Source organism: Hemicordylus capensis, chromosome 13 (assembly GCF_027244095.1).
Source record: "Hemicordylus capensis ecotype Gifberg chromosome 13, rHemCap1.1.pri, whole genome shotgun sequence".
In the NCBI taxonomy this organism is placed as follows: Eukaryota; Metazoa; Chordata; class Lepidosauria; order Squamata; family Cordylidae; genus Hemicordylus; species Hemicordylus capensis.
In genome coordinates, this window is record NC_069669.1 from 8,674,958 (window position 1) to 8,736,401 (window position 61,444).

The following is a 61,444-nucleotide window of genomic DNA, read 5'->3' on the forward strand; positions in this document are numbered from 1 at the left end:
CCTTTCAGCATCTTCCTGTATCGCTGCTGTCCGATAGAGGTGTTTCCCATATTCTGGGGAAAATACCAGCGGGGATTCGAAACCGCAACCTCTGGCTTGCTTGTCACATCATTTCCCACTGCGCCATTAGGTGGCTTCCCAAAACACATAAGGCAATACTAAATCAATTTTATGAAAGCATGCCAATAAAAACATTTGAGTAAATCTACCAGCACCTGGGGAATTCTCTCCCTTCTCTTTTGCCTTCAATTTGTTGGTGCATAAAACCTGGCCAGGTCTCGCTAATCGTGCCATTCCTGCTTCCACCCTTCAGATTGGCCTGTGAAGTTGCTTGGGAACAGCCTATATTCTGTTATGACGATATCTATCATAACAACAACAGCAACAACGTTGATAATACAATTCAGCCAACCCAGGTCCTTGGGAAGGACTCAATGTCTGGATAAAACAAACCAGTCAATAACACCTGTCTGACTGGGTAAACAAGAAATAATATCGCCCCTCCAAAATGGCTCAGGGTGCTTTCACAACAAATAAAAACAATTAAAATCAATTTAACAGTTAAAATCAAAACTAATTCAATTAAACAATTAAAATCATTCAATAAGTCAAGCATTTCCCTACTGCACCACTTAAGGTGACTCCCCAAAGGGCACCCTGAGCTCCTTGAAATGGCGCTCTGGGACCGGTGCTCCCTGGGGACACCACTGTATCCCAACAGATACCAGGGGTGCAACGGGCTAGGCAGGATCAGGTAGAGAGGACGAGGAGGAAGGCCAGACTCTGGCCAGAAGGTTGTCCCTTTAAGGCTTCCATACTCCAGGCAGGGAGGCAGTACTAGCTGGGTTGCCTGAGGTCAGAAGTGTTTAAGGGCTCAGTCTACCTCTGATTGCTATGAGGGCAACGTCTCCCATGGAGCTGTCTGTGGTGCTGAAACATGGTGTAGTGTAGTATTTCATAGGAAGCTGTAGCCACTGAATGGCACAGCAGGGAAACGGCTTGACTAACAAGCCAGAAGTTGCCAGTTCAAATCCCCGCTGGGATAGTAATACAGTACATCTACAAGTAAGTTTACAAGCCACCTAATGGCACAGCGGGAAATGACTCACCTAGCAAGCATGAGGTTGCCGGTTCAAATTGCCGCTGGTATGTTTCTCAGACTATGGGAAACACCTACATCGAGCAGCAGCGATATAGGAAGATGCTGAAAGGCATCATCTCATACTGCGCAGAAGATGGCAATGGCAAACCCCTCCTATATTCTACCAAAGACAACCACAGGGCTCTGTGGTCGCCAGGAGTCGACACCGACTCGACAGCACACTTTACCTTTACATAGGAAGCTGCCTTATGACCATTGCCTCAAACCATTGGTCCATCTAGTAGTCATATAGAGTGTCCGGTTAGGATCAGGGAGACACGAGTTCAAATCTCCCTTCAGCCATCAAGCTCACTGGGTGACTCTGAGCCAGTCACCTCTCTCTTAGCCTAGCCTACCTCACAGGGTTGTTGTGAGGATAAACATAACCACGTACCCGACTCTGGGGCTCTTTGGAGGAAAAGCAGAATGGAAATGTATAAATAAATTAAAAATCTGCCCCAGCACCTCCAAATCTCCGGGGCTCTTTTCTGCAGAGAAAAAGATCTCCTGAGACAGGAGACTATGAAAAAATTTCTAAATGCTCCTCTTTGCTGAATCCCAGCTGGCCACTCTGCCCCATGCTGGCCACATCCATCCACCTGCACGAGCAAACTGGTGCACGTGGTTTTGTTGTTGTTGTTGTTGTTAACTTGATTTCTATACCGCCCTTCCAAAAATGGCTCAGGGCGGTTTACACAGAGAAATAACAAACAAATAAGATGGCTCCCTGTCCCGAAAGGGCTCACAATCTAAAAAGAGACATAAGACACACACCAGCAACAGTCACTGGAGGTCCTGTGCTGGGGGTGGATAGGGCCAATTACTCTCCCCCTGCTAAATAAAGAGAATCACCACGGTAAAAGGTGCCTCTTTGCCCAGTTATCAGGGTGTTAGTGCTGGGCATGGACGTGTGGCCCACCCAGCTGGCTATTACTTTCTTTCCTCTATCTCATGAGCAAGGGAGAGGAAAGAAGCATCCATTCGGGCCGGCAAAGAAAGCACTTGCCGGCTGAATGGACCACATGTCCAGCACCGGCAGTACTGCCTTCACTGGTGTCTCGGGGGGTGGTTCGGTCCAGGGTCGGACTGAACAGGGGATGGTTCGGTTCAACCCCGAACCATCGAACCGAACACGTCCGACGGCGAACCGGTTTGCACATCCCATGCCGCAGCCACCACCAGTCCTCCTACGTCCCTGACAGGATACAGACGTGACGAAATAAGCGATCGGATAACTGGATTGAAAAGGCTTCTGGGCTTTGCCAGCAGTGCCTCGGAGCGCCTGCTTCTGCCATGTGCCATGCCGCTGGTGTGCCGCTCATAATTGCCTCATCAATCCTCCTCAGTGAGTCATAGCAGATGGTGGCGCAACACAGACGGGAGGATTCTTCATTTCTCTTCACAGGGGCGCTTTCCAGAGGGATAGATGTCTGAGCTCGACACCCCCAAGCCGTTCTCATTACTGTCAGTGAAATAAGACACACAGTTAAGTCACAATATTTCACCGGAGCGTTGTTATTAAGTTAATTTCACGCTGAAGAAGATAGATGTGAAATATATTTGGAGGCCACAAAACTAGCAAGTTAACCCTCAAAGCCACCATATTTATTTATTTAGAGACAGCTATACCACTTTTTGCTAATATAGTCTCAAGGCAGTTGACAGCATATTTAAAATACCGTATTTACCTGAATCAAAGACTAGGGTGTTTTTTCCTCCATGTACTTTTAGGTTAGAAATTGAGGGGAGGTCATCTTAAATCCAGAGTCCCCTTGCGTTTAGTTAAATACAGGCATAACCTATACTTCACCTGTATTTTTAAAGTTCAGAGTCAGCTTCTATTTGGGTAAATACAGTAATATTTTTTTTTAAAAAACCAAAATAAAATTGATTTTAATGCCCTGAGACAGAATGAAAATGATATTAAAGCACCATGAACAAGCACAGAAAGCCATTTAAAAAAGGCAGCACATTTTCTTCTCGTTCCTCAAAGGCATGTCTGAATAAAACCATGTTCCCGCAGAAGGCCAGGTGGGAAATGAATTAATAGACTGAAGGCAACCATAGAGAAAACCCTGCCCTGCATGCCCAAAGAGAGCTTGTCTTGTGGTAGCAAGCATGACTTGTCCCCTTTGCTAAGCAGGTTCTGCCCTGGTTTGCATTTGAATGGGAGACTACATGTGTGAGCTCTGTAAGATATTCCCCTCCTTAGGGGATGGAGCTGCTCTGGGAAGAGCAGAAAGTTCCAAGTTCCCTCCCTGGCAGCATCTCCAAGACAGGGCTGAGAGAGATTCCTGCCTGCAACCTTGGAGAAGCCGCTGCCAGTCTGTGTAGACAATACTGAGCTAGATGGACCTATGGTCTGACTCAGTATATGGCAGCTTCCTATGGTCCTATGGACCTATGGTCTGACTTTGGTATAAAGCAGCTTCCAGTGTTCCTATGACCTCATTATGGGGTAAAGGAGAGCCCCAAGACAACATTTGGCAGCTGGCCTGTAGAGAAATCGAGAAATCAAAGCTCTAAATGGTTTCTTCTGGCCTGGGTTCAGAATACAGAATGTTGCTCCAAGTGCTATGGGTTTTTCTGCACAAATAACATTTCATGGAGATACCTGGGAGGAGAGCTGATCTTGTGAATTGTCCCATTAGCTAAGCAGGGACTGCCCTGGTTGCATTTGAATGGGAGATGACGTGAGTGTGCTGTAAGATGTTCCTTTTAGTGGGTGGGGCCTCTCAGGGAAGAACACCTCCATGCAGAAGGTTCCAAGTTCTCTCCTTGGCATCCCCATGATAGGACTGGGAGAAACTCCAGGGACTTTGACACACAGCAGGCTTGACTGCCAGTTTACTGGGAGGCTTTCCTGTGAACTCGAAGTTGTCCCCCAAAAGCCGGAGATTAAAAAGCCCACATATCCAGCCTTGCTTGGACCCTTGGATCTGCAAACGCCAGTTTCGTTCGCCCGCTTGGCTGCAGCCCCAGGAGTCTCTCTGCAATTGTCACCGGCGTCGCTCCTGTTCATCGAAACAGTGTGTTAAAGAGAGCCGCTGAAGCCTGGCACAGGAAATTGCCTATTGCCTGGCCATTTCCCGCCCATGTTGGCACTCCCTTATGCTCCATTAGCTTCAAGGAGCTGTGTGAGGCATACACACATGCAAAAGATGCAGTAATTGTTTTAATTACGCAGCATCTGATTAGCGGCTTCCATTTGTCATCTCGCTGCGAAAAGATCCTGGCTGGCGGCCTGGTTCGGGGGAATATGTTGAAACGCTGCGTGGCTGCAGTCGGAGATTGGCAGCCCTACTTCTGTCTGGAATCGGGATAATTAACGAGCTGCCTTCAATATCATCATTGCACGTTCCAGCGGAAGCGTGAAAACTCGGATTTGGTGATCAAGCCACACATGAGTCACGGCTTGAGTGCACGTCTTGTCAAGGTGATGAGGCAGCACCCTGTTTACGGCAAATCCGTCAGATATTTCTATACCGCTTTTCAACCCAAGTTCCCAACGCGGTTTACAGAGCTGTAAATAAATAAATAAAAGGGCTCCATGTCCCCAACGAGCTCACAATCGTTAAACAAAACAAAACAAAACAAAAACCATAAGAGACCCCAGAGCAACAGCCACTGGAGGGATGCTGAGTTGGGGACCGACACGCCCCGTGTCGGTCCTCGTGTCGCTCAATAAAGAGAATGGCCACTTTTTTAAAAAAGGGCCTCTTTGCTCAGTTAGGCTGTTTAGTCAGGCAAACCGAAGAGCCGGCCTTTCTGCTCTATTTCCATAGAGGATTATCCAATGTTTCTGCAGCTTCTCCTTTGAGAGCTCGCTCTTTGGTTTTGAATGGGCACAGAATAGCAGAGAGCCTCTCCCTTGTCCCCCTCTGGAGTGGCTGCATGCGTCGGCAGACCCAAACGGCAAGGCAGAGATTAGTTCTTCACAATCCATGCACTGACTGTGTACCATCCCCTTAAGGAGAGCCCGGTGGCCAGCCTGCCGCCTTGGGCTAGGAGGAGCCTGCTACAGGCATAGGGACAGAGGAATCTGCCTCCTACCGAGTCAGTCCATTGGTCCTTCTAGCTATGGGCGTAGCGTTCGTTGGGCAAGCAGGGACAAATGTCGCTGGGCCCAGATGGTCAGGGGGACCCTAAGGGGCCCCCAAGCAGGCCACCTCACCACAGGCCACCTCACTACCGCCATGCCCCACCCTTGGCAGTGTGAGCACTGTAAGACAGGAGAAGGGGGCCACTCAGGGAAGACCATTTGCTTGCAGAAGGTTCCAAGTTCCCTCCCTAGCAGCATCTCCAAGATAGAGCTGAGAGGGATTCCTGCCTGCAACCCTGGAGAAGCCGCTGCCAGTCTGTGAAGACAAGACTGAGCTAGATAGACTAAAAGTCTGACTCTGTATATGGCAGCTCCCTATATTCCTATGACAGGAGGCCTGACCAGTATTCTCTGTAACAGGCATTCCGCCATGTTATTGACTAAAACTCCAAGCATCCCCAGCTGCAATGGCCTTTGGCTGGGGATGATGGGAGTTGTAATCAACCTGATCTGGGAATCCCTGTCACAGACTCAGAGTATGTACTTGTTTTTTAATATTAAAAATTAGTATGATTGCAGTTGCCTTCTTTCATGGCACATTTCCTCCACTCCACCAGCAAGCTATTTGTTTCTTTATTTATCAAGGTTTATTACAGTCTATGACCAGCACAACAAGGAAATAGAAATTTCTTTATTTATCGTATTCTTATACCGCCCTGTGTCAAATTGCAGGACGGTTTACAATTTACTAAAACCTAAAAAATCATTTTATAACACATTTTAAATTACCATAAGTCAAACTTTTAAACCGTCATAAACTAAAAAGCCTGATAAAACAGGTGTGTTTTCAAAAGCCATTTAAAAACAGCCAGAGAGATGGGGAGGTCTGATTTCATTTGGGAGTGTGTTCCAGAGCCCCAGGGCAACCCTCAAAGGCGAATTAAGCTCTTTGCTGCCCATAGGCGGCCAAAGATTTGCCGCCCCAGCAGCAAGGGAGGAAGCGGTGGGGGGAGTTTAATTAAATTTCTTTTTAAACATTTAAAACTGCTGCTGTGCAAGAGAGTAGCAGAGTAGCTTCTTATGCACCTGCCCACCTCCCAAATTATGAGGGTGGCAGTTGCTTGCCATGCAGGATAAAAAGGGGTTATGGGTGGCAGAGAGAGTAGGCAGGCAGCAAGGCAGCGATAGCTCCTATCCCAAGTCTGCCTACCTCCCAAATAACAGCGACCCCCCTATTTCGGGCCTTTCTACGCACGCAGTTTTATATTGTGCTGCACCCATTTCTTTGCCGCCTCGTAGATCTTAATCACGCAACCGCTTCATATCAAAACAGGCATTTCCCAACTTGCCAAGTTAATACAAAAACGTCCACATCTTATACACAGGAGGAAATAATAACGATAAGAACAGACGGAACATTTTGGAATGTTTCCCCACACTTGTCATGCTTATTTTCTTTCTTCCCTAAACATTATATTCCTAAATTACCCGAGAGAGAAACAAACCCACATGCTGAGTTCAATTACCCAAGCATTTTTCAATCAATGGCTTATTAATTGTATGCAATTGTTAGTTCATAATGGAGCTTTGAGCTCCTTTATTCCTGGCCGCCGGGTCTTTGGTGCACAAAAGGCACTTGGAGAACTACAAGAACTTTCGGCAGTGAGGTCAGCAATGCAAGGTCTGCTTCGGGAAGGGTTCAGGGCTTTTCTGCCCTGTGTTTCTTTGCACAACAGGGAGAACCAGAGCGTTCTTAAGGCAGCTTTGAATGGCAAAGAGAAGCCATTTGTTTTGAATAAGGTTTCATGGGACAGGGCAGAGGCGTGTGTCATTTTGTTCCCCAAGCGATTTAAAATTATTAGTAGTAGATGGGAGCACCTTGAAGGAACACAGGGAGCTATGCTGAGTCAGACCCAACGTGGTGTAGTAGCGTGTTGGACTACGACCAGGAAGAACCGAGATTCACCCGAGTTCGAATCCCCATTCAACCATGAAACTCACTGGGTGACTCTGGGCCAGTCATGTATCTCTCAGCCTAACCTGCCCCACAAGGTTTTTGTAAGCATGTACTCTGAGTTCCTTGGAGGGAAAGCAGGATATAAATGTTAAAATAAATAAATGGAGTTCAACGTAAGTAAGTGTCAAGTGATGCACATTGGGGCAAACACACACACCCCTTTCCCTGCACCCTAACAGGTCTTCCAACAGCTTTGGGCTGTGTCTCTTAGCTTCTCTATTCAGCCTTTATCTCACTCAGAAACTACCTGTCTCCAGGGTTCTTTCCATTGACCACAGGAAAGGGTGAGTCACTTTTAATGGCTTCTTCACCTAATCCAGGGAAGTGTCCCATTAGGGAAGCATCCTGGACCATTAAAGAACATTTGCTCTTTTGACAAATCCCAGATTCTGACCAGACACCACCTTCGGGCAACTACAGTGAGAGGCCAGCCCCATAATCAGAGTTTAATGTGCAAGAGATTTTTACATCAGAAAGTTCTTCTTGCCATTAAGGGAATGGAGGGTTTAAAGGGATTCCCATTAAGGGATTCCCATTAAGAAAAAGGAGGGGTTCTGCAAATGTTACCCTGGCATAGAATTGGCAGCCTTAGTGTCTAGTGTGTGTACAGGGCACACACATACTCATTATGACTGGAGGAGATGGAAGCTGGTTAGGGTTGGAGAACCCTTGCCTTAGCTGTAGAGAATGCAAGCGTGCTTAGAAATATTAAAGAGCAGCCAAGGAGCAGAGCAAGCCATTGATTGTGTTTTCCCTCAGGCAGTTTGGATGTTATTATCCAATTCCTTTGGATTCTGATCAAAAGTTCCTGCAATGGGATTGCTCGTAAGTAGTTTCTCCTCTTTTGCTGCAAAGGAATAAGATCTTCCTTTCTTCTTCTTCTTCTTTTTTGCTGCAAAGGAATAGGAGCCAGCGTGGTGTAGTGGTTAGAGTGCTGGACTAGGACCGGGGACTGGACCCGAGTTCAAATCCCCATTCAGCCATGAGACTTGCTGGGTGACTCTGGGCCAGTCACTTCTCTCTCAGCCTCACCTACTTCACAGGGTTGTTGTGAAAGAGAAACTCAAGTATGTAGTACACCACTCTGGGCTCCTTGGAGGAAGAGCGGGATAGAAATGTAAAAATAAATAAAAATAAATAAAATAAAATATTCTTCTCCGATTGCCAAGATATTGCACTGGGTCCCAGATTAGATGGTCAGAATCCCAAAAATTACATCCACTGAAATTCCGCCATGAGAGTGAGTGTTGCTTTTCCCATGCTGACTGCAAACCTTACAGGTGGCACCTTGGGGAGTACACGGTCTGCATCTTGAGCAACTCTGCATAGTTTTCCTCTTTCACAAGAAATAACTTTTTTGCTCCACTCACTATTCATGCTGAGTAATAGTGGTGCTTATACTTCCCTTAAAGAAAAAAAGTTTCCTTGAATTAAAAAAAAGGCATCAGCAATATGAGCAAAGAATTGCCTAATGAAAATTCCCCTCCCTTGAAGTGCCTACATCTTTGTAATTTGTCTTTTTTGCATTATTTTTGTTTCGGATGCCACCTGGTGGCAACTGGATGTGATGTTGTTTTTGTGCTTATATAAAGCCATTAATTTCATCAATGGAACACACTGGAAGCTGCTTTCTGCTGAGGGAGACCTTTGGTCCATCTAGCTCAGTATTACACTGACTGGCAGCAGCTCTCCAAGGTTGTTGTTGTTATTATTATTATTATTATTATTATTATTATTACATTTTATATCCCGCTCTTTCTCCAGGATGCTCAGAGCGGTGTACTACATACTTGAGTTTCTCTTTCACAACAACCCTGTGAAGTAGGTTAGGCTGAGAGAGAAGTGACTGGCCCAGAGTCACCCAGCAAGTCTCATGGCTGAATGGGGATTTGAACTCGGGTCTCCCCGGTTCTAGTCCAGCACTCTAACCACTACACCACGCTGGCTTTCTTGCAGGCAGGAGTCTCTCCCAGCCCTACCTGGACATGCTGCCACAGAGTGAGCCTGCAATCTTCTGCATGCAAACATGCAGTGGCTCTTCCACAGAGATAAAGCCCCATCCCGTGAAAAGAATATCTTACAGCGCTCACATGTAGTCTCCCATCCAAATGCAAACCAAGGCAGACCATACTTAGCAAAAGGGACCATTCATGCTTGCTACCACAAGACCAGCTCTCTGTCTCCCCAAAATGACAGAGGCTGGATACAAAGACTCATTTACCAACTTGCCAGTTTGAGATGCAAAGCTGTTTCCTTGTTCATTTCTTCTGCATGGGCTGCTACTGAACAACATAATTCAGGATTATCCTGAATTACAGGGTTGCCATGTCCCTTGGAATTTAGGGTATCCCCCAGATTTTGGCTCCTCCACCCAGCTGTTAAATTCCACCCAGATTTACACGAATTTCAAATGCACTGCCCAGTTTGCCCGGACTTTACTCTGGATCCAATCACATGGGAGAGCAGAGAAGGAGGGGAAAGTAGGCAAATCTGTCAAATAAATCAAAAAATAAAATGCAAATTAGTTGCCACATAATTTGCATAATATGCAGATTAGGCCACCAGGATTTGGGAAGCTTGAATATGGCAACGGTATTCAGGAACACAATTGCTCGAGCTCTTTCTCAGTGAATTGGTGCCCAGCCAGAAGTGAAATGGACAATCAGCTGGAGGGGAAAGCATGTTGTTGGCTCCTCTCACAGGAGGTCACTCATCTGGTCTATGGGAGGAGAGCTGGCCTGGTGGTAGCAAGCATGAATTGTCCCCTGTGCTAAGCAGGGTCCATCGAGGTTTGCATTTGAATGGGAGACCACATGTGTTGAGCACTGGAAGATATTCCCTTCGGGGATGGGGCTGCTCTGGGAAGAGCACCTGCCTGCTTGCATGCAGAAGGTTCCAAGTTCCCTCCCTGGCAGCATCGCCAAGAGAGGGCTGAGAGAGATTCCTGCCTGCAACGCTGGAGAAGCTGCTGCCAGTCTGTGTAGACAATGTTGAGCGAGAGGGACCAAGGGTGTGACTCAGTATATGACAGCTTCCTAGGTTCCTATGTTATAAGGCTATAAGTCGGTAAGGCTCATTTATTCATTACTACGTTTGTATACACTCCCTTGCTCAGTAAGGATTGTGTTTGTTTATTGTTATTATTTAATTTTTTTAATACCGCCTCACCCAGATGGCTCTAGGCCAGGAGTGGGCAAACTGGGCCCTCCTACTGTTTTTGGACTACAACTCCCAGCATCCCTTTCCACAATGTATTGTGGCTGGGGAAGATGGGAGTTGTAGTCCCAGGACATGTGGCCTGCTGAGTTTGCTCACCCCGGCACTAGGAGGGTCACATAAATAAAACAGATAAAAGCAAGATAAATAATGCTTAAGGAGTGGTTTTAATTTATTGGCATCAATAAAGGGGTATGTTTCTCCCCCCACGACGCTGTCTGTCATGAATCAATGCCTGTCAGTCGGCAGAACTACGGGAGACATGAATGACAACTGACTTCGCCCGTCAGTCAGGAGCCTGTCAAAACTTTCAGCGCTCGAGCCCCCCTCCCTCGGCCCGCCCTTCCTTTGCGCCTGCGCCCCAACGCAGCTCCGCGCGAGGCGTTCCAACCACCAACCGCCCCCCAATTCGAATCCGCATCACGGCTGGCCCAATGGCTATCCAGCTCTCCAAGGCCGCTTCTGCGGCTCGCCCGCTCCGCTTCCCGGCCCCTCCCTCCAGCCAATCACAAACCCGGCTGGGTTTGAAAAAGCGGGCGCGCGGCTGCTGAGGAGAGCCTCCCCGAGAAGGGGAGGCGTGGCTTGGACTGCGCGGTCGGCCGTAGCCCGCGTCGACGCCAGCGATTGGCTAGTCTGTGTATAGGCGGGGGCGGGGCTTTGGACTGAAAAAGCCGGCGGGGCGCTCCTTCTTCCCTTGGCCTGAGCAGACTTCGCGTGGGGCGGGAGGGGGGACGCGGGGCGGGGCTAGAGTGGGCCCCGCCCACCGGTGCCGAGGCGCTTACTACGAATTAATTTCTTGGCGCCGCCACGGTTGTTGCGCTCGTCTGGCTTTGCGCTCCGCCGAGATTCGGTCTCCAGCCGCAGGGATGAAAGCGGGTGGTGAGTGCCCATCCCCGGGGCGTCGGGCCTGGGTCTCCTTTAGGGCTGTATGTCTCTCGTGCTTGGCTGCCCCTTGGAATATTGATGGGTCGGGGGCTCCCCCCCCGCCCCCAAATCAATTTGACCGCTCTGCAGGGCTTCACTTCGGAGTCTGTTCCATAGAGTTCATGTCTAGTTTGTGGCAAGCTGTCTTGGGGGTGGCCAGCACGAATTTCCCCCTCTGCTAAGCAGGGCCTGCCCTGGTTTGCATTAGAATGGGAGGCTGGGTCATGCGTGAGCATTGCAAGGTATCCCCCTGCGGGGATGGGGCTCCTCTGGGGAAAGAGCGCAGGAGGTTCCAAGTTCCCTCCCTGGAATCTCCAGGATGGGGCTGGGAGAGACTCCTGCCTGCAACCTCGGAGAAGCTGCTGCCAGTCTGGGTAGGCAACACGGAGCTAGATGGGCCAAGGGTCCGACTCGGCAGAAGGCGGCTTCCTGTGTTCCAGGTTAAGGGGGCAAATAATGCTGGCGGGAGGGTCTCCAAGGATCGCTTCCGCCTGAATGGGCCACCCTATGGCTTGCTGTACATGGCATGTTCATTGCTGTTCTGTGGCGCATTCCAGACGAGTAATCTTAGGCTGCTGATTCTCCGGGCTTGGCCTGGAGTCTCCAGGAGTCCATTTCCAGGTGACTCTCGAAATTGCAAGCCCTGGAGATCCGAATGGCTTGAGATTGTGGAAGAACGTCGGAGACGGGCTGATCTCCAGAAATGGCTTCAGTGAGAGTGTTGTGGTGTTGGTGCGTTAAGTGGGGTGTTGGGGGGGTATCCCTGGACATAAGCCCACTGCCGAGGACTGGATCACATCCAGCAGGTGTAGCTAAAAAGGTGGGCATCATCCCACTTGGGAAGCGGTCTGAACGCTTCCCAGCAAGATCCTGGAGGGAAAAGGGGTCCGCAATACTTCCTCCTTACAGCTCCTGCAATACCTGGGCGTCATCCCCCTTAAGAGGCGAGGGTCTTCCTCCCAAGTAACTGCGCACAGGATTGCAGCCCGCATCAGATCCAGTGGGACCCAACCTCTGAGTAAGCACGCTTCCTTAATGCTGTGAAGCTGCAATCCGCAATATATGGATGGGGCGGGGGAGGCATCTAGGTCAGGAGGAGTCAAAATTGCTAGGTGACTAACTAACTGCGGGGAGGGCAAGGATAAGAATCGGTTTCCCAACGTGCAGAAGACTCGCTCCCCGGATCCCCACTTCCTTGCAGTCGGCATGTCGCTTGCCGTTTAAACGGCTTGGCCGGTGAAGTTCGTGGCTGGCGAAACATGGCAGGGGAACTCAACTGCTGGTGCCAGAAATTTAAATGCAGTGTGTGTGCTTCGCATCCGTGACTTTATCCGCAGACCTTTTGCTTTGCAGCTTCTTTCGCCGGCATAAAAGGGTTTTTTTTTCTTGCATTGCTGCTTTAATGGAGAGGGTGGGCGTGAGTTTTTGTTTAAATCTCGAGCGGTGTGTGTGTTGGGGGGGGGGGGTGTCCCAGCCATTTGGGCGGGTGGATTTAAAAAGTCAGCCGAGCCTCTAGCGGGACAGGAGCTGCCGGGAGGGGGTGGAGACTGCCTCGAGGCGCTTGTATAAGGCATCCAAGACAATTGCAGAACATTGGCTTGTATTTTGGACCCTCCTTTTAAAAAAAAAAACAGTTCCTTCCCAAAGCTTTAGATATCTTAACGCTAGGCTGTATTGCAGAGAGACAAAAGACTTGGGAAGAGAAGATGCAGACAGTTGAGGATCTGAAACGGAGAAATGTGGAAATCTTGAAACGGAAGCAATTGAGGCTTTGAAACTGAATCCCTAGTCTCTTGGTGTTTCAGCAATGTTTAGGAAATCGCTGCATTTCATAGAAATCCTATAGACCAGGGGTTCTCAAACGGGTCCCCAGATATTGTTGGACTCTCTCTGCTGGCTGGGGATGATGGGAGTTGTAGTCCAACAACATCTGGGGATGCAAGTTTGAGAACCTCTGGTCTATAGACGATAGACTTCTTTTCATCATGCAACGGCTTCTTTATTTTGTCTTCTAGCACAATCATGCAATTAATCTCGCAGTCTAGAACAGAAGTGCAACAGAAGATTAATTTCCCATTGGTTTACGGTAGCGGTTCCCCTACTTTTGCTTCCTTAAAGAGGAGCTGTTCTTGCGTACAATCCTGTGGTCACTTACCTGGGAATAAGCCCCTATGAACGCAGGATTCCTTCTAAGAAAATACACCCAGGATTGAGCTGCTGCAATCTTAACAGCCTGATTATGCAATGTTCTTTGTGTGTCAGGGGCCTGACCACAGTTCTGCTGCTCCATATGTGGCAATAATAGAAAGACTGATACAGGAACAATCAAGCCAAATTTAAACCGTTTTGTTTTCTATTGACTTAAGTGGAAGGAGTAAGCAGGTGCTTAAATCTCTTAAATTGACTTCTGTGGGATGGAGTGCAATCTAAACTTGTTTGTTCAGAAGTAAATTCCACAATGGGGTTTTCTGTCTAGTAAGTGATCATAGGACTGCAGCCGTTAAAGTTCTGATGCTGAACTTTGACTGGAAAGTGCCATATGCATCTTCTATACAAAGATTTCTTCTGTGCAGGAAAAAGCATGAAACACACACTTAGCTAGCATGCGCTTGCATTCTGGTTTGTGGACCGTGCACCAGGAAGCCATGACCAGATGAAGCCTCCTTCCGTTTGTATGCACAGAGAAATAAAACAAGTATTTGTGGGCTCTAGGCCTCTTCAGTGCTTTCCATTAAGGGAAAGGGGAAAACAGACAAATTAATGTGAAGTGGCCTTAACGAATAAACGACTAGAAATCAAGATACTTGGCATAAAAGACAAAAGCAAGACACTAGGTTTGTAATTTTATTCTAGTGCGAATGGATGAGCTCTCCTAAATTGCTTGTGAGGATTAAGATGGTACCAGTAATTTGTTAGCAGCCACTATTTTTGTTGCCCAGAATACCTTTGGGAACAGCACTGCATTGTTCCCTGGGAAACTGAAGGCTGCAAATTTTGTTTTCCTGGAATGCCTCTTGGGAATAATGCTACATGATGATGTCATTTCATTCTCGGGAGGTGCTGCAGAATAAAAATGGCAGCCTTCCCCTTTGGCATATGAATGGCTGTGAATATACTCCTGCTTGAATGGTGTGTAGATGAATGGGAAGTGTATATGATTATGAAGAATCCTGCCTGGCAGAGTAGAATGGAGTAGCTTTGCTAATATCTTCTGGCCCTAGAAGTTTCTATATCTTTATTCCATGATGTAAATAAGTAACTTATCCAATATCTCTCTCTCGAATCGGATCAGTTGTATGTCTGCCACGGCTTCCATGCCACTTTTTGAGATGGTTGTAGTTTGCTACGTCTGCATTCCTTCCTTTCATTTGCTGAAATGCTGCTTCTAGTGATCCACTGCAGATGTGCCAGGTGCTTCGCAGTCCCTTCAAAGCGGAAGATGAGGCAGAGACCCAGAGTCCTGACGCTACTGAGCCTCCCTGAAGATGTTCTCTTCCATGTTCTTAAGGGGTTACCTGCCGAAGACATCCTCTCACTCAGAGCTGTAAGTCTGATTTGGTTTTCTTAGTCTGTTACTCCTGAGTGTGCTAAACTAGTGGGTTATCCTGCCCTTTTGAGTCACGATGGGGACAAAACTGAGTCTTCATGTCAGGAAACTGGACTGGCAAGTTACTTCTGGGATGAGGGAGGCCTTGCTCAAGATGAAATAGTTGCAAGGAGGTTGGAGATCCACCTTCCAGAGTGCTTGTGGCTGTGTGGTGCTCTGCAGGTGGTCATAGAGGATGGGGCTGTAGCTCAGTGGTAGAGTATCTGCCTTGCTTGCAAAAGATTCAATCCCTGGTAGTATCTCCAAGTAGGGCTGGGAAAGTCTCCTGCCTACAACCTTGGTGAAGCTGCTGCCAGTAAGTGTAGACAATACCGAGCTGGATTTATTTATTTATTTACTTATCAAATTTGTACACTGCCCCAAACTTTTGTCTCCGGGCTTTTAACAATAACATAAAACAAGTTAAAAACATACACACAAACGTAAAACAATTTAAAAATCAAAAGCGGATTAAAACCTAAAAATTTAAAAAGCTGAAAAGACTTGGGTGAAGAGGTGGGTTTTCCGATGCTTCTTTAAAGTTGTCAGAGATGGGGAGGATCGTATTTCAGCAAGGAGCGCATTCCATAGTCTCGGCAGCAACCGAGAAGGCCCGTCCCCGTGTGGCCACCAGCTGAGCTGGTGGCAACTGGAGACGGACCTCTCTAGACAACCTCAATGGGTGGTGGAGGTCATAATGAAGAAGACATTTTCTTAAATACCCAGGGCCAATGGTCTGACTCGGTAGGAGGCACCTTCCTGTGTGTGCCTTGCCCTGTGTTTGACCATAAGAGGGCTTGTTTCTAAGTGTTCTGGGTTATAATCTACTTGCCTTTTTCTCACTCACTCATCTTCTGGTTTCACTCCTCCCCTTCCCTCCCACCCGACTTCCAGGTGCATTCTCATCTGAAGTACCTTGTAGATAACCATGCTAGTGTTTGGGCCTGTGCAAGTTTTCAAGAATTGTGGCCTTCTCCAAACAACTTGAAAATGTTTGAAAGGTAACTCGGAACTCCCCAGGATTAATGAATGTAATATAGTTCAATGAAGAAAGCTGGGACCCTTAATCAGACTTGTTTAACTGGATGAGAATAATACAATCTGCTTCTTTGTAAAATGCATATATTGCAGTTCATGCTTGTTAGAGGAATACGAGGAGGGACCTTGGTAATGCCACTTACTGTGTGGAACTTCTCACAGAAGGAGACCTGGATGACACTTTGGGAGCTGGATGAGCTCCTGTTTAAACAGATGTCTGAGTGATTTTCTTGCTGTCTTGGTTTTATTTTGCACTCTTGTTATTTGATCAGTTCTGCATCTACATTCTGGTTTGTTTAAACCCAGGGCTTGTCTAAAGCCAAGGAGCAGTGCCTTCACTATGGTTTGCAAACCAGGATGTGAAACTGGCATTTAACTCTGGCTTCATATTGTGGTTTGTAAACCATTTGAACTGGCCCATTGTGGGTCTAAAATTTGCTCTAATTGATTATATTGCAAGATGCCTTTGCACGACAAGTAAGCGGGTTGTGTACAGTTAAAATAAACACATTACAGTATGGTTTGCCCATAATCTGGCAGTGAACCAGTTCCTTCTCTGCAGTACTCCTGTAAAAAAAGTATATAATGATATCTGATCTGTTATCTGTTAGCTCAGTGGCTATGGCACATGTGATCACCCATGGAATGGACTGCCAAGAAATTTAGGGCCAACAAAAGGAAGTACTTTTTAACACAACACATAATCATCTTGTGGAATTCTCTGCCACAAGATGTGGTGACATTCAGCAACCTGAATGGCTTTAAGAGGGGTTTGGATAAATTCATGGAAGAAAAGTCTATCAGTGGCTACTAGTCTGGTGGCTATAGGCCAGCTCCAGCCTCAGAGGCAAGGTGCCTCCGAATACCAGTTGTAGGGCAACAGCAGGAGAGAGAGCATGCCCTGGTGGGTCACTGTATGAAGCAGGATGCTGGACTAGATGGGCCTTGGGCCTGATCCAGCAGAGATGTTATGTTCTTATGCACTCGTCATTTCGTGTGTGTGTGTCCCCTGCTATCAACTTCGTCATGCCTGGATCAATATGAACCAAATCTGGTCCGGTTGTAGGGACATTTCAACAATGAGGTTATGTCACGCCAATGTATGATGTCATGCACCCCAATTCAAGATGACGGACATGTAAACTCTTGAGACACAAGTGGGCTAACTTGTGAACTGCCTAACTGATTTGAACCAAATTTGCTACAGCTGCAGGGACACATAGGGATGCCTCGGTGGCATAGTTTGTGATGTCATCTACCCCAGTTCAAGATGGTGGATGTGTAAATATTTGATGGGTAAACCTGTGGACTGCCTAACCGATTTGAACCAGATTTGGTAGTTGTGGTGAGTGACACACGGACACTTCAACGGCATTGCTTGTGATGATGTCGTCCACCCCAATTCAAGGTGGTGGACATGTAAACGTTTGAGGTGCAAGTGGGAACTGATTTGGACCAAATTTAGTATAGTTGTAGGAACAGTGAAAGGAAAGTAGGCAGATCGGTTATTACTAGAACTGGTTATCATCCTGTGGCAGAGGTCAGATCTTCCTGCCTGGGTATGGATTTCTTACAGTGAAGGAATAAAAAGTTGCAACTTTATTTAATTTCTCTTTTTATTATCCTGCTACATGTTGTAGAGCATTGGTGATATAAGCTGATACCACAATGCTTGGCAAACAATATATTTTCTAGGAAAAGGAATTAAAGACCAATGGCAATTAAGTATTGGAGCACCAATTCTTGAATTGCATCTGACTTAGATCTGTTACCCTTCCGAATATTTGAGCTCCTGTGTGTTCTGTCATTAGAGAAAACCTGTCTTTTTGTGCAGGGCTGCAGAAAGTGGCAACTTCGAAGCTGCTGTGAAGCTGGGCATAGCCTACCTCTACAACGAAGGCTGTAAGTACCAGGATACTGTGCGTACTGATCTGCATGCAAGGCCAAAACTTAGCACTGTGATGTAAGTAGAGGGGTGGATTTTGCAGCAGAGACTTGGGTGTGTCTGTGTATATAATCTCCCGTTTGTTGACATGTATTCTTTATCAAAGGCACTTCCTTCACCAGCTAGTAAACTTGCTCAGTGTCTAAGCTCTTAGAACACGGTCTGTAATGGTTATTCTTGCTCACTGTTAGTCACTGATGGGATGGTTTCTGGCATCCACTGTTTCAGGGGTTCCCAACTTTTGGTACTCCAGCTGTTCCTAAACTACAACTCCCATCCTCCTCAGCTACAACTTATTGTTGTTGGGCATGATGGGAGTTGTAGTTCAGCAACAGCTGGAGTGCCGAAGGTTGGGAACCCCTGAATTAGTGGATGCAGAGAAGTCTGAGCTAGTGAAGTGAGCACGTGGATAGACACGCAGGTTCCTGATCCTCAAGCAGTGGTCAGCAATCTATGACACAGGTGCCAAAAGTGGCACATGAAATGATCTTGAGCGGCACTCAAACTGCCAGGAAGACCACCTGCTACAGTGCCTGAGGTCTGCCTCCAACTAGCGTGTCGCTGCTTGCCGTAGGATCCAGGATCAGCAGCTGAAGTTTCTCTGGCTGTGCTGGCTGGCTGGTTTGCTCACACATGTGCATGTGAGAGCCAGCTGGCACAGCCAGAGACCTCCGCTGCTGTGATCCTGGTTGCCCACTGCTTACTACAGCAAGAAGTAAGGCAGGAGTCTCTCTCTCAGCCTTACTTGGAGATGCTGCCAGGGATTGAACCTGGGGTCTTCTGCATGCCGAGCGGGTGCTTTTCCCTTGAGCTATGGCCCTATCACTACAACATACTTCCTTGATGACTGGCTGCTGGACATACAGTTCTCTGGCCATTGGTTCTGTCACAGCTGCCCATGAAGGAGAGTCTCTCCCCCCCCCCCCCCCGTCCACTGTTTCCACAGCACTGAGGCCTGCAATTGGGTGGGTCAATTAGGCAGCTGCTGCCCACAGTGAGGAAGTGATCCCTGCCAAGGAATGAGAGCGTTGGTTTGTGTATTTCGGCCATTGGATGTCTTCGCTCCTCATGGTCTGCTAAGCACTCTCTTCGTTCTTGTTCAGTGTCTGCCTCCGAGGAGGGTCGTGCAGAAGTGAACGGGTTAAAAGCCTCCCGCTTCTTCAGCCTGGCGGAGTCCCTCAACATCTGGGCGACGCCCTTCATCTGGCTCTTCATCCGCCCTCCCTGGTCTCTGAGCGGGAGCTGTTGTAAAGCTGTGGTCTACGAGAGCCTCAATGCAGAGTGTCAGGTGCAAAAAGTAAGCCCTTTTCTCTCCTGGTTTTCGGCCCTCAACAAGCTGGCTCTTGGGTTTTGTCAGCAGCAGCAAGTATAGGAACATGAGAAGCTGCCTTATACCAAGGCAGACCATTGGTCCATCTAGCACAGTACTGTCTACCCAGACTGGCAGTGGCTTCTCCAAGCTTGCAGGCAGGAGTCTCTCTCAGCCTTCTCTTGGAGATGCTGCCAGGGAGGGAACTTGGGACCATTTAGACACCAGGTAAAGAGCTTTTTGTTCACCCAGGCTTTTTAAATTCAGCTTTTCAGATTTTATATGACTTTTATCTAGCTTTAAAATGAGCCAGCAGGCCTGCTCTAAGCATTGGCATATGATTGACTGTAATTTGCAAAAATGATTACATGAAGGCATTGATTTTTAGGGATCAGAAGGAAAAGTAACTTTATATAGAACATATTTAATGTTCCAATTTCTCTTTTAATGCTCTCTTTTAGGCTCAAAAAGGTTCGATTCTCTATTGCTTGGCTAAGGTTCTAAATCTCTTTGAGGTAAGATGTTTCTAATGGTCCATCTTACTATTTCTTCTTCAGGCTTGTAGAAATGCAAAAGAATCAATGTGACCCAGTACTTTGGTGTAAGATCTTGTACGCCAAAAGCAACATTGGTATAGTGGGCAGCTTATGGGTTCTCTTAAGAGCTAGATTGGGTCCCAAGTTTGGGTCCCCAGATACTGTTGACCTACAACTTCCACTATCCACAACCACCGTGATCAAAGGTCATGTTGGCCAGGGATGATGGAAGTTATAGGTCAACAGCTGGAGTGCCAATGTTGCCTAGTCTGCTGTGGTGACTGTAAAACTGTCCCCTATTAACTAGGCTAAGACGTGCCTTTTGGAGGATGGCTGTTATATTTATCCAGGGTGGAGGAACTGTCTAGGTATGTGCATGAAATGCTTCATGCATATCCCAGGGGGCGGGGAGGGATACCTTTTTAAAAGAAGGTAGGCAGGTCCTACCTGCTCCTCCAGTGAGCCACCATTGCCCTGCACCACCCCATCGCGGTGCTGTTCTTTAAATCTAACTTGAAAGCAGCTGCTGGGATACTGCTTCCAACCGCCCCCGCATGGTATTAGCATGCAAATGGCATTGACACACATGCTGATGCCATTTGCTTGGTCAACAGCCTACCTCCTCTTAAAGGTACCCCTCACTCTGCTCCGAATCATTTCGGCACCTCTCCATAGAAGCACTGAAACAATTCGAGCACATCCCTAGAATTTTTCCTCCACAGAGTCCCTCCCAGTGGCTGTTGCTGGTGTCTCCCTGTGTTTCTTTTTAGATCTGGAGGAACCTTCTTTCCATTCTTCTTTCTATGTAAACTGCTTTGAGAGCTCTAAAATGGACTCTTAACAAATATTTTAACCACAAGTTGGTCATGACTAGTTTGTCGCACTGATTTCAGTGTGCTTAGTCATGACTAATGTAGTCTGGATTCTACCTGCTGGATCTTGATGTCCCTGTATATTCCAGTAACAGACTAATTGGCACAGATAACTTCAGTCCCTTGATTGATTCAATCATCTTGATTGCGGTCCAAGGCTAGCATCAGACAGAACAGCAGAGCATTATTCAAAATAATAAAAACAAATTATGGACCCCTTGCTGTTCTTAGGATGAAGAAAAAAGGAAAGAAGCCCTTGAAATGTTTGAGAACTCTTCGAAACAGGGCTGCTTGCACAGCTCCTACCTCCTCTGGGAAAATAACAGAAGAGCTGCTGTGAGTATTTAAGGCTCTTGTATTGTGCTAGCAGATAAACCATGTTGGTAGGACCAGACACAGAGGAGACCCTTCTGGCTTTCGGCGAGAGCTAAATCTCACTGCTATGGCTGACGTAAATGGGCTTAAGTGCAAAGAAGGCAGGCAGTAGCATCGATGGTAATTGTGGAGAATGGTTCCCTCGCGAATACAGAGCTCCACTTGTATCTCCCATCCCTCAAGTACAATACTGTCCTGGGCGGTTCACAACACAAAAACAATAAAAGGAATCTAGAATTTAACACGACTCTGCTGCCTGCCTCATTCTGAAGCTGGGGAAGGCATCTGGGTAGCGTGTGCCCATCTTACCCAACTGGGGCTTGACATGATCAAGCTCCCTGCTTTGGTTTTACCCAAAAAATTATCACAAAACAGGAGTGAGCCCAACTTTCGGAATTGGGTAGTACTAGTCTCCTACCCGTTTTTTGATCCTGTGAACTGCCATATAGAATTCTAGAGCTGGAGGGGGCAGGATCTTGGAGGTTCTCTTCCCCCAACCTCCTGGTTGATGCAGGAAAGCCAGAGTTACAGCATCCCCAGTAGATAGCTATCCAGCCTCTGCTTGCAATTTGGTTCCATCCTCCCTGGTTCTCTGGAAAGAGAGGTTCTTCTAATGTGGAAAATCTGGTTGTCATTCGTTGGCTAAGACTTCGGCCCTCCTGCAGATTTTGGCCTACAACTCCCATAATTCCTAGCTATTGGCTACTGTGGCTGGGGATTATGGGAGTTGTAGTCCAAAAAGTGTAGGGGGGCCTAAGTTGAGCAGCTGGGGGGCCTAAGTTGAGCAGGCCTGGCTAAGAGCCTGACTGTGGTGGTGGTATGTCCTTTGCAGATGTCAGATCCGGGTAGATACCTCCAGAGCCTCCGGAAACTCAGGGACTATGCTGCCAAGGGCTCCTGGGAAGCCCAGGTAAGTTTGCCACTTGTGAATCTTGAGTGTCTTCACTGAGCAGATGTTTACTCTGCTGTAATACTCGCATGGAGAACCAGATAAGCAGAGTCTGCCTTATTTACTTAGAAAGTTGTTGCGTACATCTCCTCTGCACTTGAAGTCGCCTTGAGTATTAGTGTGAAACGAGTAGCTTTCTGTGCACATATTGGAGCTGTTAACCTGGATTCCCTTCCGGGCAAAGGACTGTAGCTCAGTGTTGGAGCATCTGCTTCGCATGTGGAAGGTCCCAGTTTCAATCCCTGGCAGCATCTCCAGGTAGGGCTAGGAAAGATTCCCACCTTGAAACCACAAAGAGCTGCAGTGTGGACTATCCAGTGTGGACCGACCAAGGGTCAGTCTGGGTATAAGGCAGCTTCCTATGTAAGGCAACTCAACTTGATTAAAAACCACTTTGCCCAGATAATGAGCACAGTCAGTAAAAGGCACCATAGGAAGCTGCCTTGTACAGAGTTGGACCATTCGTCCTTCTAGATCAGTATTGTCTACACTGGCTGGCAGTGGCTGTCCAAGGTTTCAGGCAGATGTCCTTCCCAACCCGGCTAACTGAGCAAAGAGGCATCTTCTTAAAATGGCGATTTTCTTTATCATGCAGGGGGAGAACTGGCCCTATCAGGGGCGTAACTACCATTAGGCAAGGGGAGGCAGTCGTCTTGGGGCCCCACAGCCTCGAGGGGCCCCCCAGAGGCACGTCACATGACTCCCCACCTGCCCATGTTGCACCCCCTATGAATTATGTTGAGTCTCTTGGAGATCGGCAGGAGCAGAGAGTAAAAAAACTAGATTCAATGTGAACTAGATATTCACCATATTCATAATGGGGCTGTGAGTGTGAGTGCACGATCTATTGTGAAGTGTGTTTGTGTGTGTGTATCCACGAGTGGCCCATTTTAAAATCTTGTCTCTGGGCCCCCTCCAACCTTGCTACGCCCCTGGGCCCTATCCATCCCCAGCACAGCATCCCTCCAGTGGCTGTTGCTAGTGTCTGTCTTATCTTTTAAATCTGTTCTGTGTAAACTGCTTGGGGAACGTCTGTTGAAAAGCGGTATATAAATATTTGTCTTCATATCTGGAGATGCTGCCAGGGGTTGAACCTGGGGCCTTCTGCATACAAGCGGATGCTCTATCACTTAAGCTATGGACCCGAAGAGAAATATTCAGGAATATTTGTACAGGGAAGAGAGCTGATCTTGTGGTAACAAGCATGACTTGTCCCCTTAGTGAAGCAGCGTCCACCCAGGTTGCATAAGAAAGGGAGATTCCTGTGTTCCTATTCCACAGCACAGTGTTCATATGTGGTCACCCACCCAAATGCAAACCAGGGCAGACCCTGCTTGGCAAAGGGGACAATTCATGCTTACTACCACAAGACCAGCAGTGACTTGTATTCTTGCTGTCTCGGGAAAAATCCACAATGTGTAGCCTTTGCAGTCCTGGACAGAAAACCCTCTGTTTGCCTTCCAAAGCTGAACACTTAATTTTTCTAACTTGTGCTCTCACCTTCTCTGTGTGTGCTCTAGATAGCTCTAGCCAAAGCTTGTGGCAATGGGAACCAGCTGGGATTGGAGCCGAAAGCCTCCAACGAGATGGTCTCTCAGCTCTTCCTGGCCTCTCCTCCTCTCAGCAAGCAGAGCATCTTCACCGTTCAGAAGGGGATGAATGAGACAATGAGGTAGTGACATCATCCAGCAACCCCAACGATCCTAAAGAAGTCTGTTGAAGCCAAAAAGGGCTCCCTGCAGTTTCCTCTGCAAAGTAGCTCTCGTGGGCTGCTGGTCTATTATCCTAGCAGCTTGCTGGGGAAAGTACCTGAATGCCAGCGTATTTTTTAACATAACTGAAGAACTCTTTAAAAATCCTCCTCTTGATCTGAAAATAACAACCCACTGCTGGTTCCTGCACTAATGAGATGGCTTGGCAGAAATGACATGAAGGTTCCCCCCACCCCTTCCCGATGATACAAATGAGCTTTCAGTGATCAGCCTTTGTGAATGTCTTTTTAAAAAGAATGTTCACAGTGGGAAGATGTTCTGTTCTCCAGCTAATGGTTGGGCTCAGATCAGCCTAGGTTTTTCTCCCTCAACCCTCTTTTTCTGGAAGGCGTGCTGGGATAGCGAATTGAAGTGGTGGAGAGGAAGACCAAAAAAGTGACGCTTAGATCTGAACAGTCGACAAGTTTGTTAAAAAGCTTCAAGCCGGATCTGTTCTAATCTAAATTGGTAGAAATAACTTATTGGCAGGAATTGCTCTTGTTGGGGGGAGCAAAGAACAGGGCTGTTCTAGTGGCTGTTGCTGGGGATTATCTTGTTGGTTTGTTGATCAAATTTATAGACGGCCCAAACTTTCATCTCTGGGCAGTTAACAATGAGAGAGAAACAATTAAAATACATATAAAAGGTTAAAACAAAATAACAATTGAAAATCAATTAGATTGCAAGCCCTTTGGGGACAGGGGACCATCTTATTTGTTTTCTTCTTTATAAACCGCTTTGAGAATTTTGGTTAAAGAACAGTGTGTGTGTGTGTATATGTGTGTATATGTGTGTATATGTGTGTATATGTGTGTATATGTGTGTATATGTGTGTATGTGTGTGTATATGTGTGTATATGTGTGTATATGTGTGTATATGTGTGTGTGTGTGTGTGTGTGTGTGTGTGTGTGTGTGTGTGTGTGTATATATATATATATATATATATCCATAGTAGTAGGGATCCACAAATTTAGACTTGGTGTATTAGTCAGCCATTATCTGTGGTTGCCACCGGGTGCCTCGGATCCTGTTCTGGCATGCAGATGGAAGGCTTGTGAGAAGAGTCTTTTGTCACTTGCACTGGGAGATGGAGATGGCAAGGAAGAGTGGGAATCCCTCCCTACTTGGAAAGGATCACTGCTGTTTCTCACCTTCTCAGAAATGGCCGTGGAAATGAGATCCCTGAGAGATCTGTGTGCTGCTCTTGCCAGAGGGCTGAGGCACTGGCAAATGGATCTGGAGTTGCTTGGTGAACAACAAATATTTACAAACTGCTTTTCAGCAAAGGTTTCTAAAGCGGAAACAATAAAGATGGCTTCCTGTCCCCAAAGGGCTCACAACCTAAAAAGAAACATAAGATAGACACCACCAGCAGCCACTGGAGGGATGCTCTGCTAGGGGTGGAGAGGGCCAGCTGCTCTCCCCCTGCTAAATACAAGAGAATTGCCACTTTAAAAAAGGTGCCTCTTTGTCTAGTTAGCAGAGGAAGCCACAATCTAGCACCTTGCCCAGGAAGAGAAGATTGGCCACAGGCCTATAGCTGTTTACATCCTCTAGGGCCGGACTGGGTTTCTTTAGGAGTGGTTGAATAATAGCTCCCTTCAACAAAGCTGGGACTGCTCCCTCTTAAAGAGGCATTTAGAACCTGCGGGACCCAGATAAGAACTCCCTGGCTACTAGAGTTCATAGGCCATGCAGGGCAAGGGTCAAGCATGCCAGAGTTGTAGGGTTGTGCTGTAAAGTTCCAGTCTGGAGGATGGGGTTTTGGGGGAGGCGGGGGGTGCCCACTTGGAATTAGTCCTGTTTGTTAGCATTGTAGCAGAGTGTGATACATGGATTTGAAGATGATGATGATGATGTAGCTATTGCTTATTCTGGAAGTGCATTCTGCCTCTTGTTCTAGGTACATCCTGATTGACTGGCTGGTAGAAGTGGCCACAATGAAAGATTTCTCAAGCCTCTGTCTCCATATGACAGTCGCGTGTGTGGACCGGTACTTAAAAATGAGACCTGTCCCCCGAGCTCGTCTCCAGCTTTTGGGAATTGCCTGCATGGTTATCTGTACACGGTGAGCATCCTAATTATGTGTGATGAGGGGAGGGGTGCTCATTCCTCAAAGCTTGTGCCTGTCGGGTACAGCCCAGGATCCACGATGGATTTTGGAAGTTGTGGCAACTAATTATTTCCCTTGCTGCCTCTGCCTGCAGTTTGGTTTAAGCAGTCTGGAGTTCTCAAAAACAGTGTCTGGCTGGGAGTGGGAGATCTATCTGTATAAGTGGTATTGTGGAATCCAGGTTGCTGGAAGAGCAGTTTGGGATTTGGGTTATTGTGGAGCTAGGAGATACCGTATAATCTCTGTGGTTTCATCATAGGTGATAAACATTAACCATTTCTGCTTGAGAACCCACACCTAAAATCCTCTGAACTTGTGTAACTGTATAGGTTCCCATCCCTATTTTGGAAAAGTATACTGTTTCCATTAGGGCAATGACCTTCTTAATTGACTGGCCTAACCCTTGACTGGGAAGAGATCTAGTCTTGCAGTAATGAGCATGAATCTGCTAAGCAGGATGTGCCCTGGTTTGTATTTGGATGGTACAATATTCCCTTTAAGGGATGGGGCTGTAGCTCAGTGGTGGAGTATCTGCTTGCATGCAGAAGGTCCTGAGCTCACTCTCTGGCATCTCCAGGTAAGGCTGGGAAAGATCCCTGTCTGAAACCTTGGAAAGTCAGTATAAGGCAGCTTCCTATGTAACCAGTTCACCAATTAAAAACCGTTTTAACTGACTAATTTGGAACACCGCTTATATAGAGATCTTTTCTACAAGTACTTAAACAGTTAATAGCAACACCGCCTAGGAAGAGGCATTCCCTCCAATGTAATCCTCAAGGTCCGATCTGTAACTGAATAAGCACGATTCAGCATTCTTGTGTCTGAGCTTTGATGGTAATCTCTCTTGGTTCCAGCTTTATCAGCAAAGAGATTCTGACGATACGGGAAGCCGTTTGGTTAACGGACAACACCTACAAATATGAAGACCTTGTCAGGATGATGGGGGAGATCATCTCTGCCCTTGAAGGCAGGATAAGGGTAAGCTTATCAAGCTGGCGAAAGCCTGGCTGCTGTCGGATGTGGAAGGACAGAGTAGATGAACCTTAGACTGATTCAATAAGACAATTCTTGTTCATCGCTTGCCTTTCTGTGAGATGCCTTACAGACTGGAGAGCTACTATGGACGTTCTGAAACTTGGGTCCCCAGATGTTGCTGTGCTTCAGCTCCCAACCTTTGGCCATTGTAACTCAGCAACATCTGGTGCTACTGCCTTGGAAACTCAGTCCTATCTCCTGTGTATCAGTGTTGCTCAAAGTTTTTCCTATCTGATGTTCTTTATAACAAACTAGCAGGTGAAGCCCAATGTTGACCAGGCAAAGTCACTTTGTATAGATTACACTCATACTTTCTTGAACGGTCCTATATGTAATAGCATTTTGAATCTTGAGCTGTCTGAACAGTGGCCAGGTGTATGTTGCAGTCTGACCTAGATGGTGGCTGTTCCAGAAGATCTCCCCACGTGGGGGGGTCCCCCACTTCTGTGCACCCAATTTTCCTGGGTATAATCTTGGGGAATGAAGTATTGCCTGAACAGGTCCTTCTTAAAGAATCTGCCAGTTCTCCTGCTTCGGCATTCTGGATGGGATACTTCAAGCTTTGCCATAGAGTAGCCAATCTGTGGAAGAGAGCAGCATTCTGAGAACAAGACAACTGCAGAATGCCCTAAGGGCATGATTATGCCTCTATTATGCACCCCATTTATGGAATAGCCTCCCCAGTGAGGTTCACCTGGCTTCATCACTTTGTTCTTTTAGATTCCGGGAGAAGACCTTTTTGTTCACTCGGGCTTTTTAAATTTTGATCTGATTTTTAAAATTAAAAATGTATTTTAAATTGTGTTGTAATTGTGTATTGTATTCCCCCCCGCCCCCCGGTTTGTTTGATTTAACTGAGTGTGTGTGTATCTCATGTTTTATGTTTGACTCTCTTCTATTTTAAAGATACCTACTATTGTGGACTACAAAGAAGTGCTACTGAACATAATCCCACTGGAGAGAAGAACCGTGCACCTGTACAGCTTTATCTGTGAACTCTCGCTCTTGAACACGGGCCTCTGTGTGTACTCTCCAGCCCGGATGGCTGCAGCAGCCTTGCTCCTCGCCAAAGCACTGCACAAGCACGGTGAGTTGTGCATCTTGCTGTTGAGCCCTTGAGGGGGGCCCTCCCATGCTCTTGGATGGTTGCCTCAGTGTTGTGTTGAACTGCAGGGCAGCACAGCAAGAAACCTCGAGATGAGAGGGCCAGGTGTGAGAGCTTGTCTTGTGGCAGCAAGCATGATCTCTCCCCTTTGCTAAGCAGGGTCTGCTTTGGTTTGCATTTAGATGGGAGACTACATATGTGAGCACTCTAAGATATCCCCCTTGGGGGCAGTGTTCCCTCTAACAGGGATTCCCAGATGTTGTTGACTACAGCTCCCATAATCCCCAGCCAAAGGCCATTGCAGGAGGATGCCCCATCATCCTCACTGGAAGAGCATCTGCATTCTTGTATGCAGAAGAGTGACAGAAGCTTCGCTCCCTGGCAGCATCTCCAGGTCAGGCTGGAAGAGACTCTTGCCTGTAACCTTAGAGAGCCACTGCCAGTCAGTGTAGGCAATATTGAGTTAGACAGACCAATGGTCTGACTCGGTGGCTTGGCATAGGGCAGCTTCCTATGTTCCTTTTGAAGAACAGTCTTAGTTCAAGGAGCTCTGATCATTGGCCTTGCAGCTGACCTCCCAATAGATCATCAATACAGTTATATCAAAACTGTAGTTGGGATACAAGATGATTGTTAACCTATACTGTGCAAGACTAGTGGCACGAATGTGAGTCTCCCCCTTCTCTCTCCAGCTCATCCTTGGACTAGTCAATTGTCTGAAATCACAGGATTTCCCCTTGAAGAGCTGATACCCTGCGCACTCAATCTCCACAAGAAGTGGTAAGCATCTCTCACTGTGGGGGGTGAACAATATGGATGAGCCAGTGCTTGGGGCTGCCCATGGCAAATGCTTTGGGCATCGTGTCACATCACTGAAGGCCAATTCCATGCTTGGAATCATTAGGAAGGGGATTGGAAACAAAACTGCTAATATCATAATGCCCTTATACAAATCTATGATGTGGCCATATTTGGAGTACTATGTGGAGTTCTGGTCACCATACCACAAAAAGGACATTATGGAACTGGAGAAGGTGCAGATAAGGGCAACCAAGATCATCAGGGGCTTAGAGCACCTTCCTTACGAGGCAAGGCTAAAGCACCTGGGGCGTTTTGGTTTGTTTATTTGATTATTATATTTTATATCCCACTCTTTCTCCAAGGAGCCCTACTACATACTTAGGTTTCTCCTCACAACAATCCTGAATGGTAGGTTAGGCTGAGAGAGAAGTGACTGGCCCAGAGTCACCCAGCAAGTATCATGGCTGGATGGGGATTTGAACTCAGGTCTCCCGGGTCCCAGTCCAGCACTCTAGCCACTACACCACACTGGCTTTTCTTTTAGAAAAAAGTCTGAGGGGAGGCACGATAGAGGTGTATAAAATTATGCATGGAGTAGAGAGAAGGTTTTCTTCCCCCTCTCATAACACTAGAACCAGGGGGTCATCCCATGAAACTGATCACCAATAAATTTAGGTCTGACAAAAGGAAGGGCTTTACCACACAACACATAACCGACCTATGGAAATCTCTGCCACAAGATGTGGCAGCAGCCACCAGCTCTGATTCCACGATAGAATTCTTCCTGGTTTTGTTAAGCTGCTCAGTTGAATCCCTAAAATAGGTTTCCCCTTTTTTTCTTTGCAGTTTTCATGAGGATGTCCCAAAAGACTATAGGCAGGTGTCCCTAACTGCTGTGAAGCAACGATTTGAAGACGAGCGCTATGAAGAAATTGGCAAGGAAGAGGTGCTTTTAACCGCCTTTAGCTTCTCTCCTGTAGGGTTTCTGGGGAGTAGGAATTGGGGGTGTCCCAACCCCTTTAAATATCAGTATGGCAAAGCAGCATGTGTCGGCTCATAGGGACACAAGAAGCTGCCTTATACTGTCAGACCATCAGTCCAACTATCTCAGTATTGTCTGCTCTGACCAGCAGTGGCACTCCAGGGTTTCAGGCAGGAGACTTTCCCAGTTCTTCCTGGAGATTGAACCTGGGACCTTCTGCATGTGAAGCAGACACTCTACCGTTGAGCTACGGCCCCATCCCTATGGATTCCATTTATTTATTATGATTTAATACATACGAAAAAGTCCCTGGGTGAATCACTTAAAGAATCATTAGATGGTGATCATAATCCCTTTTGCACTGATTGATCAATTGTTTGTTTATATAAACCAATGGGCATATTACTGCAACTTATGGATGCATTTTTTTTTGCGCAATACTGAAGGAAGCCTAAGAACTCCACAATTTAAGCCGTCAGCATCTATTGTGGAAAGAAAAGGCCATCCTTAATATCCTCCCTGTCATGCCTTCTGCAGTACTGCACCAGAACCAAAATAGCCTTTACAGAAGTGTGCCTGTAACTCTTGGTCCACTGGCTAGAACTGGTGCCTGCCGGATTTCCTCGGCTTGGTTGGCTGATCTGCAGTGTAACTTGCGGGAGTCACAGATGTATGTGGACGTTCAGTGTGGGAGAATGGCAGGACACTTCCGTACAGGGGTTGGCCTAGAGCTCTTGCCCTGCTGGCAGGCTTCCTGGAGGTCTCCGATTGTCCACTTGAGGGAACTGGACTGGCTGGGGGCGGAGGGCTTTGATTGGACACAGAAGGTTCTTCTGTTCATGGCAGGAGCTATATTATCTCGCTGGACTATCTGCCTTAGGTGTCGAGTTACAGCCAGCTCTGTTCACTGCTTGGAGTGAAGCAAGAGGATCCGGAGCCCGACTCTCTGTACATGAACACGGTGGAAACCTTCCTCACGTCTCCATCAGGAAAGAGAACTAAAAGGCAAGTTCTGTTCCTAAGGTGTATCGTTGCAAGGTGGCTTGGATGGTGGGGGTGGGGGTGGGGTGGGGAGCTGGCCTGGATATGGTGTGAGGAGCTGGCCTTGTGGCAGCAAGCATGAATTGCCCCCTCCTGCATTTGAATGGGAGACTACATGAGTGAGTACTGTAAGATATTCCCCTTAGGGGGATGGGGCTGCACTAGGAAGAACATCTGCATGCTTCCCTCCCTGGCAGCATCTCCAAGATAGGGCTGAGAGAGACTCCTGCCTGCAACCTTGGAAAAGCTGCTGCCAGTCTGTGTAGACAATACTGGGCTAGATGGACCAAGGGTCTGACTGGGTAGAAAGCAGTTCCTGTGTTCCCAAATCCAAAGCCACTGTCAGTCTGTAGACCAAGGATTCTCAACCTTGGGTCTCCAGATGTTGGACTTCAACTCCCATCATTCCAAACCAAAGGCCACTGGGGCTGGGGATTATGGGAGCTGAAGTCCAATAACATCTGGGGACCCAAGGTTGAAAATCCGTGGTGTAGGCAATACTGAGCTAGATGGACCAAGGGTCTGACTCCACAGAAGGCAGCTTCCTGTGTTCCCAAATCCCTTTTGGCATGTGATTCCCTGTATTAACTAGATCAGGAGTCACCAATCTAACAACTCCTGATGTTGCTAAATGACAACTCCCATCATCCCCAGACACAATAAATGGTAGCTGGGGTGATGGGAGTTGTAGTTTAGCAACATCAGGGGTTCCCAACCCATGGGACTCCAGAACTAGATCATAAGCCCTAATCTTATGCCGATCGTGGTTTTGAACTGGAATTTGGTATTCTTTAATGTCTTTCTGTGGCTACCCATCTATCTTGGGTACCCAGTAAAATAGTTAGAAACTTCTTGGTAGAATCACAAACGTACAGATTGTGTATTGGACCTAGAAAAAGGCTTCTCCAAGCAAGCAAGCAGATGCCACATGCCTCACTTTCACTAGGCGGAGGCTGGTCTGTCTTCTGGGATTCTGTACAGGAGAACCCTATTCATTGGGGGAGGGCAGCAGTTAGTGAATCCACAAATAACAGGACATTAGGTCTATGGGAATGGGATGGGGGGGGCAGATTCCCGGACTACTCAGAATGGCCCCAAATTGACCAAAAATCACAGTTTTTGCCCCCATTCCCCCAAATCACCCCTAAAAGTGCCCTACCATAGAAACATAGGAAGCTGCCATATACTGAGTCAGACCCTTGGTCCATCTAGCTCAGAATTGTCTTCACAGACTGGCAGCGGCTTCTCCAAGGTTGCAGGCAGGAGTCTCTCTCAGCCCTGTCTTGGAGATGCTGCCAGGGAGGGAACTTGGAACTTTCTGCTCTTCCCAGAGAGGCTCCATCCCCGGAGGAGAATATAATCTTGCAATGTTCACACTTTTAGTCTCCCATTCATGTGCAACCAGAGCGAACCCTGCTTAATTAAAGGAACAAGTCATGCTTGCCACTACTCCATGTTGCAGAGTGGTCCATGGCATCCAGCGGGCCAACCATCGGCCAAAAATCACGGGTTTTGCCCTGTTTCCCCCCGGCTAAATGAGCCATAATCAACAATTGAATTCTTTCCTCAGGAGAAGGGAAGACAGTATCCAGGAAGACCGGGGCAGCTTTGTAACTACACCCACTGCTGAACTGTCCAATCAGGAGGAGAGTCTCCTTGACAACTTCTTGGACTGGAGCTTGGATTCCTGCACTGGTTACGAAGGAGATCAAGAAAGTGAAGGCGAGAAAGAGGGAGATGGTAAGTCTCTCTTTTTTTCCATGGGCAGTACTGCCACAGAGCCGAGGCGCTCAACCTTGAGACCTCAGATGTGATTGCCACCATCCCCAGCCACAATGGCCTTTGGCCACCTGAAGCTGGAGTCAGAATCTGGGTAGGACGCCCTTGACCTACCCAGCTGGGGCTTGACGGACGAGCAAGCTCCCCACCTCCAACCTTGCTTCTGATCAAATATCAGGAGCTCACCCAGCTCCCAAATTAGGGTAGGAGACATCTCCTGCCCCAACAATAATTGTGACAACTACTTCATTGTACAAGTGTTGTGTGCTGCAAGTAAGAGGAAGCTGCTTGCAGTTAGAGCCCCCAAATAATAGGTACTGTCTTTCTGTGTAGTCACTGCTCCCAGTAGAGTCCTGGATGTAACCATGCTGTATGTAGACCCTGAAGAACACTGCTGTCAAGAATCCAGTGACGAAGAGAGTGTGGCCAAGGAGGGGTCTTCTCGTAACCCAAGACATGATGGCCAGCCAGGGGGTGAGAAGAGGTGGCTTAGGTGCCATGCCCTCCGACAGTCGGCTCCCGAGGTCAGCTCTGGATACTCCTCTGTCAACAGTGCCAGCCCGACTTCCACTATAGATTGCCACTTTGGTCCATCGCTCACAGCTACCTCAGTTCAGCCTCGGGGCCTGGCCAAGAATCAAGGCCTTTCCCTGCTTCGTGACTCCGAATCGCGTCTCCGCTCCGCCCAGGCTCGGTCGGGCAGGAGTGACAGGAGGCAAGCGAAACGGAAAAATGTGGCTGAGTACAATGAAGAAGAAAAGATGAACTTGGGCTTCTTGAGCCTCTGATGTGCCAGTCCTGTTTACTCTGATGTTGGGCTTCTTGGAAGCAGGCAGGAAAAATGGGGGGCTTCTGGGTGTAACCCCCCACCACCGGGTCCGTACATGCCTGTGGGCTGCATCCCCCATACGATTCCAGGGCTGTGCAGCTCTGGTCTCCCTTCACGTTTACCCACACTTTCCCAGGTTTTTGTCTTCCTTCATCTCATCTTGTGGTATTCTAATGGCCAACCCTGAGGCTGAAGGCACTCGCAGGCGTAGCTGTGCCTTGCCTTGTAAACGTTTTTGTGCAAGGCAGGGGAAATAAAACGTCGCTGCTTTTCCACTGCCTCCAGTTCTATGCAAACATTTTGCCCAGTGTGCCAAATAACATGATGGAGCATTTGGACGAGTGTCCAGTGCCTTATTCAGCTCTGCCTTTAACCCTCTTTCACCTTGGCAAGATCTCTTGGAGCTCTTACGTATCCCAACAGATCATCTTTCTGAGGCCTTGGCTGCTCTGGGTATGCCAGTTGACACACGCTGTGCCCTTAACTACTTTTGTTACTCCAAAATATCAGGTTCTGCTGCGGTTTACTGAGGATCGTGTTCCTGTTTACAGACATTTTATTTTTTTGTTATAATTTGAGTCCAGGTGCTACTCTGCCTTATGTATAGTAAGCAATATGGCAACTTATGAATTAGTGGCAAACAGCTCTCTGTGGAAGATGCATTCGGTGCTAATGATTTGGTTGGAATTCTTCAATATTTGACTTTTTGCTTGTTCGTTATTTTTAGTTGCCAGAGATTCCTCCTCCCTTTTAATCCTCACTCTGGTTTGTGTTGCATTAAAAAAAAAATCTGTCGGCCCTTAGTGTCGGACTCAAATTTAAAGCTCCACTTGCATAATTGCAGTGTGGTGGGCAGGAGAGGTCTTGCTACACACTGAGACCATTCACACAAGAAAAAACTGTTCTACCTAGATTTTGGGAGCCATGTGTACTCTCAGTTTCCTGTTGTGTGGAAGCAAGGTAGGAGGAAAACCTGGGTAGCTTTTCCTCCTTCCTTGATTCCACACAACTGGAAACTGGGAGCACACACAGCTCCCAAACCCAGGTAGAACATAGCTTTTGATCGTGTGAATGATCTCACTAAGTTGATGGAAATAAAGGCCTTAAATTGTATTGAGAGGGCAGAAGTTAACTTTAAAAAAAAAAAGGATAATGCTACTGCTGGTTTCTGGCTGCTTGGTGTAACCCACTGTTTACAGAATCTGTGAAATGAATTAACTTTGCAACAAAGCTGATTACACTAATTCCATAGTCGAAGTGCCATAACTTAGACAAGGGCCCCCCAATTCTTCCATGAGAGTTAACCCATCTCCTTTCTACCTGTACTTGATCAAAACTTTGAAATGGTGCCTTTGCTCGTCTAATGTATAGACAAGATTTCAGAACAATGGCCTTTGTTCTGTCTGTAGGGGTGCAGGATAAAGTTTGGTTCCTTGGAAGTTATGCCAAGGTACAAAACTTGTGTGATGTTAACAGATATGAGAAACACTGGACGGGCTAAATTCTTTTTAAAGAAGGTAATGTCAATGACAGTTCATGTTGGCTAGTGATTTTTTTTTATAAAAAGCCTTTTTATATATATACAACTGACTTCTGGCTTTATTGGTAGGCATTACTACAATATTAGCTTGAAGTGTGCTTGTGCTTTTATGATTTAAGAGCTACATGAGGAGTTAACTGGGCAGGATTTGCTTGTCACTGTCACATTAGGGGAAGGAGAAGCAGTGCGGTGAACAGACTGATCTGCACATATGAGAAGTCTAGCTGATGGAGAGCCCAGAGAACAGCCTTCTCGGAAGGAATGAACTGGTACCCTTCTATACCAGTTCCAAGCATGTCTTTACACACTTAGTAGTACAGTGACCCATTCACACATTAGGTTCAGCACTCATACGAGTGTACAGTATGCACAGGAACAGATCTGTACACAGGTACAGTAATTCATATGTTGAACACAGGTACAGAGGTACACTTCCTATATGTACCATACCTTTTGAAGGGCCTGTATCCAGGTTCACTTTTAAGATGAACACAGATACAGTCATTCACACAAACACATGTACAAGTGTACAGACATCTGCATGCTCATACAGTATAATGTTTAGATCAGCATACTCGCAGATTGCTACTGTCTCACTTCTAGGTCTTGGCTTGAAGCGGCAGGCTGCATTTAAAAATGAAGGCGCTACTTTCCCTCACCTTTCAGCCTAGAATTGCAAGAGGCTTTTCAGAGAGCACCCGAACAGCTCTTTCTGGAAATGAAAGAAAATGTTTCATGCAGTGGCTCCGATGTTGCTGGTTTGCTAAAAACCATTTGGAACTAGACTTGCCCACCCTGAGCTTAGAAACACGTGAAGTAGCATGTGTTGGCTAGCATTTAGGAATGGACATACAGGAGTCAGGAGAATGGTGCACTGGTGCCTAATGGGGTGGATGCCCGATAGTTCATTGTCCCTGTCTCCAGGCAGGTGGGAGGATCAACCCATCACTCAAGGAGACATGCCCACACTGGGAGAATGTCACATGGAGGGCTGCTTAAATGTATCTTTGAAGGTCAAAGCTGGTTCTGGAGATGCTCCGAATGGTACCATGTTGGGTGGGGTCAGCACTTGTGCGGAGCCGTCCCCCAGGGTCACAGAGCTAACAGCAACTGGCCTGCAGGGGCTAACAGTGGCACAGCGATGCTAGCTCAAAATACCTCTTAAGACCTGCCCTGTGGTGGTACCACTTGTCCTAGTTCCACTGCTGAATTCTAGGGGAGGAAAGCAGGGCAGCTGGGTGGAGGGAAAGAGACACAAACTGATGGGTTTTCACTTCCCCTGATAACTGCATTTACTTGAACAGAAGTCAGACTTCAAGCGACGCAGCGGGGAAATTGCTTGCCTAACAAGCAGAAGGTTGCCAGTTCGAATCCCTGCTGGCATGTTCCCCAGACTGTGGGAGCCACCTCTATCAGGCAGTAGCAATATAGGAAAGATGCTGAAAGGCATCCTCGTCTCATACTGTGCAGGAGATGGCAATGGTCAACTGCTCCTGTATTCTACATAGATGATGAGGGACAGCAGTCTGAGCAGACCTGCAGCTCCCCAGCTTCGGGGGCGAGCTGTCTCGATGCTCAAATTATCCCCTCTCTCCCCAGAACATTAATATTACCAATAAACACATATGACGCCAAGCGGAGACTTCTTGGAGCCTTTCTTGGGGGGGGGGGGCGGTGCGGGGTGAGCAGCGTCCTCTCTCTGCCCTAGTCGGGCTGCGGGCCGTGGCCACCAGAGGGCGCTGCCCCACACACGGGGAGGCCGCGGCGGCGCCCCTCGGCGTAGTCCCGACGAGCAGCAGCCCGGGGAGGGCCAGAGGCGGCGGCGCGTCCAACTCCAGCTCTCCTCAGAGGGGAGGCCTCGAAGCCGCCCCCACCGCGCCTCAGGCCGGGCCGCGGTGGGTCAGGCCTAACCCGCCAGGCGGCACCCCCGGACCAGCGGGAGAAGAAGGCAGCGTCATGATGAAGCGCAGCAGCCCCGGAGGAGGAGGAGACCGAGGCCGCAAGAGGCCTCCGCAGTGGGCCCAGGAGGGGCCGCCCGCTGCCGCCTCCGCCTCCAGGATGGCCAGCCCTGGGGCCGGGTAGGTAGTGCCGCTGCGGACGGGAGTCGCCGCCTCCGCGTTGCCTGGCGACCCCCAGGCCCGCTGATGCTCGACGGGCCACCGAGGCGGGCAGGCGGGCGAGGCGCCTCTTCTCGCGGGGAAGAAGGAGGAGGAGGCCCGTCATGGGCTCCTCCGTGGCGTGGAGAGGGAGAGAGGCTGGGAGTGGGAGGGGGCTCGCTGGTGCTTTATTATTATTATTTATTATTTATTTATTTATTATCTGTTGCTTTCTGTTCCAGCGTAAGCTTCGTGTTTGTTTCGTTTGTTTTAGTTGCTGGACAGTTTTGTATCTTCTTCTTCGTCGTCGTCTTCTTCTTCTTTACAAAATCCATCTAAAATCCATATTCTCCCCCTGGAGATTATGTTAATGGGAAGTGCTGTGTTATGTACCGTCGAGCGATCCATCAGTCCATACCGCTTTTCTACCCCAAAAAAGAGAGTTCTCCAAGATGTTTACACAAGAAAATGGTTCCTTGTCGTCCCCAAGCGTCTAAAAAGAAGCCCCCAGGGGGACACCAGCCACAGCAGCCAGGGCTCCCTTCTAGCCACCACAAAGTCGGCTGTGATTTTGCAGGAGGGGTTTGCCATTGCCTCCTCCCGCACAGTATGAGATGATGCCTTTCAGCATCTTCCTATATCGCTGCTGCCCGATATAGGTGTTTCCCACAGTCTGTTTTCCCATACTCTGGGAAATGTATGGTATGTTTCCCATACTCTGGGAAACATAGCAGTGGGGATTCGAACCAACAGCCTCCTCTCTAGGCAAGTTACTTCCCTGCTGCATCACAGGGGCATAGCAAGGTCCGAGTGGGCCCAGAGACAAGATTTTAAAATGCCCCCCCCCCCCGAAGCTCAGATCATGAAGTAAAGAAATCTTAAATGCGGCTGAATAGTGGTAACAAAAAGCATAGTAAAATTTTATCTATATCTATGTGCCACAATAGAACATAATCCTAAATTATTTTTTTAAAAGGTTTTGTAAATTGTGGACAATGCATGTCCTTTAATGGTACTAGAGAAAGACATGCTGTTCTGGTAGCTCCAGGTCTTAACACGCATATAAATTTCAGAGGATGAATACAAAAGAAGGAAGCCCGGGCAGGTGTGTGGCTGGGGGAGTCAGTCATGGGACTTGCCTCTGGGGGCCCCCTGCCCAAGGCCGTGGGCCCCCCGACAACAGTTTCCCCTTGCTCTATTATAACACTCCTGCTGCATCATTAGGTGGCTTCTAGCCACTATAAGAAAGAGGAAAGGTGCCATCAAGTCAGTGTCAACTCTTGGTGACCACAGAGCCCTGTGATTGTCCTTGGTAGAATACAGGAGGGGTTTACCATTGCCTCCTCCCGCACAGTTTGAGACGATACCTTTCAGCATCTTCCTAGATCGCTGCTGCCTGATATAGGTGTTTCCCACAGTCTGGAAAACATACCAGCCGGGATTCAAACCAACAGTTTCCTGCTCTCTAAGCAGATTGCTTCCCCACTGAGCCACTATACCAGACGTTAATTGTTGAAATATTTAGATACTGCTTTTCAACAACAACAAAAACATTGTACTAACGTTCTGCTTTTGCTGGTGTTCTTCGGTTTTTGATTGTGATCCCTTTGGGAACAGGGAGCCATTTTATTAATTTAGATCTAGGGAAACCACTTTGGGGACTTTTGTTGAAAAGCGGTACATAAATATTCGTTGTGTTCGAAATGTTCATTGTAAAGGCGCTCTGTTGGGTGGAATAGGGACAGTTGCTTTCTCGTTGCTAAACATTATTATTTTATTTACTGATGTGTCTAGTGCTTTTAAAAAAAAAAGATTCTCAAAGTGGCTTACATAGAAAAAGAAAGAAGGCATTCCTTGTTCCAGAAGGGCTCACAGTCTAATACATACAGAAGGGGGATACCAGTAACAGCCACAAGGAAAATGTTGAATAGGGACAGTTGTTCTCCTAAAGAGGTGTGTTCATCTATTGCTTTTTAACAAACAAGGTGTTTAGAATGGCGTACTTACAAAAAGGAATGAGAAGACGATTTGATCATATAAAAAGAAATCCAAGGGTGACACCAGTTACAGCCACTAGGAAGAATGCTATGCTGGTCTGAATAGGGACAGTTCCTCTCAGTCTCCCCCTCCTCAGTATAAGAATCACTACTTTAAAAGGTACCTTTTAAAAGATTGATTCTTACGTTGAGCACGGGAAGAGCAACTGCTCCTCTGTATACCATTCTAAACATGTTTTGTTGTTGAAGAGCTGAATATCAGGCTGAATATCCCTAATCCGGACATCAGAAATCCAGAATGCTCCAAAATCCGGAAACTACCACAGCGTGCGCCCACAGCACCGACTCGTTGTGGCTGAGTGCCTCGTTACATTTACAGCTACCTGTAGTTAAATTCAATGCGTATTTGTTTTTATACTTTGAGATGTTTGTTTATGGGTGAGTTGTACCGGGAAAACAGCTTTATGGCAACTTCTGTTTTTCTTTGTTACATTAATTAATAAGAAATTGTTTTTGTTGTTAGTTTACTAGATTGTGAATCTCTTTGGGACAAGGAACTACTTTTCCCTCTCTTTCCATGTATACAACTTTAAGAACATTTTTGTTGAAAAGTGGCATATAAATATTAATAAATAAATAGAGCCTCATGAACTGTGGTCCCTCTAATTGTTTTAATCTCTGTGCGGAATGAGTCTTTTTCTGGCCGGCAGTATCAAAGCAGTGTGTGCACATATGCAACCCGAGTGGGATCTAAAATTTACTGAGCGGGCATCAAAAAACTTGTGAGTGTGTGCACTTGCCTTAGAGGGAACACTGTTCATGAACAATGTTCCCTCTAACAGAGATTCCCAGATGATGACTACAACTCCCATAATCCCTAAGCAAAGGTTATTGCAGCTGCGGATGCTGAGAGTTGTAGTCAACAGCATCTGGGAATCCCTATTAGGCATGGTGGTTCACTGGTGCAGTTATAAAATATTAAGAAAAGCATTTAAGAGATACGGATCTGGCACTTACAACTTTCTCTGTGTGCTTTCTTCCTCCTCTCCATTTACTTTTCCAGAATAGTCAATTTTTGTCCACAGTGTGGACAGAAGGTAGAAACGACATTTAATTTCTGCCCCTCTTGTGGAGGCAGGCTGCCTATACAAGAAGAGGAGCCCATGCAGATCACTCCAACTCCTTCCGTGAAAGGTATGGATATTTGATCAAACAAAGATCTCAGCAGACTGAGGAACATCGCCACCTTAAGTTTTAGAAAGCACTTGCCGTTCTAGATCGTGGCTTCTTTTTAACATGGTGCTCTTACGCCTGGACTTCCGGGCAGAAGTCCAGGACCTCCAACCCCTTGGGGTGGGCCAGATCCTCTGTAGCCTATCCCTGGTGGTGTGGTTGCACTGGGTGGCCGAGCGTGATGGTGACCTGTGCTGAGTGGCCAAGCATGACTTCTACTTTAGAGACAGGGGTGGAGGGGAGTGGAGAAAGAAAGATGTGGGGTTGGACTATGTTGTGTGTGGAAATGTTCCTGCTAATGCATATTTGCAGAAATATACCTGCTTTACATTCTTACGTTCTTGTGAGGTCAGTTGCTGTTTGTGCCCTCAAGAACCCACGAGTTAAAAATACTGTGTGTGTGTGTGTGTGTGTGTGTGTGTGTGTGTGTGTGTGTGTAGGGGGATGATGCTTAACTGGCAGTGGGGGGCGGCAGCTCCAAAGGCCTTTAGGTCCAGGCTCCAAAATTACCTAGGTGCAACCACTGATCAAATATATGGCGGAGAGTGGATGGCACATAGGAAGACATAAATCCACGCTGTGCCCCAAATGCTAGAATCTCAGATACATATTCGTGTTCCCTCTGATCTGTTTGGCACTTGCCACCTGCCACATTTTCTTCCCTCTGTCAACTAGAAATAGATATTCTGATCACCTTGTAGGGCAGTTAGGATAAAATTTTAATGAGGATTCTAATCTTCTAATCTTTTAATGAGATTTATAGTTTTAATACTTTTAATGTTGGGTTTTAAATGATCGTGATGTTTTAATCATTTTTAATTTTGTTTAATTTGTATTGTGTTTGCTGTACACTGCCCAGAGACGCAGGTTTTGGGCAGCATATAAATATTTTAAATAAACAAACAATCTAATGGTGAGCACGAACAAACCCTATGTAATAAGGCTAATAACTCGAAAGAGCTGTGCTTATAGGGTGCAGCCACTTTTTCCTAGCAGAAGGAATATGTATCAAGGCAGTGTTGTCCTGCCTGCTGTGAACTACTTTAAGATCTTTCTGGACAGATGGTAGAAGTGATAAGGCATTGTTCCTGAGTATGTGGGCTTAGCATTTGTCTCCCCTGCCCTCCAAAAAGGCTTCCAAATGGACAGCACAAGTGCACAGTGTGCATGGAAATTTCAGCACAAGGCACTTTTTCACAAAGGCTAAGCCCCTATTGGGCAGAGATCATGTCCTTCACCTTCCTCACACTTGCACTGCTCATGTAGCAATGAAATGTGCCACTGGTTAAAGGTGTGGCTGCTATAATCTCTAGCCAGGACTGCTGTACTGTTTAGGAATTAAGTAACTGTGAGTTAGAGAGCGGTGTGCAGGAAGAGGTGGGACCGAGAACCATTCAGGGATCTTGAGATGGAAACTGGGCCCTTCAAACACCTTTTATCAATCTGTCTTCTTTACCTTACTCAGAACTCAGCCGGAAAGTCCAAGAAGAGCTGCAAAGGAGTTGTGCACAGAAGAAAATTAAAATATTTATACCAGACCAAGAGAAAGCTTCTGTTTCAGTTAAACAAGGTCATGAGCAGACTGCAGTGACTGCCATATCCCCAAAGGAGAAAGGTGAGAGTTTGTGGATTGTGCAAAGATTAAGTCCGGAACCACAGACAGAACCTGCTCTTGCTTCCAGCTGGCTGGCTATGGAATTTCCCTCTTTTTTACTTCCTGATAGATGGTCAAAAGTACGTCAAATGAATCCTTCTGAAAATGAGATTTTCAGGCCTGCACTGGAGTGTCTTGTCCCCATTTGTATTCCACTTAAGCTCTTTTACTTTTAAAAATCATATCTGTATTCCATTCCCCTCACCCCCCCCTTCCCCGCTCAAAGAACTTAAGAACATAATGAGTGGGCTTCTTCATATACTCTTGACAGGCCTATGAAGTGAGTTAGATTGAAGGCCAAACTAGATACGGGCTATTTACTTACTTTTGATTTGATTTGATTTGATTTGATTTGATTTGATTTGATTTCTATACTGCCCTTCCAAAAATGGCTCAGGGCGGTTTACACAGAGAAATAAATAAATAAGATGGATCTCTGTCCCCAAAGGGCTCACAATCTAAAAAGAAACATAAGATAGACACCAGCAACAGTCACTGGTCTGGTAAGAGATGTAGGGTTAGGGTTAGGTTCATCATCCCCTAATGATGAAGCATTGGTGACATTTACAAGGCTTCCTCGACGTGGTCTCTGTCTTTTACACCAGTGGGCTGTGCACCTGCACAGAGACCTCGTCGGAACCTAACAAGCTCAATTCTCCTACTTTGGGCGGCAACCCCGCCCCCAGCCGCTATATGTGGCTGTGCCACTCCTCATCCCCTCAATCTTTCATTGTCCGCGCTTCAGTCAACATCGTGGAATCTACAGCTCGGCAAAGAGTAGGGTTAGTATCTTGTTGTTTTCTTCCCGCAGAAGATACGTCGTGGCTACCTCGGCGTCGTTCGCCCCCTCGACGGCCCCAGGAGCGTCTCCCTCCTAGGGATCGAAGCTCCCGTTGGGACTCGGAAGACCGCTCCTCTGATTACAGACAGGATCGGTACTGGGACCGCCGTGAGCCCATGTATGTGGATCGGGACCGTGTACCGGAGCACCGTTCTCCCTTCAATGAGGTTGCGCCCTCTTATAGTGCTTGGCACCGGGACTCAGGGTCTAATGGACGATACCAAGTGGACTATCAATCGGACTCTGCTAGGCCCCGATATGGCCCTCGATACCCAGATGGTCCCGCGTATGGGAAGCCTGGAACTGTTCGGGACTGGCGTGAGTCACATTCCGAAGGGAGGCCACACTCTTGCTCCCCTCAACGCTCCCCTCGAGATCGACCTGAGCGGCGTGACTCGCCCCCTATGGCTCCTGTTCTGCAACAGACCTCGCTGCCTGCCCAGGTGCTGCCAGTAGAGCTTCCCGCCTCAGTACCAAACGATAAGGGCAGCCTGCCGACTACGAGAGCGATCCAAGCTCTCCGGAATCGGAGGGTGTTTCCCGGTGCTTGTCTCCTCTGGACATACAGTCGGACTCTAAGCCCGTTTCTCCATCGGAAGATCTTAAGTACTCCACGTATATGGGACACATGGCTTCGGCCCTGGGCGTGAGCCTCCGTACTCGACAGGGGAATTGAACCCTTTGTTTAGCCTTATTGATGCGGAGGCCAAGGTGCCAGCTGCTTTACCCCTTAACTCGAGATTGTTGGGGGTCATGCGAGGTCATTGGAAAAAGCCAGCAGCTCTGTTTCAGCCTAATAGATGCTTGGAGAATTTTTATAGGGTGCAGTTGCAGGATGATACGGCCTTTCTGAAGAATCATCCCACCCCTAATTCCGTCATCGTAGAAGCGTGTCTGAAAAAGACCAGGGGTCACAGCCAGTCAGCACTGGGTGACAAGGAGGGCAGAAAATTGGCCTCCTTCAGGAAGAGGCTTTATTCGGCCTCAGCTCTCCACTTAAGGGTGGCCAACTATCAGGCCCACAGTGCCCGTTATAACCACTTTCTGTGGGAGAAAGTGGCCCCCTTTTTGGATCTACTCCCACAGGACAAGCGTGATCTGGCTGAGATGTTCCTCCGGGAAGCAAGACAAGTAGCGAAATGAGAACTCTATTTGGCCAGACACTCAGTGGAGTGCGCGGCCAAAGTGATGGCCACGTCTGTGGCTCTCAGGTGGCATGCCTGGCTGTGTTCCTCTCAACTGACCTACGAGGCCCACGCCGTGGTCGAAAACCTTCCCTTTGAGGGTTCTACCCTTTTTGCGGAGCAGACTGATGACACGCTTCAAAAGGTCCACAAGCTGAGGAGCGTGGCAAGGTTCATGTCCGACACCTAAGCCGCAGAAGCCTTCCAAGTGGTCTAAAACTCTCGTCCCTTAGGGTACATTTGGCTGCCCTTGTGGCACATTCCCCGACAACCTTGGCTTCGTGGTTTAAAGATCTGGTGGTAAAGAATTTCTTGAAGGGCTTGTCCCATGTTTTTCCGGATGACCCCGTTATGTCCCCAGCCTAGGATCTGTCTGTAGTATTTGCCGGCCTGCTACAGTCTCCCTTTGAGCCTTTGGCCTCGATTGACCCCCGTCTCTTGACCTAGAAGGTTGCCTTTTTGGTGGCCATCACCTCCGCTAGGAGGGTGAGTGAATTGCGGGCCCTGAGAGTTGATCCTCCTTCTCTTCAATTTCACAAGGACAAGCTTGTGCTCAGGCCGGATGTTCAGCCCTTCCAAAGGTGGTCTCTGTGTTTCATCGTTCTTTGCCACTCACTCTGCCCATATTTTTCCAGAACCCCTCCTCGCACAGGTTACATTGTTTGTACGTTAGGAGGGCATTATCCTTCTATTTCCAGAGATCTGCTGAGTGGAGGAAAACTCCCTCCCTGTTTGTTCTGTATGATGGGCCACGTAAAGGTCTCCCAAGTTTCTGCTCAATCCATGTCCAGGTGGACAGTTTTGACAACTGAGCTCTGTTATAAATTGGCTCATCAGCAGTTGCCTGCCACAGCTAAGGCGCACTCGGTCAGGTCCATGGCGGCCTCTGTTGCCTTTGATCGCACAGTCACCTTGGACGCTGTCTGTCAGGTGGCTACTTGGGCTTTGCCCCACCTGTTTATCTGCCATTATGCTATTGATGGCAGGGCATGGAATGATGCTGTATTTGGCAGGAGTGCCTTGCAGTCCATTTTCGGTTGATGTACTTGTTTCTGAAATAAATACTTGGGCAGATTACAGATTGCTTCTGTTTCTTCCCTCCTCCTTGGGTGCTGGCTTGTTAAGTGCCCATTGGTGTAAAAGACAGAGACCACGTCGAAGAACTGCAGGTTGCTTACCTGTAACTTTGGTTCTTCTGGTGGTCATCTGTCGTTTTACACGCCCTCCTGTCCGCCCTGCGGGGTCTACTGAAGCTGGACACTGTGACTGAGGGGATGAGGAGTGGCGCAGCTGCATATCGTGTCTGGGGGTGGGGTTCCCGCCCAGAGCAGGAGAATTGAGCTTGTTAGGTTCTGACGAGGTCTCTGTGCAGGCACATAGCCCATTGGTGTAAAAAGACAGATTGCCACTAGAAGAACCAAAGTTACAGGTGAGCCACCTGTAGTTTTCCCTGACCTTGTTAGTTTTGCTAGATACTGTAGCTCAGTGGAAGTGGAGCGTAGGAAGCTGCCATCTACTGAGTCAGACCCTTGGGCCATATCACTCGGTATGGTCTACTCTGACTGGCAGTGACTCTTCAAGGTTTCAGGCAGGAGACTTTCCCAGCTCTACTTGGAGATGCTGTCAGAGACTGAACTTGGGACCTTCTGCATGCAAAGCAGCTGCTTTTCCACTGAGCTATGACACCCCCTCCTCGAAGGGAAATACCTTACAGCATAAGAACAGCCCTGCTGGATCAGGCCCAAAGCCTATCTAGTCCAGCATCCTGTTTCACACAGTGGCCCACCAGATGCCACTGGAAGCCACAGGCAGGGGTTGAGAGCATGCCCTCTCTCCTGCTGTGACTCCCCCGCAACTGGTACTCAGAGGCATCCTGCCTTTGAGGCTGGAGGTGGCCTAGAGCCCTCTGACCAGCAGCCGTTGATAGACCTCTCCTCCATGAAGTGATCCAAACCGCTCTTCAAGCCATCCAGGTTGTTGGCTGTCACCACATCTTGTGGCAGAGAATTCCACAAGTTGATTATGCGTTGTGTGAAAAAGTACTTCCGTTTGTGGGTCCTAGATTTCCTGGCAATCAATTTCATGGGATGACCCCTGGTACTAGTGTTATGTGAGAGGAAGATTTTCTCTCTATCCACTTTTTCTACACCATGCAGGATTTTATAGATCTCTGTCATGTCTCCCTGCAGTCGTCTTTTTTGTAAACGAAATAGCCCTTGGTGTTGTAGCCTAGCCTCATAAGGAAGGTGCTGTAGATCAGGGATTCTCAACGTTGGGTCCTCAGATGTTATTGGACTTCAACTCTCATAATCCCCAACCAAAGGCCACTGGGACTGGGGATTATGGGAGTTGAAGTCCAGTAACATCTGGGGACCCAACATTGAGAATTCCTGCTCTAGATCATCTGGGTTGCCCTCTTCTGCACCTTTTCCAGTTCTACAATGTCCTTCTTTAGATGTGGTGACCAGACTTGTACGCAGTACTCCTGCATCATAGTGTTGTGTAAGGGCATGATAATAGCAGTTTTATTTTCAACTAGTATGTGTAAGCCCGTTGTAATAACGGGCTCTAGTGGGGGGGCGGTTCCCGCTGCCGCCTCACCCGCCTCGGGCGCACTCCTTGGGCCGACACCTCCGCCGCCGCCTCGGGCGCTCTCTCCGCCCGCCGTTTCTTGTGGCGGCAGCCGCCGCCATCGGAGCCAGTCGCCCCGCCACAGCCACCGCCTCCTTGGCCCGCACTCCTTTGGCCGAGGCCGCGGCTTCTGCTCCTTCTGGTCTCCCGTGGCGGCGGCCGCCGCCATCGGGGCCAGTCGCCCACCGGCGGCCGGGTCCAACATGGCCGCCCATCTCCGCGCATGCCCAGAACGGGCGAAAAAGACACGGGCGGCACGGACGCACGCCCAAGGCTTTTATGGGTAAGGATCCCCTTCCTAATGATCATCCCTAGCATGGAATTGGCCTTTTCCACAGTGCTCACATTGAGTCATCCATCCAAATGCAAGCCAAAGCAGTCCCTGCTTAGCAAAGGGGACAATCCATGCTCACTACCACAAGACCAGCCCTCCCAGCTGAGGAGAGGATTACTTGATTTGTGAGGCTGCCGTTATACCTAGAGGGACCTTGGGACTTAATTTAGGCTGGTGGCTTCCAGTGAGCCGAGCAGGAGCATTTGCCTGACTTATATTTCATTATAAATCAGGCAGGGGGAGAAGCAAGACAACCTCCCCCCCCCCCCCCCCGCTAGTGATGCAGTGAACACCAACTAAACAAGCAGCTGATCTGTTTCTCTTCTTGTAAAGCAAAGCTCAGCTCCCGATCTCCCAAGAAGGACAGGAGTGCCTCTCTGGGACCTCTCCCAGGGGGTCAGATTTTGACAGACCAGAACAGCAAGCAGTGGAAACTTGTGAAACTTCTGAGCCAGAGGGACTTTGGGATGTTGTATGAAGGTACGGTATGTGCTTGCACGGTGATGTGAGGGGGAGAGAATGCCGGCACCCACTTGCCCCACATTGGAAGAGAATCCAGAGTTAGGCTGAAAGTGCAGTACACCTGTTGACATATGTGGGTGTGGTTTCTTACAGTGTTTGTTTGCAAGCATTTATATCCCGCTTTAAAAAATAATAATTTCCAGTGAAATGTTTACTAAAAATGAAACCATATTTAAAATATTAAATCTAGCAGCAGCAGGACAGGAAATATTACAGCAGGGAGAAGCGGTGAAAATGTGATGATGATGATAATAATAGCATAAGTTAAAACAACCTGACAGGGGTGGTCCATGGTATTGTGGCAGTGGGTTCACAGTGTTTGTTTGTTTGATTGATTGATTTCTATACTGCCCTTCCAAAAATGGCTCAGGGCAGTTTACACAGAGGAATAATAAATAAATAAGATGTGCTTAGTGCCAAATGTGGCCATCTCCCAAGACTGTGGTGTGGACTAGCCCTCCTTCAGAACTGACCCTTGCAAGCTTTGGAAGGGTCATGGGGGGCACGGAGGAAGGAAGGTAATCAGCATTATCCTCCCCTCCCCTCTTCTCCCTTTTTTGCTAGATTTCCAAGCCAAATACAAAATCCTGGTGGCGATTACGTATAAAGCCCTTAATGGCTTGGGTCCAGGGTATTTTCAGAGAGTGACTTCTTTGTCATGAACCCCGCCACTTACTGAGATCCCATGAGGAACTCTGGTTATAGCTGCCGCCGGCTAGTCTGGTGGCGATTTAGGGCTGGGCCTTCTCTGTGGCTGCCCCAGGGCTTTGGAACGTGCTCCATGTCAATATAAGAACTTCTCCATCTCTGGCGGCCTTCAAAAAAAAATCCCTTAAGACTCACCTGGTTTCTATGCCAAAACCATTTTTAAAATGTTTTCTGTTAAAACAATTTTTAACGTTTTATTATTTTAAAATTGTTTTAATTGAGTTAGGTGCTAGGTGGTTTATGAATTTAATAAATGAATGAATAACAGTATGTCAACGTGGGAGTCAGAGACTATTCAAAGTCTTGGAACACTGTTTATTTATTTAATTAATTTCATGTAACCTATTTTTATACTGCCCCAAACCTACGTCTCTGGGCAGTTTACAACAAGAAATAACAGAAAAGTTAAAACATTAGTTAAAACAAATAAATGACAACAAAAATTAAAACATTGGTTAAAATAAATGATAGCAAAAAGTTAAAACATTACAACAATTTAAAATTTTAAAACAATGTTAAACTATCAAAACAGTATTCAATTAAAAGCCTGGGTGAACAGACGTGTCTTTAAAGATTTTTAAAAAATGGTCAGAGATGGAGAGGCTCTTATTTCGGCAGGGAGCGCGTTCGAAAGCTTCAGAGCAGCAGCGGAGAAGGCCCGTCCCCGAGTAGCCACCAGACAAGCCGGTGGCAACTGCAAACGGACCTCTCCTGATGATCTCAATGGGTGGTGGGGTTCATGACGAAGAAGGTTCTCTTAAATGTAGCCTTTATTCGGTCCAACATAGCATCTCCTGCATTATCTGTCCGTAACCTTCATTTATTTTACCCTTTCACAGCAACGACAGCATCTGGAGCCTCCCCTTCAAAACAGAAGTACTCCCTCAAACTTGTGAGTTCAGGTGTTTGTGTTGGGTATGACATAGCTCAGTGATCGTCCCTCTTTTTCAAGCGGGGGCCCCTTTGCCAAAACACTTCCGTGTGAGAGCCATTTCCCACCGTGCTGACCTCTGCACACTACTGCGCTTTTCTGAGTGCTGGGAGGGCTCTTTAAGAGAGAGGGCGCCTTCTCTCAAGAGCTGTATGGGGAAAGTGCTGCGAAGGACTACGCTTCCCAGCACTCTCTGCATGCCTCCCGCGTTGGTGCAGGGGCTCAAGAGGGCTCCCTTTCTCTTAAAGGAGCCCTCCCCGTGACACTGGGCAAGGCACAGCACTGCACTGTAAGAATGCTGGCATCCACCTGGTGTATGCGGGTCTGTTCAGAGCATTCCGCTTCGGTCTAAGCTTTGCACAAGCCCCATCGACGATGAGTTAGGGAGCTGCATTTAGAGTCGATGGGGGCTGCCACTGCCCCCCAGGCCTTACAATGAAGGGCAGTGACAGGGATCCCTGGTGTCAAAAAGCTCACATTTTAGTCTTACTATGTCATATACCCCTCTCTGAGCTCCTTGGAGGAAGAGCAGGATATAAATGTAAATAAATAAAATAAAATAAAATAGTTTTGTGTCTCCGAATACATTTCTCTCCCATATCTTGACTTTTCCCGTCTCCCAACTGGAACCCACTTGCCTATGGGGCTCCTTTCAGCGTCTGGGTTCTCCCAAATTCTAGGTTATCACTGTGGTCAGATTGGAGGGCGGGGGGTGATGGTGGTGGTGGTGGTAAGGCAGCAAAAGGGTCTTTTGGTGCCAGCTTCTGTCTCCCTCCTTTCTTAGGATGCTAAAGATGGAAGACTCTTCAACGAACAAAACTTCTTCCAGCGAGCTGCCAAAAAAGCCACAGGTACTCCTTAAATACCGAATAAGTCTTATTGGCCACTCCCCCAAATTTCTGGCCACTTTGTTTTCTCACCTTCTGTCTCCCTTCGCAGTGGAGAAGTGGAAGAAACAGCACTCTGTTCCCTTGCTGGGGCTTCCCACTTGCCTCGGCTTTGGCCTCCATAATGATAAATACAGGTGAGGCAGCTTTGAGTAGCGGTTATTGAATATCACCTCTCCCCCCCCCCGCCTTTTTTTTTTTGCTACATTAAAAATATTCACATTCATGGGCATCCAGTGTGTGGGGGGGGGAGTGCGTTTGTCCCCACCTGGATTGAGACCCGAGGCGCTCGATCCATCTTCAAGGCGGAACCCTGGGGTGGGGGCAGGCGGTGGCTGCAGCCGCCAGACGGGCAAGCAGTGGGCCTCACTCCTCCTCCAGGGGCCTGGCCTTGCGCGCCCCCCTGGCTTCTTATGGGAGGAATGGAGGAAATGCCTCCTGCTTCGGCCCTGGGAAGTGGCAGCAGCTAGAGCACGGGAGGAAGCCAGAGCATGGTGCACGGCTGCCCCCCTCCCCAGCTGAAAACCCCCTTGCAGTCTTTGACCCGCCCCCCCCCCGGTGAGAAGTCCAGTGGGCGCCATATTCCTGTCCCACCTTTCTGCCCTCTTGCCGGTCAGGAGGAGCGAACGTGGCTCTCCCACTCTGGCCCGCTGGGCGTTCCTCTGGCCCGGTTTAGGGTCGTCTGAACAGCCCTAACTTCTGCTGTAAGCCATCACCGAAAAGGAGGTAAACTGAGGCAGAGGGGTGGGAATGAGAGGCTGTGCGCCCCAAGGCGAATGGATGCTTTGGACACCTCCCACCACAAGCACAGCGGAGTAGCTTCTCCTCTGACCAACAGGTTCCTGGTCCTCTCTGATCTGGGTCGCTCCCTCCAGTCCATCCTGGACGACAATGCAAACAAGATGACCGAGAAGGCTGCCTTGCAGATCGCAGTCAGGCTGGTATGGGGTGCTGGAGGGTGGAGGGTGGGGAGGGGGCGGCTCAGGAAAGGCCGGTGGCTGAATTCGACCCAGTTAGTTTGTTTTTGACATTCTATCCTGCTCTCCCTCCAAGGAGCGCAGAGCCTCCTGGTTATGTTTATCCCCCAAACAACCCTGTGAGGTAGGTTAGGCTGAGAGGGAAGGGGCTGGTCGAGAGTCACCCAGTGAGTTTCATGGCTGGGCAGGGGTTTGAAGACGGGCCTCCCCACTCCGAATCCAGCACTCCAACCGCTACACTGCACTAGCATGGAAATTGCCTTTCTGCTAAGCCAGACCCTGGGTCCGTCGAGCTCAGTCTTATCTGTACTGACCGGCAGTGGCTTTCCAAGATTCTCTCCGAGCTCTGTCTCGGGATGCTGCCAGGGACTGACTCTTTCAGAGGAGGAGAATCATCACACACACACCCAGCTGAGACCCCCAGCCTCAGCAACAGCCTTCGAGATCCAAAGACCCCGAGCAACCAGAGCCTTCCCCCACTCTTGCTCTTGCCCCCTCAGAGCAGTCCTGGAGCTTGGGGGACCTTCAGTGGGATCTCTTGTCCTGCCCCTCAAACCTCCTCCAGGGACCCCAGGAGCAGAGCTGTGTCCCCTCGAACAAGGATTCCCAGATGTAGCTGACTACAACTCCCAGAATCCCCAGCTGCAATGGCTTTTGCTTGGGATCCTGGGAGTTGTAGTTAACATCATCTGGGAATCCCTGTTCGAGGGGACACCAGAACAGAGGCAATGCCATGTTAGTGAGGACCAAACTGCCACTGAAGGTGAAGTGCTTGCCTGGTTACTTGGGTCCTCCCTCCCGATGGGCCTACGTGGGAGGAGGGAGAGGCTAGCTCAGGCTCCTGTTTTGTATCAGGACCAGCCTGAGCTCCTGGAAGAGGTGGGGCTCCTGGTTGCTATATGATCCCTCCGTGTGTGACCAGCCTTTGCTGGCTCAACCACTCTTTCTTGGAGGTCTTGCCTCCAACTTGCTAGACAGTTTCGGGATGTGTTCTTGCTAAAAACCAGTTGCTGACTCCTGCTGGGGGAAAGCCGTCAGAGAGACCTTGGGAGATGCAGGCGTGGCAGTGGCAAGACTCCTCTTCTGCCTTCCTCTTTGCCTTTAGCTGGATGTGCTGGAGTACCTCCATGAGAATGAGTATGTCCATGGGGACCTGGCTGCAGAGAACATATACGTGAATCCAGCTGATTGCACTCAGGTAAGGCGTAACCTAGCAGCAGGTGAGGAATCTCCTCCTTGAGGAGGATTACTGCTCATGGGGTGAGCCTCATGTTTGCTTGAGCTTCCCCAACTCAAGAAAAAGCGGAGCTATCCCAGATGTCGACACAAAAGACTCAAATACAGCAAGTGGCTCAACGCTTCCATCCCCCTAATAACAGATTGCCTCTTCCACTGGCTGTTGTTGCTAGTCCTGGGAGAGCTGCCTGTCATGGGGAAGTGTGTCATCCCCTCATTAGGGAACCAGAACGAGGAAGGTGACGGAGCCACTTTTCAGGGCCGGCCCATCTCTTCGGCAGACCTGGGCAGTTGCAGAGGAGGCTAATTCTAGTGGGGTGCCACAGCTCTCTGAGCTTGAGCGGGCAGGGCCAGGAGAAAGTAAGTGGTGCGTGCGAAGGTTGGCTTGGGTGTGCTCAGGCCTCGTGGGTTGCAGAGGGAAGCTCCTCACAGCACCGTTAAAAAGTGCCTCCCAGGGAGACAGAGGCGTTGGCAGGCTCTGAGGTTAATATAAGAACATAAGAACAGCCCTGCTGGATCAGGCCCAAGAAGGCCCATCTAGTCCAGCCTCCTGTTTCCCACAGTGGCTCACCAGATGCCTCTAGAAGCCACAGGCAGGAGTTGAAGGCATGCCCTCTCACCTGCTGTTTCTCCCCTGCAACTGGTACTCGGAGGCATCCTGCCTTTGCGGCTGGAGGTGGCTTATAGCCTTCCGACTAGTAGCTGTTGATAGACCTCTCCTCCATGAAGTTATCCAAACCCCTCTTAAAGCTATCCACAAGTTCCACAAGTTGTTGGCTGTCACCATATCTTGTGGCAGAGAGTTCCAGAAGTTAGTTATGCATTGTGTGAAAAAGTACTTCCGTTTGCTGGTCCTAGATTTCCCGGCAATCAGTTTCATGGGATGACCCCTGGTTCTAGTGTGATGTGAGAGGGAGGAGAATGTCTCTCTATCCACTTCCACATTGCTGAGGGGAGGGAGGGAGGGAGCAGCATTAGAGGAAGTCTGGGCCCCGGATAGGCCCCGGGCTCCGCCAGTCTTTCCCCTCTCCCGCTGTATCCCCAAAGCAGCATGGCCTCATCATCTGCGGATCGTCTGCATGGGCGGATGTTCATCCTTGCTACTGATCTGTCTGCATGGCTCAAGTTAATGCCGGGGTTCCTCCCTTCTGGGCTGGGGTGTGTAGGTGGGTGGGCAAAGTCATCCTTTGGCTGGGGCACCCAAAGGCCAGGGGTGGTCCCACCATCTTTGCCACTTTTGCCTTCTTATTGCATGACATGGAAGAGGTCACGATGGGGGATGGCTGCTGTGACTGCACCTGCTCGCCAAACCCATTCTAACCACAGAGCCTGCTACGCTGTTGCAGAGAGATGGGTCGGGGCTTTGGGGCACCGGCTGTACTGGAGCCCAGCACAGACGCCTGGGCCAGGCTGGTAGCAAGCCCGTCTTGGTCTGGTTGGGTCGCTGCGGGAACCTGTTCAGCCCTCTCCTTCTCCTCCGCTCCCAGGTCACCCTGGCAGATTACAGCTTTGCTTTCCGGTACTGCCCTGGGGGGAAGCATGTGCCTCAGCGGGAAGGCAGCAGGACTCCTCATGAGGGCACCTGGGAGTTCATCAGTCTGGATAGTCACAAAGGAGCCGGTGAGATTTCGGACTGGATGTGTGGTGTGAGCCCTTGCCCTTGCCTGCTCTGTGCCTGAAGCGTGCCCTCCCCAACCAGCCTGCACATCCTTCGGACTGTGATACTTCCTCCTTGAGGCGGGCGGGTGGGTGGGCTTTGCCATCATCTGCTGTGAATGGGAAGTGGCTCTCCAGTTTGCCTGGCCTCTCTAGCAGTCCTTCTCTTAGTTCACTGTGCAATTGAAGAGATCATTTCCCCTCAATGCTCTTGTGCTACTTTAACTGGGCCAAGGCCACCCTTTGGGCTAGGGTTGCGAGCTTTAATCTATTGATTAAAGGTAAAGTGTGCCATCGAGTCAATTTCGACTCCTGGCGTCCACAGAGCCCTGTGGTTGTCTTTGGTAGAATACAGGAGGGGTTTGCCATTGCCGCCGTCTGCGCCGTATGAGAGGATGCCTTTCAGCATCTTCCTATATCACTACAGCCCGATATAGGTGTTTCCCATAGTCTGGGAAAGATACCAGTGGGGATTTGAACCGGCAGCCTTCTGCTTGTTAGTCAAGCATTTCTTCGCTGCGCCACGAGTTACATGAATCTGTTGATTAATCAGCGTAATATTTTGTTGCTGTGGGTGGCTGCTAGGGAGAGGGCCTTTTCAGTGGTGGCACCCTGTTTATGGAATAGCCTCCCCAGTGAGGTTCGCCTGGCTTCAGCACTTTGTTCTGTTAGACACCAGGTGAAGACCTTTTTGTTCACTCAGGCCTTTGAAATTTTTTTTTAAAATAAATTTTGATCTGATGTTAACCGGTTTTTTAAAAAGGTCTTTTAGATTGTTTTGCACTGTTATCTCCCCACCCCACTTTTTGGTCTGCTATGATTTAATGTTGTGTGTTTTTATCTCATGTTTTAAAGCGGTGTTGTAAGCCGCCCAGGGGACAATTTGTTATGGGGTGGCTAACAAAGTGGGGTAGTAGTCGTCGTCATAGTTGTCGTCGTATACTCCTGCAGCAATCTCTCGTTAGAATTGCATTTTCCTTTCCAAGGATGGTACAGATACTCTTTTATTCATGAGCCTGACTATCTTCTGGAAGCACTCGGAGACCTTGTTAACTGCCTAGAGCAGAGTTTCTTAACCTTGGGCCCCCAGATGTTGTTGGACTACAACTCCCAGAATCCCCAGACATGGCCTTTGTGGCTGGGGATTCTGGGAGTTGTAGTCCAACAACATCTGGGGGCCCAAGGTTAAGAAACCCTGGCCTAGAGGGTTTACGGTTGGTTGAAAACTGAATTAGTGGGGAGATGAGGTGGATCCCAAGGTACAACTTCCCTGGTGTTGCACCGTCAGTGAGTGGCCACCCTGCTTGTGAGCTTTTGTGACCCATAAAGCCACACTTCCTCCCTCTCCTCTGTGGGTATCGTTCTGAAGGCTCCTGCTTACTACTGTTGCTCATATACTGCGTTCCACCATTAAGCTCTGCTCTTTATGTTTCACCTGGGGGTGCGTTGTCTTTTCCTGCCCCATTAGCACCATCTCGTCGGAGTGATCTTGAGTCCCTGGGTTACTGTCTAGTCAGGTGGCTGTGCGGCTTTCTTCCCTGGTCCCAGGAGCAGACAGATCCCTGTGAGATCATGCGGCTGAAGGAGAGGTGATGCCCGTGTGTGTGTGTGTGTGTTGTCTTTAGCTAGCACACCTCCCTATGCTGATGAAGTGGAAATGTGGGTTTTCAAGAGCAATGGGAGGGGAAAAGGCTAGGATAGGAACATAGGAAGCTGCCTTATACTGAGTCAGACCCTTGGTCCAGCTGAATCAATATTGTCTGCAGGCAGTGGCTTCTCCAAGGTTGCAGGCAGGAATCTCTCCCAGCTACACCAGGGGTTGAACCTGGGACCTGCATGCAAAGCAGATCCTCTGCCACTTTTGGCATCAGCAAGTTTCAGTGAACCCCTGCTAGCTGGGCAGAGAGGCACCTTTTTAACATGGTGGTTCTCTTGATCTAGCAGGGGGAGAGTATCTGGCCCTATTCACTCCCAGCACAGTTCCTCCAGTGACTCTTGCTGGTGTCTCTCTGATGTTTCTTTTTAGATTGTGAGCCTTTAAGGGCAGGGGAGTGCATGGGCCGCTTCCAGTCACTTCCGGTCCAGGGAGCAGACGGGACAGCAGGGAGGTACTCTGCCGCCCTGCCAGACTGGTTTTGAAGCAAGCGCTGGCGGGGGAAACACGGGTGTGTGTGTAAGGGCACCCTCCCCCATCCTTAAAGTTATCCCCCCCGCCACCTTCCAACGGGCCCCTGCCGGCTCCGTGCACATCCCTAGGGGACAGGGATCCATCTTGTTTGGTTTTTTTGTCTGTTATTTCTCTATGTAAACCGCTTTGGAAATGTTTGTTGAAAAGCGGTCTATAAATATTTGTCGTTGTTGATACGGCTCCCTTGACAACCACAACCAAGCGTCCTTATTCCCTATCCTAGCAGAATAGCTGCTGGCCTTGAGGGAAGGCAACCCTTGTGGCACAGCCAGATGCTGTAAATGTTACACTTGTCCTCTGGTCATAACAAACCACCCACCTGCCTGTTAGACTTTCATCTCTTTTGGAGGGAGATGAGGGAGAGGAAATAGGAAGGGTGGGTGTGCACCATTCCCCATTCAGCCTTAATTCACCCCACCTCTGTATGTGTTGCTGCCATTCTAGGTACAAAGCGGATGTGCTGAAGCATCCAAGGCTGTCCTTTGGCTGGGGCACCATCCCAGGTATAGATTTGTTCATTAATTATTTGCCACATGTGAATCCCAAAGGTCTCCTCCTCCCTCCCAGAGCTGAGAATGGTAGAACCCAGCCAAACGGATTGATGGTGTCCATTATGATCTCTGTGTTAGATGTTCTGCAGAGCTATCTGGTCCAAGTGGTGTCGCTGGACTATGAAGAGCAGCCGAATTACGAAGAACTCCGGACGCTCCTGAAGAGGCGCCTTGAGCTGATGAGGACTTCTGCCTATGACCCGGTAGCTCTCAAGGTTGTCCCCTAGGTAATGCGCTGAGAATGGTTGAAGTCCTTTCCAGCCTCCACCTCTCCCCAATGTTTGTTTATTTATTATCTTATTTTTCTCCTATTTTTATACTGCCTGATATAGACTTCTCTAGGCGGTGTACAAATAGACCCTAACTAGAGAAGATGGCAGGATTTGTTTTATAATTACTGTTATTGTTGTAGTTGTTTGTTCGACAAAATGGACAGCCTTCTCTCCATGGTAGGAACCCACTAGGGCTGTTGCACAACTTAGATGCAGTCCTAACAGGAAGGACTTAAAATAGCTTCTGGGCAGTAGTGCAGTTCTTCCATTGTTTCCTTTTATTTTATTTTCTTTAAGTCTTTCTTCCCCACAAAAAAGTAGGGGCAGGGCAGGGGAACAACCTGGAAAAATAGTGGCCCACTAGAAGAGCATAAAGCCAGAACACTTTTAAAAAAGAAAACCAAACTGGTCAATTTCTCTTTGACTACAAAAATCCCCCCAGCAAGCCTGTCACTTGGAACTGAGCTGGTCAGTTTCACCTCCACCGAGTCGCCAAGCCTGTAAACAAAGTCAGCAAATGTTTGTTGCTCTAAGTGTAACTATTTCTCCAGAGATTGTTGCTTCTTAATTAATTGCTTCCTGGAATTCCGTGTTCCCTTAAATGACTGGACAACAATTTTATACACACTTCCCTGGGAGTAAGCCCTATTGAACTTAGTGGGACTTACTTCTGAGAAGACACCCCCTATTCTTTCAAGAGTGCCATCTCCTCCTTTTTCATTTCCCTGCTGTTTCAGCCTCTCTTGCACATGCTTTGGCTATAAGGTGGAAAATCACTAAAAGGCTTACCAACTGGGTTGTGCCTCGTCAGAACAGGTTACATCCCAGAGGCATGGTAGATCCTTGTGAGGCCAGATTTCCGTTCATTTCTTCACTATCGTATAAAGATGTGGATTCAGTTTTAGATTAAGGTTGGCCCACTCAGGATGTCAATTTTGGTGCACGCACACACACACCCAAAAGCAATGACACACAAAATTATGGCAGCAGTCAGATGCATGTATGCTGTCTAGTTGGGATGGGGTTGTGGCTCATTGATAGAGCATCTGCTTTGCATGCCGAAGGTCCCAGAGGAGAGCTGGTCTTGTGGCAGCAAAGAATGACTTGTCCCTCTAGCTAAGCAGGGTCCGCCCTGGTTGCATTTGAATGGGAGAACACATGTGAGCACTGTCAGATATTCCCCTCAAGGGGATGGAGCTGCTCTGGGAAGAGCAGAAAATTCCCTCCCTGGCAGCATCTCCAGGTAGGGCTGGGAGAGACCCCTGCCTGCAACCTTGGAGAGCCTTCTTCTAGTCAATGGAAATAATACTGAGCAAGATGGACCAGTGGTCTGATTCAGTGTAAGGCAGCTTCCTGTGTTCTTCTCAAAGACGGCTCGTACAGATCTCTGCCCTCAGCCAGCTGGCTCTACAGTCCTGGGCTCTCAGCAAAGTAGGAGGCTGGATATCTTGAATGAGTCGGAGGGTAACCTGCGAATGGTTCACAGTCTGCTTTGTGTTTTCAGTCCGAGAAGTCCAGCAAAGATGTGATGGAAGATCCACTGAAAAATCCTTGCACTGGAGCAGCTGAGAATGCAGTTTCTGTTGTGTGTTCTTATGACTGATTTCGAGTGGGTGGAGCCAGAGGGAAGGGGGATTTCTGAGATCTGTTTGTTGTGACATTGTTGTGCTTTTTATAGGCGGAATCTCTCTCCCACTGCATACCTTAACGTGGTCTAGCTAATTTACTGTAAAGACCAAATTCCCATTGGGAGACAAGGACTTGTGCACTCTTTTAAGAACTGCCTAGCAGCCCTCAGTGTCTCCATGGGTGTGAAGAACTGAGCCTAATGAAGGGGGGAGGACCCCCGTTGTTTTTAACATGTCTTCAATACTTTGTTGATTTTTTAATAAACTATTTTCTGGTCAGTTCCCGAAGTGTACTCTGCTTAGTTCACAGCATCAAAGGTAAACCACTATATCACAATTGTTTAAATCATTTTATCCAGTTTTTATATTGCATTTTAACTTGTGTCCTAGGAATGCACCTGTCAGGCGGTATAGAAATATGATAGACCAGTAGATAAGCAGGGTTTGGCTCTTCTGTAGAGCTTACTCAGGATCAAGTAACCCTGTTTCCTCCAGCTTGGCTCACAGAGAGGACAGTTGTGTTCAGCAAAGTTGCTGGGCCCTCAGTTGCCATCTGCTCTGGAGTGGAAGCCACCTCTTTCTCTGTGTTAGGCTGAAGATAGACGGACATAAGGCTTGTTCACATATTTGGGGGTGGGAAGGAAGGTTGGGCCCAAGCCACCTAATGGGGGAATGACGTGAGCAAGCCAGACGTTGCTGGTTCGAATCCCTGCTGGTATGTTCCGCAGACTATGGGAAACACCTATATCGGGCAGCAGCGATATAGGCAGATGCTGAAAGGCATCATCTCATACTGCACCGGAGGAGGCAATGGGAAACCCCTCCTGTATTCTGCCAAAGACAACCACCGGGCTCTGTGGTTGCCAGGAGTCGAAACTGACTTGACAGCACACTTTAGGAAGGTTGGAGATCTCCTATCCCATTAGCAGCACACAACTAGAATCTGCTCGGGTCAACAAATCCAGGAAACACGGGATTAAGCCAGGCGTGGCATCCATTGTTGAATTTCGGAACTGTAAGCCCTGCCCCTCCATGGAAAGTCCACCGAGGCGTAGCATGCCCTCCCAGCATGCTTTGGGCTGCCAGAAGACTAGAAAGCTTCATCACATCAGTGGCTGCCTCTGATTGGCCACAAAGGAGCAGGAGGAAAACCTACCCCTGCTGCTGAAGCCACTCCAGGTATCAGGATCATAAAGTGCACTTTGCAGAGTGGCATGTCCATGGGTGGCAGCCTGTGTAGCCACAGCTCTCTATTGTCCCGATGCGAGGGAGGGGCTGCTGGGTCCCAGTGGCTGGGTAAACCGAGTGGGTTCACACGAGCAGAGAATCGAGGTAGAGTTTTCCTCTCCTACCTTGGCTAAGAGCCAAGGGTAGGGAAGCTGAGTCATCCTGCTTTGAGCAACCTGGACTGGGAGGGATTTGAATGGGTTCACACAACCTTGCAAATGTGGGCAGCCCAACTTCTACCCTGATTTTGATGATTGTGTGGAACTCCTCACATGTGCAGAGGCCATGTGTATGCCGGCACCATGCGTGGGTTGCTGTGGGGAGCACTGCCATAGCAGGAGGCTGCGGCGTGGAGTGGTGAGCACACAGGTAAGGATGTGCACTACTCACATAAAGGTGCCGTTCACCCGCCCCCCAGCGCCACACTCAAACCGCCAAGCTGGTTCATGGGTTGACTGAACCGGAAATCTGGTTCACCGGACCATGAACCGGTTCATATTCGAACCGGTGCACAAACGACAGTTCGTGTACATCCCAACTATATTGCTTGTAGGAGAGCAATCGAAGGTATAGCTGTCTAAGAGATGAACAGTAAGTGGGTCACCTTTCGTCATTTTAAACTTAGGGTGTTTGTACTGGCAAAGCGCTATTGAGACTTTTCTGGGCCGTCCCTTTAATTGGAAGCATTAATGGTGGATTGCTCCCCTTACTTCCCGTGGAGGGACCTTTATGCTTCTTTTGTATGGTAAAATAGGAGTGGAAAATATTGAAAGAAAAGGAAAATACTGAAAGAAAGCCATTAATTAAAGCCCTGGTAACAGGTAGAGAATAATAAAGAGCCAATTATGGAGCAATTCGCGAATGCCACCTTCCCCCTAAACAATTATGGGGCAGAAGCTGGAGGCCTCGAATCAAATTTACTGTGGGCCTTTGCTGAACAGCATTGCCTTCTGAGAAAGCATGACAGAAGGATCTTGCATCACAGAGTGGGCATTTTTGGATAAGACGGTGCTCTATTGAGTGCCGTGTGGAATTGCATTTTTAATACTGCTTCTGGCTGGTTTCAGGAAATCATTTGACTCTGCTCAAGGGCTCCAGTGTGGAAGCAAGAGTAGTCCCAAGGGTTACACCCCTGGAACCAAGGGCGTAACCAGGTAATTCGCATACCCCTGGCTAGGTGGCCACCTTGCCACTGTTTCTTCCATGTATCAACATCTCTTTCAAGACAACTGATGGTCTGTATTGGATTCAGCGAAGGATGTTAAATTATCCTGTTGATAGACACAGGTGGATTACTGCATAGGCAATAGAGGCAGTTGTCTACGGCGGCAAATCATGGGGTTGGGGGAAGTTTAAAAAAAAAAACTTTTGAAACTGCTGCTGCACAGTGGGCCTTTCTGCCTCCTGGACAATGGCAGAGACGGTGGCGAAAGACCTCCTCACATGGGCCCACTTTCCTCCCAAATGACACAGGTTGGGCCGTCATTTGGGAAGAAGACGGGCCCATGGGAGGCGGTCTCTCGCTGCCGTCTCCGCCATCCGGAAAGCACCCGACAGGATTTGGGAGTGCTGCTGTCTCTGTTGTGCTGCTGATGTGCAGTGGCAGTTTTAAAAGTCCCCCCCCCCTCAATTAACTCCCCTCACCTCCCCGTGGCAAATCTTGGCTGCGTAGGTGTGGCAAAAAGCTTCATCCGCCCCTGTTGATAGATCCTGATTCACCAGCATGAACTCGGCATGTGTGCAGCAGAGGGACAGCACTAGGAA

The 61,444-nt window shown here is 48.3% G+C and overlaps 2 protein-coding genes and 1 long non-coding RNA gene across 6 annotated transcripts in view; 2 read left to right on the top strand and 1 right to left on the bottom strand.

Annotated features, from left to right (window-relative positions):
• Positions 1 to 317, bottom strand: part of LOC128336418 (uncharacterized) — a 2,151-nt gene extending 1,834 nt beyond the window's left edge. The window contains exon 1 of the long non-coding RNA XR_008311962.1: positions 216 to 317. This is a non-coding gene — a long non-coding RNA (uncharacterized LOC128336418). The remainder of the gene's footprint in view (positions 1 to 215) is intronic.
• Positions 318 to 10,247: 9,930 nt separating this feature from the next.
• CCNF (cyclin F) lies at positions 10,248 to 34,973 on the top strand. Of its 4 annotated transcripts, none has more exons than XM_053277151.1 (18): positions 11,044 to 11,295; positions 12,250 to 12,358; positions 14,730 to 14,884; positions 15,821 to 15,927; positions 17,799 to 17,866; positions 19,013 to 19,206; positions 19,680 to 19,733; positions 20,858 to 20,962; positions 21,834 to 21,911; positions 23,471 to 23,622; positions 25,606 to 25,770; positions 26,670 to 26,793; positions 27,757 to 27,937; positions 28,648 to 28,735; positions 29,603 to 29,702; positions 30,619 to 30,743; positions 32,350 to 32,519; positions 32,892 to 34,973. In XM_053277151.1, coding segments are annotated over exons 2-18 (2,322 nt in total). In that variant the 5' UTR covers positions 11,044 to 11,295; positions 12,250 to 12,357; the 3' UTR covers positions 33,347 to 34,973. The 4 variants fall into 4 exon arrangements, with proteins under 4 accessions (XP_053133127.1, XP_053133126.1, XP_053133125.1 ...); XM_053277154.1 differs by lacking the exon at positions 11,044 to 11,295 and adding an exon at positions 11,937 to 12,072; XM_053277152.1 differs by lacking the exons at positions 11,044 to 11,295; positions 12,250 to 12,358 and adding an exon at positions 10,248 to 10,266.
• A 1,668-nt stretch (positions 34,974 to 36,641) lies between these two features.
• VRK3 (VRK serine/threonine kinase 3) lies at positions 36,642 to 58,735 on the top strand. The gene is made up of 14 exons (XM_053276610.1): positions 36,642 to 37,005; positions 40,084 to 40,214; positions 41,719 to 41,868; positions 47,231 to 47,377; positions 48,967 to 49,019; positions 49,843 to 49,909; positions 49,998 to 50,082; positions 50,784 to 50,886; positions 52,028 to 52,120; positions 53,646 to 53,778; positions 55,283 to 55,403; positions 56,447 to 56,505; positions 56,632 to 56,780; positions 58,330 to 58,735. Exons 1-13 carry the CDS (start codon positions 36,884 to 36,886, stop codon positions 56,778 to 56,780), a joined length of 1,413 nt encoding a protein of 470 aa, XP_053132585.1. The 5' UTR covers positions 36,642 to 36,883; the 3' UTR covers positions 58,330 to 58,735.
• The last annotated feature ends 2,709 nt before the right edge of the window (positions 58,736 to 61,444 follow it).

What these genes read in the sequence shown, in the direction of transcription:
- VRK3 (XM_053276610.1), top strand. Translation starts at nt 36,884, where the DNA reads ATGATGAAGCGCAGCAGCCCCGGAGGAGGAGGAGACCGAGGCCGCAAG. An exon ending in AGCTGCCAAAAAAGCCACAG is followed by an intron (nt 49,910 to 49,997) that starts GTACTCCTTAAA and finishes CTCCCTTCGCAG; the next exon opens with TGGAGAAGTGGAAGAAACAG. An exon ending in GGATAGTCACAAAGGAGCCG is followed by an intron (nt 53,779 to 55,282) that starts GTGAGATTTCGG and finishes CTGCCCCATTAG; the next exon opens with CACCATCTCGTCGGAGTGAT.
- CCNF (XM_053277150.1), top strand. An exon ending in TGCATGGTTATCTGTACACG is followed by an intron (nt 25,771 to 26,669) that starts GTGAGCATCCTA and finishes TCTTGGTTCCAG; the next exon opens with CTTTATCAGCAAAGAGATTC. An exon ending in AGGCGAGAAAGAGGGAGATG is followed by an intron (nt 32,520 to 32,891) that starts GTAAGTCTCTCT and finishes CTTTCTGTGTAG; the next exon opens with TCACTGCTCCCAGTAGAGTC.